We start from the raw sequence: 72089 nt of genomic DNA on the forward strand, positions 1-72089 counted from the left end.
ACGTTAGCGGCAAATTGAATTTATTAACGGTGTTTATCTAAACGCCACCATGAGTTTTCTTTTTTGTATTGCAATTTATTATAAATGCCGACACATTTTTTAAATTAATGACATTAATATAAACACCACTACAAATATATTATCAGTGCTTTGCATTAAATTAACAAAATTTAGGACATACCAATAATATGATATCCCACAATAAAAAAATATATATAATATATTAATTAATAATAAATATGATATAATGGGCCACTATTCATATAATAAAAAAATTACAAATCAAAGCACATAAAAATTTCCCATGGATAATTCTTCTTCTTCACGTTTTGTTTGTCATTAGCTTTAGGAGCATTTCTTTCATAAGTAGTTCTTCACATTTATCCAATAGTTCTTTGAAATTGTGGTGCAATTGTTGAGCCTGAAAAATATCAAAAAGTCATAATAAATTAATAGAGAGAATAATATGTTTTAAAGAAATAATACATGTTGAAACAAGATGTGATAATCATGGGAGTAATATTTTTAACCTCCATGTTACTCGATAACTACACAATGAGTTATGTAATCTTCCTTTAACATTTTTTTCAATCCCTTGTCTATGCTTTGACCACACAGCTGGACAAAGTGAGTGCATTCTACAAATTAAATAAATAAAGAAATGAGTACAAACTAAAGGAGGGAAAATCTGGAGAAGCATCAAAATAAAATCCCTTCATATCGCAAATTAAGCCACAACAATAGCACCATGGTAATGAATCATAGGGAAAGGCCACATAGTAGTAGAGGAAATGAGAAGCCACTGAATCCATTAATGTCATAATTTAATTCATCACAAATTAAATTGTTTATATATAGACATTAAAATAAACTGAAGATCTTGTTCCCCCAAAACCCAAATGTCTCATAGTATGTAAAGACAAATGATATTTACAATTCTAAGGAGTACATGCACATCCACAAGCATGTAGGGTTCTCTCTCTCTCTCTCTCTCTCTCTCTCTCTCTCTCTCTCTCTCTCTCTCTCTCTCTCTCTCTCTCTCTCTCTCTCTCTCTCTCTCTCTCTCTCTCTCTCTCTCTCTCTCTCTCTCTCTCTCTCTCTCTCTCTCTCTCTCTCTCTTAAATAAAAAGCCTTGCAATTATTTTCTATATATCCTCTCTTAACATCTTTATTTCCAAGTGAATTAATTTCCGATTGTTACATTTAATATTGCTGTAAAATAGATTTGCGATTGCAATATATATAAATAAATATATATATATATATATATGTATACTTTATGTGTATATATAAGTGTTAAAAGTTAAAATAATCTCTGTAATTTGTCATTGTGACATATTTATAATGTCCATATTCTATTTTTGAACTTTTTACTCTATATAAATTACCTTCAATTAGTTCCTCCATAAGGAGAAATATGATATCGTTTATTTTTTTTAAAGTTAACTATGTATATATGTACTGTGTGTTTGGCCCCTTAAAGCTAAAGTTCTAATTCCGTCTAAAACTCTTTAGCTCGAATCGAAACTTACAAAAATAATAGTAAAAATAAAAATAAAAAACTCTTTGGCCCTCTAGAAAAATATAAATTGCTACTTATCCTAATTCCTTAAAATGTGAAAAGGCTCTTCTAACTACTCCATTTAAAATCTTTGAATCTCCACAAAAATAAGAAAAATAAAGATATCTTAATTATTATTTTATTAAATCTGAAAACAATGTTCTCTAAGAGCCAAGAAATAATATTTTTATATATATGCATAAATAAATATATATGTGATCCAAAAAATTCCAAAAATATGAATATATATAATTAAAGCCAAGAATTTTGGCCTCTCAGCTCTCACCATACGCAAATATATTTGTATGTTGGTATGACAGTTCGGAAACAAGTAGAGAAATAGATCTAACCATCCCCTAAAAATAATAAAAATAATGACAGTTCGGAAACAATGGAGCAAATAATAAAAAACCGACTAACCATCCCCAAAAAATCACTATTGTACTGAGCGAGAATACAAAACAAAAGAGTCCAAAACCAATCCAAATAAAAGACTACCATGAAGAAATAAAAAAAGAACCTGCAACGTGCAACAAATTAGACCACACACAGAAATAAAGATATGAAATAAAATAACCAAAAGACAAACTTACTAAAGACAAACCTATGGGATACGCATATGAGGAAGATCAATCTTTGAAGAAGACCTCTAAGCAGCGTCGTTTGCAGAGCATCATATTCTACTGTTGTCAGAGGCGTCCTGTGTAGCAGCAGCAACCAGCGGGCCAGTGGCTTCAGGGCAGTGCGTTTTCAGTCAAAAAGCTCTGTTTTTGGGCAGCAAAACAGAGCATCATGTGTTGGTCGTTCCTACTCGCAGGTGGCTGCCGTGCGTTCACAAATGGCCGGTAGATGCTAGAAGGAACATAATGTTCTGATTTTGTGCATGAAAACAGGGGCTCTAAGCAGCGGTCTTCCCATGATGCACTAGTGGCTGGGCACTAACGGTGACACGAGATTGGAGGTTGCTTTCGGACGGTGTGGAGTGCAAGGAGAAGTTGCGATGGTGACAGTGAGAAATATAGATGGAGGCTGGTTTCGAACGGTGTGGGAGGAATATTTCGAACGGCTCTAAGAAGACCTCTAAGAAGGAATAAGATCAAGAGGAATGTTTGCAGCGTTTAACGCCGTATGTGGGAGGGAAATTTAAATTTTATAAAAATTTGAGGTGAGCTAAAGGCGCCAACTTAGTTTTTGTTTTGACAGAAATTAGATGTGTGGGTGTACGAATATTTGAGGTGGGCTGTTTCCATGGTTTTACATTGGTTGGGAGGGATGGACGAGTTGTAGCGGGTTGGTTAATTAGCAGTGAGAGGGAAATTCAAGTTTTCTGAAAATTTGACAAAAATTGAAGTTGGCGCTCAAGTTTGGAAGACCCGTTTTTGTTGTGGGAAAATTTTGAGGGAACTCATATATGGCTATATATATGCACACATGATGCCCCCACGTTTATTAGACTTAATACCAACCGAACTACTCATATGTTAGGATTGGTTTACTTCGTCTTTACTGTTGGGTTTCGAATAATAAATCTGGTGGCATATTTCTTTGGTCAAGTTTATGTATCTTTTGAATGTGAATTATAATTAGTTTAAGAGATAAATCGATATATATAAGGCAATTTTTAATATATTGAATGTGATTTAATTAAAAAAATGATACTTCAAAGTGAGAAAACGTGTTTTTACCACATTTATTATTATTATAAGACTAATTCCTCGCCATATTATTATTAAAATATGACATTACAATTTGCGTGGGTAATATAAAATAGAAATTATTCATCATCATGATCGGAAGATTCACAAAATAAACTCAACACATGATCAACAAATATATATTAAACTGGATGCAAGCTGCCATACTCTATAAATAAGATAGGAGCATCTTGATTGTTTTCTAGGTGTTATGCTGCTCTAAATACTTACAAATAAACATTGGCTAAAGAGTTTGAGGGATTGAATAACTTAGAATAACATGTATCCTTCTGCCCCCACTATGGGCATCTCTTTCAATCAATATAGCCAGGTTCAGTGTGTGTCATTATATGTACTTTCACCATACATATAATGATTATGGCTTTCCTAATGAATTGCAGCAAAAACTGTTAAGGCTAGACTCAGTCAAAAGCTCAGCCTTATAAAGCCTAGAATGATTGAGTATCACACCTCAATTATGGCAAAACGTAACCCACTTATCTGGTAGGGACAGCACACATAGTTTGTGTTCAGCTTGCACATTTTTCCTACGGCCTAACCTCTTTTCATATTGACATTCAGTGTGCTATAGATTTAGTTTGAATAAGTTAACATTACAACTTCTTTGGTGCATAAACTAATTTCTCGATAAACTCATTATCACTTTAATCATTTTAATTATTCAAATTGGTAGGGTGAACAACATGATTCTCTAATGTCTTCAAAAAAACAGCAATTCTTTTTTCACTTGAATTTGTGAGGGGGCAACTTTTGCAAATTCTGGTTTATTTACAAGCCAGTAAGTTGTCCAAATTATGATTTTTTATCTAAATTGAAGACCTCCTCTATCTAGATCAGACATCTAGCACTTGATATGGACTTAAATTTTTGCAACAATTTATTTTGGTTTGTTTCTAAGTACCTAATCAGTAAATGTAATTATTAGTACTCCATTTTTGCAAGGAGTTGGCATGCATCTTGTGCATACTTAAAACCGAACTAACTGACTTTCCGATTATTTGTTTCCCTATCCCTTGGTGAAGTTTGGTTGTATGCTCTATGTTGTGATTCAAAGTTTGATTTGTAAGAGCTTTTTTCTGATGGTTTCTTGTTTGTTTTCTGTTAAATAAACTCTGTGTGTATATACACAGACTTAATTTCTGTTGTGTATGCAGACATCATATTAATATGGCTTTTTGGATAGTGTCCCCTCTCCCATATCTTTGTTTATCCATCATCATTGGCGGAAGCTAATAGTCATGCATTGCTCATATTTATCTTTGACATCTTTCAGCGATTTTAAGTGCTGCAAATGACCTTATTTCTTGTAGTGTCAGGTGTAAAGCTTAGCTTTAAACCTTCCAATATTAAAAGGTTGGTAACTTGATATATCAATCTCCTACTATTTATTTATTTATTTTTAAATAAGATAGATCGAATTCTTTTCGACAATCACTACAAGAAATTTGGCCTTTTGCAGCATTCAAAACCGTTGCAAATACTATGAATAAATGCAACAATCGATCAAAAGCAGTGTTTTTTAGTTCCTTGTATGTTCGACGCTATAAACCTTTCATTTTTTATCAATTACAGCGATATAGAAAAAACGTTGCAAATACAATCAGTTGCAGCGATATATTTTTGTTGCAAATTATAAAATAACACGCTGAAAATGGGTTATAAAATTCTCATTAGGATCGTTGCTTTTGAACAATTGCAGCGATTTTAATCCTTGCAAAAGCTCTCAATAGCGTTGCAAATACCCCATATCAGAAGTAGCACTTGCTTCCTTCGTTGCATTAAACATTTTTTCCAGGGACTAAAATCGCTGCAAAAAATCAAAAAGTGCTACAAATACCTCATATCAAAAGCAGCGCTTGATTCTTTCATTGCATTTAATATTTTTTTCAAGGACTAAAATCGCTGCAAAACATTTTTGCAAGGACTAAAATCGCTGGAATAGAGGAATTGCGACGATTTTGGACATATTTCCAGCGATTTTTAGTCGCTGTAAATACTCAATTACAAAATTAAAAAAACAAATACCACTTAAACATACAGTTTCAATAGTAATTTTTGTACAAAAATATTTTTGTACTCTATATATATAACTGGCACCTATATATGGAATTTGAATTTTAGTACTTCTACTAATATAACTAACAGTATAGATATAACAATATGTCAGCTGTGTTTCTCCTCTATCATTATAAATTATATCTAGTCAAATATAACAAGAAGCACCAGAGCATGAGGGATGGACAAAACAACTCCTCACAAGACTACATCAGCCCTTGTTGGATATTTGATATTTCCATCTGGACAAACCAATCTGGCAATTATACATAAAGTGTATCAATACACACCATAAGAGCAATTATAAAGGAGCAGTGCATTCATTGCATTGACAATTGATCAATAACCTCCAATATCCAACACCCAGATTTACATGGGGGCTTATAAAAAAAGGGCTAAGTACCATATACGGGGGCTTACAAATAACAAAAGAACAAAACCAATACTTAAAAAAAAAAAAATTCAGTCATGAGTATCTTCAATATTGTTGACCATTATTTGAGAGCTTAATATTAAAAATGTATTTGATGCTAATGCATGCCTAGATATGCTTAGTGTCTAAGCCATCACCCGCTTATATATATATATGTACTCATAAGCTAAAGCTGAAAATATGACTTGCATGTGTCACATTCTATGTGTTTGCTAACAATATATTGTTAGATATAGATTCAGTCATGCATAATAATATATTGTTAGATATAAATATATAAATATATATATATATATATATATATATATATATGTTTAGCCATTATTAATGAAAGATATTATATACTTCATGTATATATATATATATATGTTTAGCCATTATTAATGAAAGATATTATATACTTCATGTATGAGACATCATATGTGCAGGCTATTTGATGCTTCATAACAAAAAATTGTATCACCTATTTTGAATCTGTACGTGCACATTCTAACAATAATTTGTATGATCACCTATCCTGGATCTATATGTGGCAGATATAATTTCCCCTAAACTAGCATATTCTAACAATAATTTGATTCTCCACCCTAGTTTGCATTGAAATGCTCTTCATAGTCAATGGATGACATTTTTGGAGAAAGAGGTGATTTAGGCGATGATGCGAAGTCCTCAAAACCCTGTACTTTAATCTCTAAGTATTTATTCCAGTCACAATAGATAGGTTAATTCATAATTACCTTCATGTAGTGGACTGATTTTAATGATTTAGACATGAAGACTTGCTCATGAAAGTAGATCAATAAGTATCAACAGAGTTCAGTATCATTAATTATAGTTAAGAGGCTTGAAGCCACTAGATTAGTACTTAAACATGTTTGATACTAAATATCTCTTATCTCATAAAATAAGTTTACTTAGTTAGAATGAGCAACTCTCATTTGAATGATCAAATCCTAAGCATCTTCCCTAAACATGAAACAATATTGTAAGGAACCTTTTGTTGGATTCTTAGCCCATAGATTCAAGGTTTTCAAGGTTTTTTAGTCTATGTTTGCGATCGTGGTTACAACAAAACAGTTTCTCTGCAGTAATGGAATTTTATTAGCCAGGAAACTTTATAAGGCAGTCATTTCACATCTTTTCCCTTCTTATTAACATATCTTAACTCCAACATGTAAACCCAATGTCTAAAAACTCCTGTTAAAGTACTATAGAACTTCAAAGTTCTATAGTCATGGAGGTGTCCAATGACTCATGAAGAATTTGCAAGGGAAATGCTGGCTAGAGTAAACCCCATCATCATTTGTCATCTCCAAGTAAACATAAGCTTTTAATAAGGATCTATGTCTAAGATACTCTTTGAATACACTGTGATTTTGCCTGGGATACTTGGAATCATTTTTTTAGCAGAATGGGGTTAGCTTATTTTGCAGCACAACAACCTAAGAACTAGACAAATGAAATGCAGAGATACTTTCTATATCATTTTGATCTATATTCTATGTGGACCTATCTCTTTCAGCTAACCAAAAAATCGAGTCAGAGAAAAAGCTTTCACTAAAACTGAGGGCTATCTTCAAATGATGCCCAACATCTCAAAACAAAACCAAAACACTTTCTAGTTCTTATTTAGAAATCTAATAGTCAGATATTTACATCAACAATTATTTGTTTATGTAATGATATACACAAGAAGAAAATTATAAATATGAATTGATATTGGAAAACACAAGCAGTAACAATAACTCCATTTACGCTAAGAGCTAGGGCAACATAGCAAAAAAGAGAAGAAGAAAATATGTGGTATTGGGGAAGAAACTTACTTTAAAGAAGAAAACAAGAATGAAACAAACAAAGAAATCCTTGCTTTCATGGTAATTTCCCTTACTGCTCTTATTTGTCAATGTATTGTTAATGTCAGTCACTGTGAATGATAGAAGTGAAGAGTATCCATTCTGCAAAACAAGGGAACAAGGAAAATGGATTAGCAACTGAAATGTTCAACATCATTTATATTGATTTTTAGATTGTGCTATGGCTATATATGACTGAAAATAAATGAATATAACAAGGATGAAAGAGAGAAGGGGATTATATATATTAAAGCTCAAAGTTAAGATGGTCACTAAATAAAGTTAATTGTTTAATAATCATTTTGAACTCAAAAGGGAAGAAAGAGCAAAGATTGGCTGATCATTCAGATCAAGATCACTTCCAAATACAAATTAGAGAGATTACACTTATGTTTGAAAAATAAGTACTAAAGAGCAATTAAGACCTGAAACCTTACAACAGGCTTGAGTGATAAGTACTATTGCTGAGTTGCTTTAATGGTTTATTAAGACTAGAGTCATCCTTCTATTTTCACAAAACATGATAACTATAGAGATTGAACAAAAATACCTTTATTTAGTAAAAGAAGTAAAAAGCGAAATAATGTTTTCCTTAAACACAAAAATAAGCTTTATGTAATGTATTAGCATGGAATAGATCACCAAACCTATTTTCTAGAAGTAACTAAGCATTCCCCATTAAAGTTATCTTGTTTCATCTCAAATGTTCTTATTACTATTAGCTAGCTAGAAAGAATCACGGTTCATGTATATCATTTTTTTTCCTATTTTAATATATATATATATATATATATATATAGTTGCATTCGTGGGGTTTTATATAGTGGGGTCAAATACATTTCTTATAGGAATTGAGAACCACATTAGAGACACAAGAAGGTAGGCATACAACATGCAATCTGTTGTGGGGGTAAAGGGGGAAATTGAATATGTACATTCCTGTTGCATTGTCAATGGGCGATTGATAAAGTAGGGATTTCATTCAACAAATGACAAATTTGTGGTGTGCAAATTCTTTAAAAAAAAAAAAAAAAAAGAAGCAAACATAAATTATCAACATCTAATACTCACATCAGAACGTCCACAAAAAAGAGTACATATACATGCAAAAAAAAAATTCCCATGACTAGGACAAAATTTAAAGAGACTTTTCCAAAAAAGTCTACCAAATTGACATAGGACTATATATATATTGGATCCAACTAATATTGTAGTAGTATTTTTCTATTAATCAGATGACAAATGCTAAATGAAGATGTTTTTCAAAATATCTACAACTTTCTCTTCTTATTTTATCGATTCCCTCGATAGGTATAAAATGAAAAGTTTTTTCTGAGGCATTTATGTTGCTTCAGAAGCACTTATTTAAGTGGTCATTGGAAGTTATTCTTCTTGCAGGTAGCTACTATAGAGCAGTAGTACTAGTTTGGCCTAATGTACACACAAGGTAGAACATGAAAACTAGTGCTACAAACTTCGCATGAATCATGAAACCCCATGTTCTGTGGCAATTTAATAATCATTATGCTTTTGTAAATCATTATCCCCAATTGATCTTATGCAAACCAATACATTTAGACATGACCCTAGCTCACGATTTATCTTTGAAAGCATGATTAGCATCTTGATAATCACTAATATTTCTTATAGCTTAGCTATGTCTAATCTAGACACTTCCCCAAGTGGTGCGCAAGGATAACTTTTCTCCACAATGCATGTATCCGAATCCTAGTAGATATCACATGAAATATTTATTTTGATAGGCAGATATTGATAGAAAATGGCCCAATGCTTCACAAAACTTTTTAATATTTCATTGCAGTGTGTGGAGATGTGAAGGTTACAAAAAATGTGAAGGTTACTGAAAGTTACAAAAAATGCTGATCTGTGTAGTTGCAAAAAAACATTTTGAAGTCTTATTGGACGTGGGGACATAAATTCTACCACTTCAAGATGAGAAGCATTATGCTTTTGTTGAAAAGCTTGAAATAGAACTGTGAATTAATTAATGGAGATAGGTTGAAACCAGAAGTTATACCTAACTATCTAAAAAGGATAGAAACCACCAAGATATATATAGCTAGGTACTTAATATTTAGTGAGATGAGTTTCGTGATAGATTACAAAGGAGTACAAGATTCAAGTATATCAAGCCACATCTCTACAAATATCGAGATGTAGGTGAATAATATATATTCAAGATGCTTAAAATATAAAAATAAAAACCAATTGCGTCAGTCAACTAATTGGATTCTAGATAAAGTAACATTTCCTTCCAAACTCTTTATTGTGTCTACTAAATCACTAGACATTACAGTTTGAGTGTTGCAAAGGAGTGAACAACTCTTCATTCAGTTTGAAGCCTCTAGATACAATCAGTTGATAAGGGTGGCTCCAAGTCTCCTAAATTTTCTTTGATGTTAATCACTAACCATCTATGTTGATCTCCCTCTATAATTGAATCGATTGCTTCCCTTTCAATTCTCACTATGTCCATGTGTGCATGCATCACAAATACTCCATGTAATTAATTCAGCAAATCTTCAGTTGTTATTTAATAAATAGAACCTTTATTCAAAAAATTTAGTTGAATAATTTGATAACCTATCCTCCAGTCTCCTTTATTTCTATGTCAACGATGAAAAACATCAAAAAATTTGCTCTTCTGAGAAAAGCTTGCACTATGCTCCTATACTCTTTTGATAAAAGCCTGCACTATGCAGAAAAATACTCATAGCCCCAATTACTGCATTACACATTTTCATGTACCAAACTCGAATTGAGAATAATCCTACACTATGCAGTCCAAACTCAAACTCCAATCTGAACTTAACATCTATAAGACCAATTAATATCTTCTGATAAAAGCCTGCACTATGCAGAAAAATACTCACAACCCCAATTATTGCATTTTTCAACCAACATAGCAACCATCGGCATTCCCAAGTTAAACCAATCCAATGAATTATCAATCTTGATAAACTTCCTTATAAATATCATCCCTGAATTATAATTTCCAAAACTTAATCAAAAAATTATATCTTTGCTTTTTGCAACTAAATATCATCCACAGTTTGCTGAAAGTCTTCTCTTCAGCCAATATATGCATTAAACTAAATAGACTCGAAAAAACCCAATTTTACTTCACTCAAAATAAACCCAACTCAGACTACACGCCAGCTTCATTTTAGCATTGCCAACCTAATAATCCTAGCAACTAGAAATAAGCCATCCAAATTCAATTAGGAAGCAAACTTCGAAATTTACAAATGCAGAAAAGACCACAGATTGAATCCATATATCAAATACTACTTGCCAACCTTCGAAAGCATCACTGATTAAATGAGTTTAAAAAAAATCAACCAATACAAATACAAATCGAATTCATAAGCCAAAGTAGGAATTTTACCCTTTCCACACAATAGAAATCGAAATAGACCAACTCGGAGAGGTAGTCTAGGGCAGAAAGCACAAGTCTGAACACAACGATGCAAGAAGTGAAAATTTGATGTTGAGATTCTGTCTTTGACCGATACGAAACTGCCAACAGTCGATTGCTCCTGACCTAAACCAAGAGAGAAGAAATCGACAACCTTCGGAGGAGGAAAGCAGTAATGTAATTGGGAAAAGAAAATGAAAAATGGAGAGAAGGGAGAGAGGGAGGGTCGGGCCAATCTAAAGGGAAGAGAGAAAGGGAGAAAGAGAGAAAGGGAAAGAGAAAATGGAAAGAAAAAAATGGAAGGGGCATTCGGAGTAGAGGGAATGGAGAAAAGGAGAGGTCACTAGGAATGGTGGATGTTGAGGATTTGAATATGGAGTCTGATGGGTTGCTGGGTCAATGGGTAGCCGTGTGCAAACTATGGGGAGGAATCAAATATTACGAGAAGTAGCTTCCACGAGAGGAAAATGGGGCAGAGGAACTAAGGGTGGTGATCGAAGGAAATTACAGAGAGAGGAAAATAACTGGGCATAGACACTCGGGCGATTTTGGAGAGGGAAAGAATAGATAGAAGTGGAGAAGAAAAGAAATCGGGGGGAAAAACTCAAACATTTCGTAAAATTTTGGCGCCCAGAAGTAATAACAACGATTATTTGGACGTTGCAACGTGATTTTAGTAAAACCAGCGATCAAAATCTATGCAAATGTCATATTTTTCACTGTAAATATAAAATTAAGGAATTCTTTCGCTTTTGATGTAAAAATCATGCGACAAAATTAAAATTGCTATCTATTGCAGCAATTTTTTTTGCAACAATATACAAATCGCTGTAATAGAAAATTTTTCTTGTAGTGAATCTATTTAAAAGTTAGAAAATAAATAATAATTAAAAAAAATATTGTTGCTGAGCTACTTGTCCAGGCAAGAATAAATTATTCATAAGTATAAGTTCTAAAATAGGCAAGTTTCGTGCAGATTTAATTTTATAAAAAAAAAAAAAAAAAGTGAATCTCCCCTTTAAAAAGTGTTATTTTTAATAATCTTCGAGTGTACGTACTAGTTGTATCCTTTGAGTTCTAAAGAAAAAAACCGGTATGTTAATATCAAATAATTATATTAAAAGGTGTTTACATAACATACTATCTATGTAGTATAATTTGATTTGAAATATAAATTTTAAAATTTATATTTTATAAATCAAGATAAAAATATATATATATATATATATATATTGGTTTAATGCTAAATATCCCTTTAGTTTTTTTTTTCCTTCACAAGTCTGTCTTCATTTCAAGGAAAACTAACAAGTACATTACAGAGGTCCTAAGCAGAGAAGAAAAAATATATAAATATATATATATACATATACAAATTATACGTGTGGGGGAGGATTTTTCCAACTGTGAAAGTTTAGCAGACATTGAGAAATTTTGATGAGATGTACCCATTGCGCAATGGAAATATCGATTCTCATATCAATGTATTTAGATTGCTTCCCAAGCTTCAAATTCTTTGAGAAGATATCTTATGTCTATTGCAATGCCTTCCAACATCCATTATATAGCTTTGTGGGGATTATTAAGAGCCGAGATAGCTACTGAGGAGTCTCCTACTACGAGGAGTCTCCCACTAGTTAATTACATATATCGTCTTTATCTCGAAAATATTAGAATTAAAATTGTAGACAATCATAATCCAACCTAGACACCAGGGCCGGCTCAATAGGAATGGAGTTTTTTTTTTTTTTCAAAAAGTAAAATTAAATAAAATTATTTTAATATTTATATTATATTTTTATTTATAAATAATTTCAATCATTTGTCAAGTAAAATTAATGTTTAAGATTTTATACTACCTTTTCAATTAATAACCGACTTAATTTTTATTAAAAAATTTTTAATTTAGAGAGGTTTTTATCAAATCTAGTTTAATAATGTATGCTTTAGACTCTTAGAGACTGTTTGGAAACACACAAGCCCTAAAAACAATTATAATTATAATTGTCAATAAAATTCTATAAATAATCTACACATTTGGAAAAAAAAAAAAAAAAAGAGTAGGCCCTTGCCTTTTCAAAGATCATACTAAATTTTTTATCAACACTCAAAAATTAGATTTTACTACTTATAATTTTTACATTATACATTAAACTAAAAATGATAAAAGAGAAGTGTATTCTTAAAAGAAGAATACTTGAAATAATTATTATGTGGGATACTTTTAAAACTAATAATGACATAGCATCTATTTAATATTTTTGATGTTATCTTATTAGATTAATTAATTTTTTAATTAAATATTTTTCTTTTAAAAAAAATTTACTTTAAACTTTTTTGAAATAGAGCCTCTTCTTCTAACTGGACCTCAGGCAATTGCCTAATACACGGAAGAGCCGGCCCTGCTGGACACATTAATAATGTAGGGCCAGATTCTTGTCAGCCCGTGAGTTATAAAATATAGGCCCCAATTACTGGGGGTGTCCCTTCTTATTATCAGACAAAGTTATAGTTTTGGAGGAATCCTCGGCCCACGGTTCGTATATACATTTATATACATTTAGGTCAAATAGGTCCAAAAAGGTTAGCTATATAGCTTCTTTCTTTCTTTCTTTTTTTCTTTTTTTTTTTTTTTTACGGGAGGTCCAAATTAGGCACATGGAACGTCCACGCCAATTGCCATCTACATTATTCTAATATATATGATTCCATCTTAAACATGCATGCTGCCAAATACCATACATCAATGCATATCTATGATGTAGATGGCAATTGAGGCCACCCTTTAAGATTGAAAGATGGTTTTCTACCATATGCATGCTAGAGTAATTTCTAGCCGTCTTTGAGGATGGAGGCAGCTGGAGTAGTAGTGAATATTGGTCCTGGTCCTAAAATGAATTAGGGTTTGGGATTTTAGGAGAAAAGTGTTTAAATAGTAGGAGTTAGGGTTTGAATTTTAGGATTTGGAATTTATATAAGGATTAGAGATTTTTAAAAGATTAGAATGTAAAAAATAATCATATGTGGTGTGGACTTTTTCTAAGATTAGTGAGATTTTTTTTTTTTTTTTATTGTGTAAAATTTGGTTTTATAACATATATCTCAGGTCAAAATGGATACTTATTAATATTGTATCAAGAACCTCTATTGAAAATGCATTAACAACATCCATTTAAATTATAGGTGAATTGATTTTTTAGTAATGCTAGATTCAGTCTTAAAGTGTGTAAGTCCTAATCCTTTAAGTATGATCAGGTTATAGATTACAGGTTGTTGATTTTCATCCCAACTACGTAATCTTTGAATTATATTACCATGAAAATTAAAAAAAAAAAAAAAATCCATAGTAATATGAGTTATGACAAACATATCCTACAACATTAGAATGATTCAAACCTCTCTCTCTCTCTCTCTCTCTCTCTCTCTCTCTCTCTCTCTCTCTAAGAATTATTCAACTAAAGAAAGTTTTTGTTAGTTATAATGATCATAAAGGATTTCAATTATAGTTTTAAATGGTACTCATTTTAGAGTATAGGTCCAAATATGAAGTGGCCTTTCTGAGTTGTTACTAATAGTATCGAAGCTAATTTCAATTTTCAACCGAAGTAAGGTACTTAATTATAAGGCCGTGTGACCTACAACAAAATGTCATGATAGGATGTCATAGGTTTATGGGGGAGGTTTTAATACTCTAGATCATTTAGTATGAGGGGGTGCTTATACAGTTTATGGGTGTAAACGAGTCGAGTTTGAGTGAGTAGTGGGTAGTCAAGTATTGTTCGTTTAGTTTTTAGTCGAACGCAAGTTGGGCTTAAGAATCTCATTGAGTTGGTTCTTATGTTGACGAACAACGTCTCAATTTTTCGAGTTGGATCTTATAACGATTATTAGGTTGTTAAAAAGAGTGAGAATTTTTCTAATTGAACTTGGCTACTCTTCAATCCTGAATTTTATCATTCTCAGTCACATTTTCTGATGTAGCAAAATTCAAATAGCTGATTTTTTTCAATCATTTAAATGACAATCTGTTAAAATATTTGGCATAACAAATATGATTGGAGGATAAGATAGAGAATTATTTTTCTTTCTAGTTTTATATTGTTCTCAGGCTTTCGGCTTTAAAACCCTCCCTCCTCTGAGCAAGGATGATCCGGCTCTTCTTTTACTAATCGGCCCACCTTTCCTACTTTCCTTTTAAGCCCACCCCTCTCTTCTTTTAATACTTCTACTTAATTCAATTCGCCTATTTTGTACGTGGAGCCCATTACACTTTCTCGTTTCTCTTTAAGAGAAGATTCTTTTCTTCAGCAAAGAGGTCACCGCCCATAATTTTATTAAACAGTAATGATATATACAGTTATTTTTATATATTTTTTTACATATTTTATTAAAATAATTAACTACATTAATTTTTTTAATACTTTTTTAATCATATTAATAAAATATATAAAAATAATTGTACATAAAATTTTTATTTATTAAAACATCTCACTTGTAAAGAGAATTGATTGTGGGTTACTAATTAATCTCGCGCACATCTGAGGTGATCATCATATATGCCATCATATTATGAGCGCATGCATCTTCACGTACGTTATATATGCAAGGAAGCTTGGTTGATTTCCAATATCTAAGATGTGTTGAACAGGGGGGCTTATAAATTTATATAACATATTGTGTTTCAAGTACATCATGATCTTGTGTTTGCGTCCCAAGCGAAAGAGCATGGACATCTTGTTCACTACTACCTGAAGGTATGTCTTCTGGATCTCTCGTTGGTTTTACCCATCTACCATGAGCATTACGAACCAATCCTTTGTTTTCCAATTGGTACCAAAAATGTGGGATCCTGAGTTCATCCACCAACATGTCACATGCCTTGTTCACTAAAGCAATATCCCTCCTAGCATCCGACCGAAATGTTGTGGAGCTATCAAGAAACCCATCAACAAGATGAAGGTATGTCTCTAGGCTATGGAAACCAGGCAAATTGAATCCCCGTTTGAGGAAAGGCGAAGAACGAACATCTAGTTTCAATTCTGCTCCACAATGGGTGTAAACCCAATCCAATGTCCCGGTGACCTCATCAAACTTCTGCAAACTCTCATTCAAAACAAGCCCTGGCATCCTAGGAACTATGTCCTGCTTAACTACCACCCTCAATGTCTTAACTCCCAACCGGTGGAGCTCATCTCGGAAAGCAATGTTGCCAACTCTCGGAGCACCGAAGGAAATGACACTGACAGTAAGGTTTGGAATGGTGGATGCTGCTTCGTATGCATTGAGGAGAGCCAATGCACCACCCAAGCTATGTCCAGTGATAGTGAGGCTAACTTCTTCACCCTTTTCCCTGTACCATTGCACAAGCCTTGTCACTTCTTTCATGACTTGCTCCGAGGCACTACACTTGTTGTACCTCGTAGATTCATTCTTACCAGTGTATATACCAAGAAACCCATGTTCAACTTTAGCATCCCCTTGCCCGTATGGCTCTAACTTCCTTTGCATATCCTCGTACCACTCCGAGGGTGCCACGGTGCCACGCCACGCCACCACGATATCTCTCCGTCCAATCCGTCGTGTCTCCTCGTCGTCGCTCAGCGCCACGTAACCCATCCAGTTGGAATCTTTGCTCCAAGTAGTGTCTACCAAATGTGACCTCTCCAGCCAGTTAGGCATGTCTATATGTGACATGGCGTAGATATACTTTTTGACCGTGTAGCCGTTTCTAGTGAGGCCTAATTTCTCAAACAACCTGTCACGGCCGTAGCGGCTGCTCCCACAATACTCAGAGAAAGAATCAAAATCAAAAGCATCATAGGTTGCTTGTGCAAATTCTCCATATTTGACAATTTCCCTTCGGAGCCAGGGGTGAAGAGGGTCCAAAAGACAGTCCCACTCCGAGGAACAGTGGCCATGAATCTCACGCCACTTCTCAGCTATGACCTCCTTGGGAGAGTAAGTTGGAGTAGAGTGTTTCTGATCTTGATCATCACTGTAAGGGTTCCAATGGGATTGGAGAAGTTTAGTCCGAGGAGGCGCTTCAACATGGAGGTGAAGGAGGTGTGAGAGTGATTCAGCCAGACGAGAAGCCCGGTTTGAGGTTTTTGCAGCAGCTGGTGGGCGATCGAGATCTACTTCTTGATGGGCATTAAATATCAAGGACGTGGAAACAATCCTGGCCATGCCAGACTGAGCGGCAGAAGGAAGATGATTACAGATCATTGTTGATAGCGCCATGAATGTTATTATTGTTTCTACTTTATCACCTGAAAACGCTTTGAAACTTGGTGGGCAAAAACCACGCACGTGGAGAGGAATTAATTGGTGGGGGAGAGAGATGCAGTGAGGGTATATATATATATATATATGTATGAATTGGCCTTGGGGATTGGGTTCAGAGTTTAGACTCAACCAACACAGATAAAATAGTGGTGGACGACTTTGTCACGCGGAAGGAATAAGACAAATTTGACATGTCAATCGTGTAATATATATATATATACCAAGTCGAAATATTATTCATTAGGACTGGGATGGTAAATATATTATATTTTATTTAATAAGATATAGGTGAGATGGTAATATGATATAATGTGTATAAATTTTTTTTATTATTTGTTATTATTTGAAGGAGTTTGGATGGTTGTACTGTTGAATTATCGATAGTTTCAGTCAGAAGGACGTGTTGAATAAGCTATTCCCATCGATCGGTAGTTAGCCTATTAATAATTCTGTAACCGATGGCAATGTGGCATGGATAGGGATGGTATATAATAAGATCGGGCCAACAAAGGGGTTTTATGTAATTTCAGCAAGCAGAATACTTTCGGTTAATAATAAAAGAAATTCTAAACAATTTAATTAAAAAATCATTTCATCTTATTTCATTTTATTATTATAATTTTTTAATTTAAAAATAATAATATTAATATTAAAAAATAATATTCTAATAATAATTTATTTAATTTTTAATTTTTATCTAAAATTATTTTATTTTATCTTACTATCTAAATAATTTTTTAATATAAGTCAGGAAATTATAAAATTATTTTTTATTATAAAATAAATATTTTCAGATCATATGAAATATTTTTACGAAGCAGTGGTTAAATTGTAGGTAAGGACATCTTCAGATTTTACTTTCAACACGTTCACATTGGCAGTCCCGCGTTTACACGTGCCTTTAGGGGTTGAAACAGACAAGAAGTTTTTGTTCTCTTAAAAAAATGTATTTTTTAATATAATAATGATTTCATGACATGTAAATCGGAGCCGGTTCAAGAGTTCCACTGAGTTATTTTAATTTATTTTATCTAATTTTTATAATTTTTTAAATTTTTATATAAAATATAATAAATAATTTAAATTTTAATATCAAAATAATAATATTATTATTAAAAAAATAATATTTTATTTAATTTTTAATTTTTATTTCAACTCACTATCCAAATCGATAAGCCAAATAAATTTGAAATAGTTAGTTGAGTTTGAGATTGAGATCTGAATCATAACTTAAAAAGGTTAAATTATTTTAATGAGATCTACAAAATATTATTATTTAATATATTCATAATTTAACACATCTCAACATCTAAACGTATTCTAATAATTGATATTCATTCCCGTTTACTTGTTGCTAATATCCATTTTGTAAGATCTTTTTTGTTGTTTCGATTGTGATCCACTTATACATTTGATGATCTAATAATATAGATATTCTTGATCATGTACCGATAGTTTCTAGAGATTATGTTAGAGAAGACAATTTATCAGTCTATCATTGTTAACCATTAAAGTTTTAATTGAATTAGCTCTCGTGGTTTTTTCCTTCATATTTAAAAAGTTTTTTTACATAAAAATCTTGATGTCTTACTTGTGGGTTAATCAATTTTTCTTTATTCTATTTGTAAGTTTATTTTATGAGTAATATTACATACAGTCACTTTTATATACTCTTTACCTACTTTACTAATATGATTAGCTGAATTAATTTTTTTTAATACACAATCAATCACATCAATAGAATGCGTAAAAGAGTACGTAAAAATGACTATATATAAAATTTTTATCATTTTATACTAAATTTTCCTACGAAATTTACACAAACAAAGGTAAAAAATAGAGTTTTATTACATACAAATAAAGCCGCATACTAATTTACGTACCAATACTGATTATTTCATATTTAAAATTTAAATTATCACTATTTTTAATAAAATTTATTTTTTGATCAATCACATTAAATTGATACACATATTAATATATAGTTGTACTTACAATTAGATTTTCCCTAAAAAAATGTGTGCTTGATGTTGACCCTATCGAAATTAGATCAATACGTTTCAGCATACACTATCCCACAAATTTTAAATCACATATTAAAATATAGTTGAGAAAGTGACGGGCTTCTATATTTATGTAACGAGAGCAAGAGGCCCTTTGTTTATTAATTTATCTCCAACATTCTACACGTTTGACTAATTTAACGATTACGTAAACTAATCACGAGTTTAAAATAACCCCTTTTTTTATTATATATTCATCTATTGGTGGGAGCCTCTCACGTGAAACCCATTGGGGATCTTTCTTTCTTAATTAATTAAACAAAGTCTTTCACTTCAGTCAAATTAGAATACAAAGGATTTCTCTGGGAATTTTCGTAACTCTACGTGTTAGCTTTGACATAACACATCATTTTTGTCCATATTTTTTTGGTCCTAAGTCGTAAAAACGAAATTAATTACACACCAACACAAAATTTATGTAGTCTGGTAATATATATTTACAGAATTGCAAAATATTTTATTTAAATGAAAGTCAAATATACAATGCGGTGAGACGGCGGTCATACAAAATAATTAGTGGATCGGTTCGGTTCAAAAAAACTCGGGCCCACACTATCTTTATTGAAGATTCACCAAAAATACATCAATAAGTGACGGTGCGGTTCATCAAATATTAAAAAATAAAAAAAAAAAACCAAACTGAAAATAAAGAGAAATAATAAACAGAAAATATTACTCTAATGGTTGGTAGCTCCAGCTGAGTCTTTTTTAAGAAAAATTTTATATATTATATTAGTATCTTATTTGTATCTTATTAAATAAGAAGTGGTATATTTATCATTAATAATTAATTATTTATTACATATTTTTTAATTATTAAAATATAATAAATATGTCACATCATATATAATAAAATATAAGTGAAATGATGATGTGTTATATAATATTATTTTTTTTAATAATATTATAAATTTTTTTATAATATTTAAAAATATTAAAAAATATATGAAAGAAAAAGTTTCTTTTTATAAAAAAACATACAAAATCAACTTGCGGATGCCAGCTGTGGCTGTAGACCAGGTGGTACGGAAGACTAATTATTGCGTGCACGGATGTCAAGCTAGAGCATTCATATATATATAAAGTCAATATAAATTTAACTACGTTAAATTATCCATCTTTAAATATTTAATTGGTTATAAACAGTAATTTTATATTTTTATATATTTATTATTTTTTTAAATATATTTTATTTATTCTTTTTTTCTCTTCTAACATAGTCTCTATTATTTTTCTTTCTTTTAAAATAATAAAATATTATATTTTATTATTATTTTAATTATATAAATTAATATAAAAATTTTATTTAAATGATAAAATAGATATATAAAAGAGATAATTTTGCATATGTATAGACATAGATGAATGTTGATGCTGTAAAACTGCATAAAAGTCAAAGTCCAATTCAAGGCTACCGCGTGTAATTGTATGAGTAGTTCAAAGTCAAATTATGATGGTAAGGAAATGCTAGGAAGTGGGAAGTGGGAACCACGCTTAATAACTTCAAATTTTAATACATTTAAATCATGTTGACCACGTAAATACAAGTAATTTGGATTAGAGATAACAATTCAAATTTTTTTATAATATCTTAATTGTTGTAAACCATATTGAATTGTATGACCACATTTATCTAGTCGTCAAATGCATAGTGCTAGCATAGTGAGCTAGCATAGTCCCCCTTTGTACGCCTATATATATCGTTAAATTCTTTAAGAAAGATATAAGTTTGATATATAGATCAATAAGAATTTCCTCTCTCGCTCTCTCAATCTCTTGAAATTCTCTTATTTTTCATTGAGTTTATAATACGTTATCAGCACGATGCGAGAAAAATTCTTCCTCACCCCAGCTCCCATTTCTCGTCTCTCTGGTTTCTCTAATCCTCGTCAAAATTGGGTATGGGTTTCTAATGAGAGATTGAGAAGTAACTAGTATCAAAACCCACTATAATCCTCACAAAGTCCCCATAGGAGCTTCGTTTGCTACGCGGGAGCCATGCCTCTGATTTTCCCAAACTGAGAGAAAGAGAGATGGCCAATACACAATCCTCATCATGGAACGAGGCTCCCAGGATTGCGTCGAGGAATATCTAAACGATCGGAACAGACCACGACCACGCAGATCGAGCCCACAGCTCGACACTTGGGCCGGTAAGAAAAGCAAGAAGTGGAACCCGTATGAGTTCACTGTGCTCCCGAACCCAGATGCAACGGTTATGCTGCCATGACCGATTTGAGCTACAAAACTCTCTCTTCAGTTCTCAATACTCGTCTGCCATCTGCAATATCCAAAACCAACAACATGGCTGAAACCAAGACCCCTAGCTAGCATTCCCCTCTTACCAGCAACAAGACCCAACATTTATTTGCTTTTCTTCTCTTTTCCTGGCAGTCCTTATGTCTATCCAGACAGAGCAGCCAGGAGGGATGGTTTTCCGATCGAAACTCCCTGACATTTACATTCCCAAACATCTCCCTCTGCACACATATTGCTTTGAGAATATATCGAAGGTCGGCTCGCGCCCTTGTTTGATAAATGGTTCGACCGGCAAGGTGTACACGTACTATGATGTCGAGCTCACCACGCGCAAGGTCGCTTCCGGCCTCAACAAGCTCGGTGTTGGGAAGGGAGACGTTGTCATGCTCTTGCTACCCAACACGCCAGAATTCGCGTTCGTTTTCCTCGGTGCGTCGCATATAGGTGCCATGACCACGGCTGCCAACCCTTTCTTTACAGCTGCAGAGATATCAAAGCAAGCGAAATCCTCCAAAGCAAAGCAAAACCCCAGGCTTTGCCATCTCCGACAAGAAACATACCAGGTCCGATGACTTCGGCGGCGACAATATCCTCACCGCAAAGAAACAAATGCTGTCTGCGGCATCTACGTGGGATGATCCGGCAGCTACGTTAGCTGCTGCTCGCCACGAATTCGGCGAGCATGGAGGCGTGAACATGTCCATCGAGGCCTCGGCTACCTTCACTGTGATGGAGCCGGAGACCCTGAGCCGTATGTTCACAGGGGAGCTCGGCCCCGACCGCGAATTCTTCATCTACAGCCGTCACTTCAACCCGACCGTGTTGAATCTCAGCCGCCGCAAGAGAATTTTCCAGAGAATTTCCTGTAGAAGGTGATGTTGCCGTCGGCCACGCATCTGCTTCACCGGAAATATTTTCATTCGATGATCCCGATTTGTGCACTGAGATCCTCTCTGACCATGGCTGTCCGGCCTTGAGCTTACTGATTTCCATGAAGTTTTTTTTTATGATCAAAACTGGCTTCTGTGGTCTGGGCTGCATGGGCATCGTCTATCGCGACTTCAAGTCCGAAAACTACCATTAGTATACACGAAAATGGATGGTGTTTTTCTGGCAAGTGGGGATTCGAGAAGGATTTTGTTGGTTTCGAAACAGAGTAGAAGGAGAGAGAGTGGTGGATTTCGACAGATCTTGAGCTATAGGTCTATGTCCAGTGATTAATCGGCGACACGAACGTCTAGGAAATCCAACGGTGATGGTGGAAGAGCCTGAAATACATTTTCTCTCTCCTGAGCCATCAAAACCGGAAACACGTGGAAGACGATAAAAGTATTGCAAAATATTAATAGCATGCTAACTAGTCAAAGAAAGAAAATTTAATTTATAGGTTGATGCTATTATTTTCGTCTTCACACGTTTAGTAGGGGGTCCATTAGCTTGATAAGATAAGCTTACCAACTATCTTTAAAATAAAATAAAATAAAATAAAATAAAATAAAATAAAATAAAAATAGGTTGGTGGGTGCTTATGGTGGATGAATTTGAGTCACGAGATTTTGGGTTTGGTAAGTGATTACAACTATTATTGTTGGTGGGTGCTTATGGTGGATGAATTTGAGTCACGAGATTTTGGGTTTGGTAAGTGATTACAACTATTATTGTAATAATAGTTGACTGGTCTCCTCTTTATAAGAGATAGAAGTAAATTTTTTTTATGATTAACTTGTCATGTTTGACTAATAATTTTAGTTTTACAGACAGGAGCTATGTACTGTGATTTTTTTTTTCAATCTTACTAATTTTTACAGTGCACGAAGGTTCAGATGATACTGAAGATAGTAATCTTCTATTTCAAGTAAGTTTCTCAATATATCATTTGAAATCTTTAAAGTAAATATTGGTGAATTAAAATTTCCATAATTTACATATCAATTATATCTGTGAATAGTTTTATTCACATAGTTCAGATACAAGTTTTATTTATTATTTTTGTACTTGTTATGAATTATTGATGATATAATTTATCTTAGAATGGAAATGGAGCATCCCTGAAGGATCGCTCTAAATCAATAATTTATTGAGTACCTCATAATTTAAATGAGTGATACATATACCAAAACTCATTATGATTTATGTACCTGAAGTTGCATAATTAAAATTGTGAAAAGAATATATATTTGAATGAACGTCTCGAATGTGCTCCTGAAGTAGCAATATTGAGTGTGCTCCTGAAGTAGCAATATGAAATTCAAACGTTCACAATATATTCTAAATTTGTATCAGGTCTTTCAGTGACTGAGCAAAAATAATGAGCTTTTGATGAAAATCATTAGTCACGTCTTACTAGATCTACATCATTCCTTGCAGTGAATGATAATGAATTTATATCATTCTATTCCCTGAAGTGAATATAATGATGCGTTTCATTCAAAGAAACTAAGAGATTGAACATGATAATGAATATCTTTTCGAGCCAGAAGCTCGTATTGGAAAAGTTATAAACTTTCTCTTTGAGATGATATTATACAATTATTGAATCAAATATTATGATGCATCAAAAAGTGATATGATTCAAAATATTTGTATCTTTTCATGGTTATCTTGATCATCCAAAATCAATTACGATAAGTCGAATGATTTTCATATGGACGTCCATAAAAGAACCAGAAGATTCTTTTACTATAAAGTCTTACCACCAGAAGTGGAAAGAAAAATTTGTCAGAAGCAAATAAGATGAAATAATTCGACGTTATCTTGATTATCATATGTGAGCCAGAAGTTCATATGATAATTAAATTATGGATACAATAAGATAAAAATGTCTCATATTCGAGCTGCTAAAATCCCAACGAGGATTGAAGTCCCTGAAGGACAATAAAGAAATTCAGCAGTCTAATGAACATAAGACATGTCTAAAGGCATGTGAGACTTATTGATACAAAAGATAGAGCATCTCAAAAAGAGAAAGACACAAATAATTGGTGCTCCTGAAGAGGCCATACCCACGAAACAAGCAATAAAGTCCATCCAGATTTTCTGTATAAAATTCTCCTATATAAACTCTTGAAGAGTACAAATCTCCTGAAGAGTGCCTCCTGAAGAGGTTTATCATGAAAATGTCTTCCCTTGAAGAGGGACAGGTACCTGAAAATAACGAGATCTCGTTACATTTCATGAATAATGGAGAAATTATGGATAGAAATAAAATTGTTGTCGACAACGTATTTCCATATGAGATGGCAATTGACATTACCAGAAGTAATGATGAAAGTAAATCAAGAATCGTCGAAGAATACGACGTAAAATATTGGCCAAATTTGAAAGAAACAATTCCTGCAGAATTGATTCACTAGTAAAATATGATGCATCGGGACTTATAGTCCAAACACCTAAAAGAGGTGATGCTTGTTGAATATCAGTGGGTATTTATATAAAAGAAATAAAAATGTGATATATAAATCACGAGTCAGTTTCTCAATTCCTGCAGAATTGATATCACTAAGTGAAATGTGATAAATATGGACTTGAAGTCCAAACACCTAAAGAGGTGATTTTTGTTAAATATCAGTGGATATTTATATACATGATATAAAAAGCATGAAGCTTTTAATATGAAAATGTGATCACAAGTTAGTTTCTCGAAGAAACAATATTAATATGATTTTAAAGTGGTTGAAATCATATTAAAATTTTTATTAGCTTGAAAGTTATCGAGAGTTTGGATATGCATGATTAACTGCATATTTATATGGATCATTGGATCATGATATATGTATGAAAATCCCTAAAGGATAGAAAATGCCTGAAACTTCTAATCTGAATGCATCAAGAAATATGTATTCTATCAAGTTTCAAAGATCCTTATATGATCTAAAGCAATCCAAACGCAAATGGAAACAAGCTATTATTGCAGTTTATGTTTTAAATGTCATTAAGGCTCCAGAAGAGCTCATGAAAACTGCACATATTTGAAATATAAATCTGAAACCCTTGCGGCTTCAAGGGGAAGATGGATGATGTTATTAGTCATGAAATACCATCTTTTAATACAATTAGTATTTCAGATTCATATTATGGGTTTAATATGAAGTGTGCATTATTAAAGAAGAAATAAAAAATGAGCACACAGAAATCTACCAGAAGATAGAAACACAAATATGAATATTTGTGAAATATTATTTTATTATCTTGAAGCAAGAATTACAGAAATTTAAGACTCTTTGCCTCATTCTTCAAATGCTCTTGTTCTTCAAGAATCTGCATGTCATCCCTATCTAAAGCGGTGGGCAATCGAAAAGAAGATTTAAGCAAAGATTTTAAATTCCTATTCTCTTTCTTTATTGATTCTATCTTCATGTTGGACTCCAGAAGAAGTCGCTGAAGTATAGCAATATTCTCGTGGAGATAGTCAACTCCACAAGTTCTGGATTGCAGTCGCTGAGAAAATGCAACAATGGATGATGAGTATCGGGTACCGAGACTCACAAGCTCATAGATAGCTTCATTATCTGCCCTATGAGTCAGATCATTACATTGCATGATAGCACCTGTGGTAGTAGCAGGTACAGCTGATGAACTAGGTGCAGAGTACCTCATATATTGGCCACGAGAAGATCGCTGAGCCATTGCAGAGTAAAAATGCAGAAAGAAATTGCAGAGTAAAATGCAGTATGATTACAGAAAAGTGAAGAAGATGAGATGCGAATGAAGATGAGCTGAATATCTCTTTTATAGAGAAAATTATCTCTCGTGAAGCAAGAGAAAAGAGACGAAATATAGCTTCATAGCTCTGCGGCGCCTGACAGCACGCCTGACAGCTGAGGCACCTGACAGCACGCCTGATAGCACGTCTGACAGCTGCGGCCCCTGACAACACGCCTGACACCTACAGAAGAGTTGAAAAAGCCTGCGATGCTTGTCTGATCTAAAAAGGCTGGCCACCGTTTTTATGAGGTTAGTGGTTTAATGTTGATGAATTCTCTACTAACTGTATTATTTACAAGAACTCCAGAAGAGTACAACTCCAGAAGAGTAGTGATGAGCAGAAAGATCCAGTTGTGATTAATTTACCAACATGGATCAAGTCCACAGTTAGTTGGATGTACAGATACGAGTTATCTTTCAGATACACACAAGAAGAAAGTTGAAATTAATATCAAGAAGGTACGGTCAAGTAAAAATCTGGTAGATTTATTCACTAAAGCATTACCAACTGCAACATTTAAGAAGATTATGCAGAACATTGGAATGCGGAGGTTTGAAGACCTGTTATCATGCACTTTTCAGGGGAAGTAATGTCTTGAAGACTTGTGCTGATTGTACTCTTTTTCCTTCGCTAAGGTTTTATCCCACTGGGTTTTCCTTTGCAAGGTTTTAATGAGGCAATCCTAAAGCACTCGGCGATACACATGAATACTGTACTCTTTTTCCTTCGCCATTGGTTTTTTTTTCCACAGGGTTTTTCCTTGGCAAGGTTTTAACGAGACAGATTCTTTAAATATGGTCATCCAAAGGGGAAGTGTTGTAAACCATATTGAATTGTATGACCACATTTATCTAGTCGTCAAATGCATAGTGCTAGCATAGTGAGCTAGCATAGTCCCCCTTTGTACGCCTATATATATCGTTAAATTCTTTAAGAAAGATATAAGTTTGATATATAGATCAATAAGAATTTCCTCTCTCGCTCTCTCAATCTCTTGAAATTTTATTATTTTTCATTGAGTTTATAATATTAATTTATTAATATCTATATATATATATAAATTATATTTAAAAGTCGGTATAAAATATATACTTTCATATCAATGGTGCAAAGAACGTATCGTTTACAATAACTTACAAGTAAAAAATAGTCAATTAAATAATTTAATAATGCAATTCATATAAACACACAAGTAATGATTCAAAAGTTAAAAGTATGGCTAAAGCATAGTCAACCGAATGGAAAGCCACGCAAGGAATAGTGTAGGACCCATTGGGACTCGTATGAAAAACTAGACTTACATGAAAAAATTCAATTAAAATTAAAAAAATATGCATAAAGTAGAGGTTACCAACAGAAAGCCCACGAGAAAAAGGTTAATAGGCATTGGACTTATTTACGTTTTGAAGAATGTTAGTATGTCTTTTCATTTTATTTTTTTATTTTAATTGTTTATATATTTATTTTTTATTTTTTTATTTTACTTACTGATCAATGAAGTGGCTATATTGGTTATTTTTTTAGTTTTTATAAATATTTAAACATATTAAAAAAATATTTAAAGTAAAAAGTAGGAAAAAAAAAAGTACAATTTGCAATAGGGTAACACCTTGTGGACAATTTGAGGGGCCATGGCTTAATCAATACACCCCTATTAGCTACAAGCGCGTCACTCCTTGGCTTCAGTCTCTTTCCTTCACACTGCACAAAACTATGAGCAACTCCCATTGCACTACTTAGCTCCACCATCTCTCTAGAGCGTCACCAGAGAATTTGTTCACATACAAAGCCAGCCTCTCTCTCTCTCTCCACCTTGTGGTTATTTTCTCCCAAATAGAGCTCCAAATTTGGTTGGAAAAACTGGTTACAATCCCATCTATTAAACAGCCATTGTCCAACACTAGCTTTTTTTTTTTTTTTAATTGGGTGTAGCTCTAAAAATTCTCAAGGGACAGATAGTTCAATAATGGATTTTGTTTTCAGTGCACCATCAACCATCTTCTCCGATTTGTAGAAAGTTGACATGATTACTAGCAAACGTATTGGTATTATCAACTAAAAGGGAAGAAAATTAGTAACACGTGTCCATACGAAACGAATTCATCAGGATAGTTTTGATGTTCTATGCTGCCCCTCCAATGTCGGCTCCATTGCCTTTCTATTGGTTTTGAAAACTGCAAGAGTTCAGTTAGGTTTCTCTTGCTTTCTAAGTAAAGATGTAGCTGCCCAACCCATGCATCAGTCTGTGCCCTTTTGAGCGAGCTGAAAAGTGTGAATCAGTAAAATAGCATTAAGGGACATATTAATACAGTCAATTCAGGTGTGAACTCAGAGATCATACAGCTTAATCTATTGAACTTTCCTCTGATTTTTTTTAAAGCAAAATCGACATTCTCTCTCTGTATTCAGCCTATCACTCAGGATTTGCAAACAAGACCGCCTCTTTATTTGTGATGTCCTCACAGGAAAGTTCAAAAACTGCAAAATGGAAATCAAAAAAAGGGGCTAATGATTTGAACCCAGGCAATTCAGCAGTTAGTTCGCTTGGAAATCCAGGAAAAAACGGAGATTATGCAGCAGGAGTTCACGGGAGCCAAAAAGAGGCTTGCCGCTGATGATCCAATCTTTCTCAAGAAGACCCAACTTAGCGCTCTTCAGCATCTCATCGTGGAAAGCAGACACAACATGGTAGATTGAGGTCCTTAAAATATCAGCAATGGCATATGCTTTCAAATATAGAGGCCCACCTCTCCTTTTAGCTCCTGCAACTTCTACTCTTCCAGTGCTTAATGTTGCCCATTTAATTCCAGCTGGCCCCATCAAATGAGGGGCGTTTTGAATGTTGGTCTTCTTCCCCATCAATGCCTCAACGGCAAGAAGGCAGGATAACAAAGTTGAGATAACAGCAGCATTATTACCAGAGAGCTGAGCAACCCCCAACCTGTCCTCCCCGTGCGAGCGTGCAGCTAGCGAGCCAACCGCCCTGCACACCATGCATATAGCTGCATAAAGAAGTGTTTGTTTGGGATATATTATTATGCAAATAGCTGCATAAAGAAGCATTCATGGTGAGTTGTATTGCCATGCAAACAAATTTAAGACATGAAGACTTGAGCTCTACCTCAGAACTTACACGATCTTTGAAACTCTGCTCATTTTTTTTTTCCTACAAATACACCACATAACCACGATACTCATTCTCCACAATAGTGCGCATTGAGGGCTACCAAACCATCCTAACAACATGCTAGGAGATTAACCACTCGAGGAGGCATGACAAATCATCCCAAACAAACAAAAGACCATGTTCCATACAATGCTACCAACTTCCCAATGCAGTACAAAGTGATCAACAGTTTCCCCGTTCTTACACGTGCAACAACGATTGATCACTACAACCCCTCGCTTCCTCACGTTATCTAGGTTAAGAATCTTGCCCAAAGCACATTTCTCTTGAAGAGAAGATTCTTTTTTTAGCAAAGAAGTCACCTCCTATAGTTTTATTAAACAATAATTCTATGTACATGACCATACAGTCATTTTTATGTATGGTCATTTTTACATATAGTTTTATAACTTCACATATAGTTATTTTTATGTATTATTTAGACACTCTATTGACGTGATTAACTGCATCAATTTTCTTTTTAATATTCAACCAATTACATTATTAAAGTGCACAAAAAAATATTTAAAAGTGACTGCATGCACGTAAAATTTTTATTTATTGAAACCTCACACACAGAAATTGATTGTGGGTAACTCACTAATCTCGTGCAAATCCAAGGTGATCATCATCTATGCCAACATATTATTAGACCATGCATCTTCACGTTATATATGCAAGGAAGCTTGGATGATTTCCAATATGTAAGATTTGTTGAACAGGAGGGCTTATAAATTTATATAACATATTGTGTTTTAAGTACATCATGATCTTGTGTTTGCGTCCCAAGCGAAAGAGCATGGACATATTGTTCACTACTAGGTGAAGGTATGTCTTCTGGATCTCTCGTTGGTTTTACCCATCTACCATGAGCATTACGAACCAATCCTTTGTTTTCCAATTGGTACCAAAAATGTGGGATCCTGAGTTCATCCACCAACATGTCACATGCCTTGTTCACTAAAGCAATATCCCTCCTAGCATCCGACCGAAATGTTGTGGAGCTATCAATAAATCCATCTACAAGATGAAGGTATGTCTCTAGGCTATGGAAACCAGGCAAATTGAATCCCCGTTTGAGGAAAGGCGAAGAACGAACATCTAGTTTCAATTCTGCTCCACAATGGGTGTAAACCCAATCCAATGTCCCGGTGATCTCATCGAACTTCTGCAAACTCTCATTCAAAACAATCCCTGGCATCCTAGGAACTATGTCCTGCTTAACTACCACCCTCAATGTCTTAACTCCCAACTGGTGGAGCTCATCTCGGAAAGCAATGTTGCCAACCCTCGGAGCACCGAAGGAAATCACGCTGACAGCAAGGTTTGGAATGGTGGATGCTGCTTCGTATGCATTGAGGAGAGCCAATGCACCACCCAAGCTATGTCCAGTGATAGTGAGGCTAACTTCTTCACCCTTTTCCCTGTACCATTGCACAAGCCTTGTCACTTCTTTCATGACTTGCTCCGAGGCACTACACTTGTTGTACCTCGTAGATTCATTCTTACTAGTGTAAAGACTAAGAAATCCATGTTCAACTTTAGCATCCCCTTGCCCATATGGCTCTAACTTCCTTTGCATATCCTCGTACCACTCCGAGGGTGCCACGGTCCCACGCCATGCCACCACAATATCTCTCCGTCCAATCCGACGTGTCTCCTCGTCGTCGCTCACCGCCACGTAACCCATCCAGTTGGAATCTTTGCTCCAAGTAGTGTCCACCAAATGTGACCTCTCCAGCCAGCTAGGCATGTCTATATGTGACATGGCGTAGATATACTTTTTGACCGTGTAGCCATTTCCAGTGAGGCCTAATTTCTCAAACAACCTATCACGGCTGTAGCGGCTGCTCCCACAATACTCTGAGAAAGAATCAAAATCAAAAGCATCATAGGTTGCTTGTGCAAATTCTCCATATTTGACGATTTCCCTTCGTAGCCAAGGGTGAAGAGGGTCCAAAAGACAGTCCCACTCCGAGGAACAATGGCCATGAATCTCACGCCACTTCTCAGCTATGACCTCCTTGGGAGAGTAAGTTGGAGTAGAGTGTTTATGATCTTGATCATCACTGTAAGAGTTCCAATGGGATTGGAGAAGATTAGTCCGAGGAGGCGCTTCAACATGGAGGTGAAGGAGGTGTGAGAGTGATTCAGCCATACGTGAAGCCCGGTTTGAGGGCTTTGCAGCAGCTTTTGGGCGATCGAGAACTACTTCTTGATGGACGTTAAATATCAAGGCCGTGGAAACACTCCTGGCCATGCCAGACTGAGCGGCAGAAGAAAGATGATTACAGAACATTGTTGATAGCGCCATGAATGTTATTATTGTTTCTACTTTATCACCTGAAAACGCTTTGAAGCTTGGTGGGCAAAACCACGTACGTTGAGAGGAATTAATTGGTGGGGGAGAGAGATGCAGTGAGGGTATATATATATATGTATGAATTGGCCTGGGGGATTGGGTTCAGAGTTTAGACTCAACCAACACAGATAAAATAGTGGTGGAAGACTTTGTCACGCGGAAGGAATAAGACTAATTTGACACGTCAATCGTTATATGTATATACCAAGTCCTAATATTATTTATTTGTGTTATTATTTTAGAGAGTCTGAATGGTTGTACTGTTGAATTGTCGATAGTTTCAACTCTATATGATGTGTCAGAAAGACGTGTTAGAGCCAAAAGTCTATAGCTTAAATGGCATATTGAGACGCAGCCTTGAAAGAGAGATCTTGGATTGAATTCCCCTTCCTATATTTCGCAATATTAAAAAATAAATAAATAAAGACGTGTTGAATAAGCTATTCCCATCATTAGTTAGCTATTAATAATTCTGTAACTGATGGCATGGACAGGGTTGGTATGTATTAAGATCGGGCCAACGGAGTGGTTTTATGTGATTTCAAAATGCAAGCTGAATACTTTCATTTAGGCCTGGTTACTAAATTTATTTTAATTTATTTAAATTTATTCCACCTAATTATTATAATTTTTTTAATTTTTAACATAAAATATAATAAATAATTTAATTTTTTTAAATCTTAAAATAATAATATTATTAAAAATAATATTTTAATAATATTTTATTCAATTTTCAACTTTCATCTTAATAAAAAAATTATTCAATTTTTTTATAATATTTTAATAATATTACCAAATTCTCTAGCCAGAAATTATATAAAAGCTTTTTTATAAATTAACTTGTATTTAAAGTATATTAAAAATTTATTTTATCTTATTTCATCTGATCATTATAACTTTAGCAAGTTTTTACATAAAATATAATAAATAATTCAACTTTTTTAAATTTAAAAATAATAATATTATTAAAAAATAATATTCTAATAATATTTTATTCAACTTTTAATTTTTATCTAAAATTATTTTATTTCATCTCATTATCTAAATAATTATTTAATATAGTTTATAAAATTATAAGATTATATTTTATTATAAAATAGATATTTTCAGATCATGTAAATTAATTTTCAATAGCAGTGGTTAAATGTGTACGCAAGGACAGCTTCAGATTTGACTTTCCAACACGTTCACGTTGGCAGTCCCACGTTCACACGTGCCTTTAGCGATTGAAGTTTGAACAAACAAGAAGTTTTTGTTTTCTTAAAAAAATATATTTTTTAATATTATAGTGATTTCAAGACATGTAAATCGGAGCCGATTCAAGAATTCCTCTAACTCATTTTAATTTAATTTATTTAATTATTATAATTTTTTAAATTTTTATATAAAATATAATAAATAATTTAAATTATAATCTTAAAATAATAATATTATTAAAAAAATAATATTTTATTTAATTTTTAATTTTATCTCAACTAACTATCCAAATTAATAAGTCAAGTAGATTTAGAATAGTTTTTTTTTTTTTTGAAAAGAATACCTCATATATTGAATTTACTTGTTAACTGAGTTACAAAGTTTATCAAAGTTCACAGCTTTTAACAGCTCCTGTAGATGATCTTCCATCCAGACTCTTTCTTCCTCTACAAATAAAGAACTTTTTGCAAGATCATGTGCAACACTATTACAAACTCTATTAACATGTAAAACAGACCACTGCTTTCTATTCTTCAAAACAGACTTCACATCCTCTATCAATTGACCATGCCATTCCCAACACTCTTATGCATTATTAACTGCATTGATCACAGACTTTGCATCTCCCTCCAACTGCACTTTACTGAATTTCAATTCCTCACATAATTTCATTGCCCTCCAAAGAGCATGAACTTCTGCTACTACAGGGTTTGAGACATTCCATCTGCAACTGCATAACGAGGCTAAAACATCAGCACATTTGTTTCTGATCACCACCCCCATTCCACATTTTCTGTCATCACTTTTAGAGCTGCATCCCAGTTTACCTTCACCGTATCCCCTTCAGGTGGTTTCCAATGTAGAGCTCTACCGCATTGAGAATTGCTTTGTTTTGGTTGTGCCTGCTGTGTCTCCTGTGCCTGTTGGTATTCACTCAAGCAATTTGCAGCTTGACTAAATATATCATTAGGCCCTTCAAATCTATTTTCAAAGACCCAACCATTCCTCCTGAATCATATCCTTCTCAACACCACAGCTATTAGTTCCATTTGATCCTGAGTCAACCTCAAAGACCATTCAGACCAAAGTTCAAAAAAGTCTCTTTCATTAGCTGACCATTTCTGCACTGGACTCCACTCACATGCCCAAACATCCCCTGATCCACTGCAACTCCACAAAGCATGACAAATTGATTCATCCTCTTTTCTGCATACTGGGCATAAAGCATATTTTACAACCTTTCTCTTAAACAGATTTTTCTTTGTTGGAAGACAATTTGTAATAGCCTTCCAAACAAAGATCTTTGTAACCCCTGGTATATTAAACAGCCATAATTTCCTCCACATGTCCCCTGCACTTTCTGAAACCTCCCCTTCCTCTCTTCTTTTTTTATTTACTTCAACATGATAAGCACTTTTAACATTGTATATACCATTTTTTGAGAAGGCCCAGATCTGCTTATCAGGAAGTTTGGAAAAACTGACAGGTAGATTACAAACAATGGCAGCCTCTTCTTTATCAAATACTTGCTTTATAAGTCCCTCATTCCATCCTCCATTCTCACCCGAAAGTAATTCCTCCACCCTGGCCTCAGCATTCAGTATTTGTATAGGAGATTGAATTTTAAAAGTCACAACCTTTGGAACCCACCTGTCTCCCCATATTTTTATACTTTTACCATTCCCAACTCTCCATACCAACCCTTCTTTCAACAAACTCAATGAATCCCACAGACTTCTCCACATAAACGAAGGTTTAAAACCCAATGTAGCATGTAACAAGTCAGTGTTTCTAAAGTACTTATCTTTCAATAACACTGCAGCCAATGATTGAGGGTTCATCAAAACCTTCCAGCACTGTTTTGCAAGGAGTGCCTTGTTAAAAGCTTCTACCTCCCTAAAACCCAAACCTCCCTAATTTTTTGATAACCCCATCTTCGACCACTTCCTCCACTGAATTTTGTTTTCCTTCTGCTTGAAGCCCCACCAAAATTTTGCCATTTGAGCTGCCAATTCATGACATAACTTCCTTGGTAGTTTGAAAACACTCATATAATATGTAGGGATAGCCTGTATAACTGCCTTTAAGAGAACCTCTTTTCCTGAAGGAGAGAGAAACTGATTTTTCCAGTTACTTAGCTTTTTCCATACTCGATCCTTCACACTATTAAAAGCTTGATATTTTGATCTACCAACCATTATTGGCAGTCCAAGATATCTCTCAAAATTGTTCTGAATTCTTGCCCCACAGTCCCTCATAATATCACCTTTCATCTTTGCACCAGTTGTAGGACTGAACAAAACAGTTGTTTTATGCTTATTCAAGCTTTGTCCAGATGCCTTCTCATAGGTATCAAGTATGCCACTAATTGTCTTCCATTCCTTCCAAGTAGCCTTCCCAAAAATCAAGCAATCATCAGCAAACAACAAGTGTGTCAGCTTGAAACCCCCTCGAGTCACTGAAACACCTTTTAAATCACCTCTGATTTGGGCTTTTTCAAGCATAGAACTTAGGCCCTCTGCACATGGAAGAAAAAGATAAGGAGACAATGGATCTCCTTGTCTCAAACCTCTAGTGGGAAAGATAAAGTCACCTGGTTTACCATTGACAAGAGTAGCATAAGACACTGATGAGATACACTTCATGATTAGACCCACCCATCTATCTCCAAACCCCAGTCTTTTCATAACAGCCTCCAGATAATCCCATTCCACCTTATCATAAGCCTTTGAAATATCTAATTTAACTGCCATGCTTCCAACTCTGCCATTTTGTCTACATTTCATCGAGTGTAACATTTCATAGGCTGCGATAACATTGTCTGATATCAATCTCCCTGGAATAAAGGCACTCTGACATTTGGAAATAATGGCATCCATTACCCTCTTCAGTCTATTAGCAAGAGTCTTTGCAATGATCTTATAAAACACATTGCAAAGACTTATAAGTCTGAAATCATTTACACTTCTTGGCTCATTAACCTTTGGGATTAAAGCAATATAAGTTTGATTTATCGAGTCTTGCAATCTGCCCCCATTTAAAAAGCCCAACACAGCATTGCTTACTTCCTTTCCTACCACATGCCAAAATTTTTGAAAAAAGCATGCCCCATACCCATCAGGACCCGGGGCTTTTAATGCCCCCATCATATTTATGGCTTCCTCAACTTCCTTCCTTGTAAAAGTACTTTCCAGAAAATTATTCATACCAGATGACACCCTAGGCTCCAAAGCTTTTACACCTTCATGAATATCTTGAGTAGATGGTTGTGCACTAGTATAAACCATAGAAAAATGGTCTCTGAAAGCTGCTGCAATTTCCTCTTCTTTTTCTCTTAGAACAGATTGACCATCCAATATTGACACAATCTTGTTCCTTCTTCTTCTCTGATTAGCACACTCATGGAAAAACCTGGTGTTTCTGTCTCCCATAGTGTACCAATTCCTCTTTGCACGCTGCTTCCATTTCACATCCTCCTGATCAAGTAACAAGCCCACCTTCTCTTGCAATCTTTTCAACTCCTCCATGTTATTCTGACAAAGATCCCCTTGTATCTCCCTTATTTTCTTTGATACCTGCTCAATTTCCTTTCCTCTTCTTTTATCCTTTCCTTTGAAGCATGATAATAAAGCCTGACTACAGCACTGCAATCTGGTTTGAACTTGTTGTATAGGTTCTGATGCTAAGAGACTCTTCCTCCACCCTTCTTTAACCACTTGCTCACATTCTTCTTGTTGCAACCAACAAGCCTCAAACCTGAACTGAAAAAAACCCCTCCTTCTACCATTCCCTTCATCAACAGTAGAGATTACTATGGGCAAGTGATCTGAGCATCTCCCTGTTTGAGCCATCACCTCCACTTCCTTGAAAATAGACTTCCATCTGTTATTCACCACAAACCTGTCCAATCTTTCTTTTGTAAATGATTGGTCCGAATGTTTATTAGACCAGGTAAATCCATTTCCCTTATATCCAACATCAACCAGACCACAGTCCTCTAATGCTTCCCTGAACAGATTAATCTGACTTTCAGCTCTTCTTTTTCCTCCTACTTTTTCATTATGCCATAATATTTCATTAAAATCTCCCCCCACACACCAGGCACCATCATTTTTAGGTTTTAACTGTCTCAACAGGTCCCATGATAGCTTTCCTTTCCCTGATTCAGGATGACCATAGAACCCTGTGAAGCACCAGTCTTTTTCTTGCCTCTCTCCTTTTACTATTACAGTAACATGCCACTTTGAGTAGTTTACAATCTCAGCACCTTTCTCATCTCTCCAAAACAGTACAATACCACCCCTTCTTCCCTCAGAATCAACAGCAAAACTTCCTTCCATCCCTAACCTCCTTTGCAAACCAACAATTTTACATGACCTGATTTTTGTTTCACAAACAAAAACCAGAATGGGCTGCTTTTCCTTAACCATAAGACTAAGGTCTTGAACTGTCCGAGGGTTCCCAAGCCCTCGGCAGTTCCAGCATAGGATTTTCATGCTTCCAGGTGGTGCTGCTCAGCAGCCACCACCCTTAGTATATTTTCATCACACACTACCTCATCACCCTTCTTAATTCTCTTGCCACCATCAAACTGTTCACTATCTTCATCCATAGCATCAAAATTTCTTTTTAGTTGAGAAAAAGAGCTAGTTTGCTTACCTGACTCAGGCCTAGCCCTAGCCCTTCTTTTCCACCTTGATGACCTCTTGCTCTCCACATCCTCATCAGTCAATTGCAGCATTTTATTTTCAATCACTTTAGACTTCTCATCTTGTACACTCACACAAGCATCTGGTCTACTATCATCCCTTTCATTCACATTCACCATAGGTTGAAATAGGACCTCCTGTACCTTTAGCATTGAATTTACATCAGTCACCCCTTGTTCTACTAACTCATCCTCCTCCCTTCCCTGTTGAGATTCTCCTCCCTTCTCCATTTCCTCATACTCCTGCCTTGAATTATCCTTCTCTTTTTCCTTTTTCTTTTTTATCTTTTCCTCTTCCCCTTTAGTAGTTACTTTTCTAATTATAGGCCGTGCCCTAAGCCACACTCCATATTGACCAGCACTTTCATCACTCCCCTTACACCTCTCCTTTTCATACACAATTCTTCCACAATTAAAACAAAGCCTAGGTAACTTCTCATATTGAAAAGGCACCCAGCTTCTCCTACCATCCACTAGAATTGTCCTTCCTCGAGCTATAGGTTTTTTAAGATCACACTCCACCTTAACTCTTAAGCATCTCCCCCAAGCTGAGCCATCTTCCTACACATCCACCTCCACAACCTTCCCTATCGATTTTCCTATCTCCTCTCCCATCCTTTTTTGTCATATAATTCAAAGGTAAATTTAACATTTGCACCCATAGGCAAGCATGATCAAAGTCAAACAGATTAGGTTGCACTTTACCTTCAAATTCTTTTAGAACAAATAGATGATTATCAAACAGCCAAGGACGGCCATCAAGAACTCTCACCTTGTCTTTCCGAGTTACGAATGTTATAACATAGCAGTTACTTCCAATCTCCTGGAATTCCACTGGTTTTCCTACCTTCCAGATTCTCTCCATCATAGATCTGATAACTTCCTTTCCAATCCGTCGCATTGAAATCACCTTCCCAACCAGACTACGTTCACTCTTCAGGTTCAATAAACTCGAATCAGAATGCTGTATTTCAATCGGTCCATCCTCCTCATCATTCAGCTTCAATCTCCTCCATACTTCCTCCATGTCTTCCATCGTACTCCTCTACTTACAGACGCAAACAGAGATCAACACTCCTTTCTCAATCGAGGAAGAATACTAACTGCTCCTCCTCAGTCGCTTTCTAAAAGAAGAAAGCAGTTGAGAGAATACTATTTGTGATTTAGAATAGTTAGTTGAGTTTGAGATTGAGCTAATCATAACTTAAAAAAAGTTAAACTATTTCAATGAGACCCACAAAATAATACTATTCAGTATATTCATAATTCAACTCATTTCAACATTCAAACCTACTCTAATAATTAATATTCCTCTCCGTTTGCTTGTTGCTGATATCCATTTGGTAAGATCTATATCTATATTATTAAGTCTATTATTGTTAACCATTAAAGTTTTAATTGAAGTAGGTATTGTGATTTTTTCTTTCATATTATTTAGAAAGTTTCATTTAAATTGGATCGCACATGTGAGAAATTTTTTTTTTTTTTTTTTTAGAAAGACATACAAAATCAACTTGCGGGACCCAGCTGTGGCTATAGACCTGGTGGGTGGTGGTACCGGGTACGGAAGACTAGGCAAGTCCACGGAGTGCTCTCAGTCAAGCCTAACAAGCAAACTGCATAAAAGTCAAGGTCCAATTCAAGCTTACCGCGTGTAATTGTATGAGCAGTTCAAAGTCAAATTATGATGGTAAGGAAATGCTAGGAAGTGGGTAGTGGGAACCACGCTTAATAACTTCAAATTTTAATCCTTTTAAATCATGTTGACCACGTAAATACAAGTAATTTGGATTAGAGATAACAATTCAAATTTTTTTTATAATATCTTAATTTATTAATATCTATATATATATATAAATTGAATTTAAAAATCGGTATAAAATATATACTTTCATATCAATGGTGTAAAGAATGTATCGTTCACAGAAATTTACAAGTAAAAAATACTCAATTAAGTAATTTAATAATGCAATTTATATAAACACACAAGTAATGATTCAAAAGTTAAAAGTATGGCTAAAGCATAGTCAACCGAATGGAAAAAAGCCACCAAGTAATACTGTAAAACCCATTGGGACTCGTATGAAAAACTAGACTTACATGAAAAAACTCAATTAAAATTTAAAAATATGCATTAAGTAGAGGTTACCAACAGAAAGCCCACGAGAAAATGGTTAATAGGCACTGGACTTATTTACACTTTGAATAATTCTAGTATATGCTCTTAATTTGTCTTCTTATTTTGATTGTTCATGTATTTAATTTTTTTTAATTCTTTATTGATTAAGGAAATGACTATATTGGTTTTTTTTTTTCAAAAAAAATATTTAAACACGTTTAAAAAATATTTGAAATAAAAAGCAAAAAAATTCAAAAAAAAGTGCAATTTGCAATAGGGTAACACCGAGCTGTGGACAAATTGAGGGAGCATGGCTTAATCAATACACACTAATAGCTACAAGCGTGTCACTACTTGGCTTCAGTCTCTTTCCTTCACAATGCACAAAACTATGAGCAACTCCCATTGCACCACTTGGCTCCACCATCTCTAGAGCGTCGTCACCAGAGAATTTCTTCACATACAAAGCCAGCCTCTCTCTCTCTCTCTCTCTCTCTCTCTCTCTCTACCTTGTGGATATTTTCTTCCAAATAGAGCTCCAAATTTGGTTGGAAAAACTGGTTACAATCCCATCTCTTAAACGGCCATTGTCCAACACTAGCTTTTCTTTTATAGGGTCCAGTTCTAAAAATTCTCAAGGGACATATAGTTCAATAATGGATTTTGTTTTCAGTGCACCATCAACTATCTTATCCGATTTGTAGAAAGTTGACATGATTACTAGCAAACGTATTGGTATTATCAACTAAAAGAGAAGAAAATTAGTAACACCTGTCCATATGAAACGAATTCATCAAGATAGTTTTGATGTTCTATGTTGCCCTTCCAATGTCGGCTCCATTGCCTTTCTATTGGTTTTGAAAACTCCAAGAGTTCAGTTAGGCTTCTCTTGTTTTCTAAGTAAATATGTAGCTTGCCCAACCCATGCATCACTCTATGCCCTTTTGAGCGAGCTGAAAAGTGTGAATCAGTAAAATAGCATTAAGGAACTCGATAATACAGTCAATTCAGGTGTGCACTCAGAGATCATACAGCTTAATCTATTGAACTTTCCTCTGATTTTTTTTTTTAAGCAAAATCGACATTCTCTCTCTGTATTCAGCCCTATAACTCAGGATTTGCAAACAAGACCGCCTCTTTATTTATGATGTCCTCACAGGAAAGTTCAAAAACTGCAAAATGGAAATCAAAAAAAGGGGCTAATGATTTGAACCCAGGCAATTCAGCAGTTAGTTCGCTCGGAAATCCAGGAAAAGACGGAGTTTATGCAGCAGGAGCTCACGGGAGCCAAAAAGAGGCTTGCCGCTGATGATCCAATCTTTCTCAAGAAGACCCAACTTAGCGCTCTTCAGCATCTCATCGTGGAAAGCAGACACAACATGGTAGATTGAGGTCCTTAAAACATCAGCAATGGCATATGCTTTCAAATATAGAGGCCCACCTCTCTTTTTAGCTACTGCAACTTCTACTCTTCCAGTGCTTAATGTTGCCCATTTAATTCCAGCTGGCCCCATCAAATGAGGGGCGCTTTGAATGTTGGTCTTCTTCCCCATCAATGCCTCAACGGCAAGAAGGCAGGATAACAAAGTTGAGATAACAGCAGCATTACTACCAGAGAGCTGAGCAACCCCAAACCTGTCCTCCCCGTGCGAGTGTGCAGTTAGCGAGCCAACCGTCCTGGCACACCATGCATATAGCTGCATAAAGAAGTGCTTGTTTGGGTTATATTATTATGCAAATAGCTGCATAAAGAAGCATTCATGGTGAGTTGTATTGCCATGCAAACAAATTTAAGAAATGAAGACTTGAGCTCTACCTCAGACTTTTCACAATCTTCAAAACTCTGCTCATTTTTTTTTTTCCTATAAATACACCACATAACCACGATACTCATTCTCCACAATAGTGCGCATTGAGGGCTACCAAACCATCCTAACAACATGCTAGGAGATTAACCACTCGAGGAGGCATGACAAATCATCCCAAACAAGCAAAAGACCATGTTCCATACAATGCTACCAACTTCCCAATGCAGTACAAAGTGATCAACTGTTTCCCCGTTCTTACACATGCAACAGTGATTGATCACTACAACCCCTCGCTTCCTCACCTTATCTAGGTTAAGAATCTTTCCCAAAGCCTCTGTCCAGATGAAGAAGTCTACTATTCATGGTTTATTGGTTCATTATAAACTCAATTCAATTCAACTCAGCTAAAAAGTTATCCTGCTGACTGAGGTCTGCTGTGAATCCTTTAGCAACTGCCATTTGTTCACCATATACTAGTGTTTCTTACATATCAATCATATAATGCCCATCCACATATTTAGTACATAGATCTGCCAAGCGCAAATCTGAAAGTCTAAGGGCTTGTTTGGTAACCAAGACCATCTCTGAAGTCAAGTGATTTTTTAGTTGAAAATGTTTTCATCTCAAACATACATCTACAAATAAGAACTCCTCAAGATTTTTATTTTTATTTTTTTATTATTTATTATTTATTTATTTATTTATTTTAAAATTTATGACGGGAACTACCCCCATGGCAAAGCCCTTAGGACTCACCCATGGAACCTAAACGCCCGGGGAGACTAGCATGGCAACCCATCGCCATGAACTCCCACTTAAATCGCAATTTGATCCCAAGGGGAATTGAACCTATGACATGGGGCTCATGCACACAAGTTCGCCCTTACCACTTGGGCTACCCACAGGTGGGTCCTCAAGATTTTCAAAAACACCAATAACCAAAAAAACCATGTTCCAAATATTATTTATTTATTTTTTCTTAAAAAGAAAATAGAGAAGGCACCCTGTGGTGGCTGCCACTATAGGGTGGCAAAGGGCCACCCCCTAGCCACCACAAGCAGCCCAAATTGGGCATGGTGGCCATAGTTTTCATGGTAATCTAATTCAAAGACTATGTAGCTGGGATGAGAATTGACAACCTGTAATCTATAACCTCATACTTAAGAGGTCAGGTGGACAGCTTTTTTTCGAAGAAAGGAGAATTGTTTCACATTGTTTAAATGCTCTCCTTGTTCATTATGAACTAGAGAAGAAAGAAAGAAAAAATTGTACACACAATGGACACTAGGGGTGGGCAGTGGGGGCCTGCCCCCCCGCTACCCCCTCCCCCACCCCCCAAGGGGGCATGGAATACCCCTAGCAGAAACAGGGGGAGGACCACTCAATTTTTATATATATAAATACATATTTATATTTTACAAATTGTATATATATAAATATATGTTACAATTTGTTAAGACTTGTTCACAAAAATGTGAGACTTGTTCACAAGATTGCACATGGCATGGGCACCCTAGGCCAACTTTATATAGAATTCCAAGGCCATACAAGAGTCTTACTTGAGCAATGTGGGACTTATAACAAATTAAAAAATTGATTCCATAATTTTTATGTTATTAGTTTTTAAATTATTGTTATATATATAAATTTTAATTTACGATTTAAATTATATAATGATTTGGGTCTAAAAAAATATTTTTGGACCCAAAAATAATTTTTAGGCCCAATGGGGCATTAGTATTCTTGTAGTGAGCGGGGCGCAGGGTGGATGAGATGTTCGCCCCGCCCCCGCCTCCCGGGGGCAAGGTGTGGGGATGGAAACACCACCCCTAATGGACACCATCAGCGGCCTGACCTGTGGTGATCAGGCCAGCCACCAATGCTTTCTTTTCCTTTAAATAACTTCTTAAAATTATTTATTATACCATCTTAAAAACTCCTCTAAGAAATTTTCACATCCAAACATACTTTCAAGCACAAAGATGAGATATAATTGATATTCTTGTTATACAGGTAATCAGCATTAGAAAATAGTTATATAGTATGAATAAATCATTAAAAGGCATTGTCCTGCAAAACATTTCGCAAAAATCCTTTATATGACTACTCCAAGATATGGCATAAATAGAGAGAGGCTCTATAAGGTAGCAGAACAGTCAGAGAAATCCTATGAGACCCTTGAGTTCAAGGAACTACAATGTGCCTGTCTATGGGTAAGCCTAGCGTAGTACTAGGACAAACTTTTGGAATGAGACTTTCACTGCAGAATTACATAATGTTTCGAAACACACTGGTTGCAACAAAATGTTACATTGAAGATGTAATTTTGCATGAAAGTAATCTGTTCAAGGCAAGTTTGCTAGCTTCAATAGATAATGCACATGCACATGCAGATTTAAATATGCATAAAGCGTCCACAAGGTAAGCAACAGTGTACTGTACCTGAAAGTTGTTCAGTAGTTTGCTGTACTTTGATTCTACATGTGAATCACTTAGTGCGAGTAACTGATTGGATAGGTGGGAGGTTTTGTCAACATTACTCTCCAAGCCTTCAGCCAACTTTGATGCAAGTTCTTCCAGTGGCCTCAAGCATACAGCTGTGACTCGTTTGTAAGTCTCACCAGTTTCTTCAAAAAAGGCAGCTCGTCTCCATGTATCGACATTATTCTCACAAACCATGCAGAGATCAAGATAGGCAAGATACCGAAGAAGAGAACTTGGGTTGCTCTCCTCCAAAGCTGCAAGGAGGTCCTCACTCGGATTTGTTTCAGCAGCTGCTGATCCTTTGGGAGGTGCAAACATGAACCTCTTGGTATGTAGCACCTACATGCCAGATGATTTCAAACAATTACGTGAAAAGGAACAGGCTAGAAATTCTGGACTAAAGGTATCATGTTTAAAAGTGAAACTGATGCAGCCATGGAAGATTGTCATCACTTAACTCTGATATTTTTCATAGCTCACACATAGGATCAAATTGGTTCAAATCTTAAACTCTCTCGGAAGTCAATCGTTAGGAAATCAGGGTTAATTTTCTTTTAAGGCTTCTTCTTTCCTAAGTTATGGTTAGCGTTGTAATTAAAGGTATACCTCTATTTCCACAGTACCTGCAAATTAAAGGTACTTTGACCTCTATTAGGTCTTTGAGTTACCATTCAAATTAATAGTACAACAAAGAATCTTTAAACATATTTGCCAGATGCATCCAGAGAATTCAAAGGTTTTGGTAATGGAATATTAAGGGGATGCTTGGGGAATGAAATGAGATAAGAATTTTGTAAATAGTAGCAAAATGGTTTGAGTTAAGATGTTTTAGGGGATGTTTGAGGAATGAGATGAGATGAGAAATCTGAAAATAGTTGCAAAATGGTTTGTGAATAGTAATGAAATGGTTTAAGTTATGATATTTTATGGGATTTTGAAAAATGAGAGAGAAAAAGTTGAATTAAAATATTATAAAGTTGAAATATTGTTACAGTATAATTTTTTAATATTATTTTTTTTTTTAGGGGATTTGAAAAAATTGAATTATATTTTGTGTTTTATAAGTTTGGGAAAGTTGGAAGGATTAGATGAAAAAATTGAAAATTTGAATTTAAAAAGTTTTGTATTTGAATGATGTTTGAGAATGAGATAGGATGAGATGAAACCATCCCATCTTCCAAACAACCCCTTATTGGGTTTTGGGAAATGAGAGATAAAAATTTAAATAACAAAAATTATAAAGTTAAAATATTATTTTTTAATATTATTTTTGTTTTGAAATTTGAAAAAGTAATATTATTTTTTGTGTTTTGTTTGGAAGTTTGGGAAAGTTGTAATCATTAGGTAATAATTAGATGAAAAAGTTGAAGATTTGAAACTAAAGTGTTTGTGTCTGAATAACGTTTGGGAAGAAAATGATAAGAAATTTTGAGATGAGATGTGTTTCTCAAACATACCCTAAGTCTCAAGTATTGAGATTAGGTTGCTTGGCATGTTCTCCTTTCTCTTCATTACTACATAATGGTACTGTTTACAGTAACTGAACAGCCCCATTTTTTTTTTCTCTTTCATCTTCTTTTACAACCACAGTTTCCTCATTTCCAGCTTCTTTCATCGATCAAAATTCAATCTTTTGGAAAAGGGAAGTTCACCGTCCATTCTTACCATCAGGCTCTTACTACTCGAGACACAAATCATTTTCATTGGAAAAGTATCTGGAAGAATAAAGCACCTCTAAAAGCAGCTTCTTCTTCTTTTTTATAGTTAAGCAGCTTCTTTTTCTTTTTCTTTTTGTATGGACAGCCACTGTAGGAAATATTCTCACCACTGATAACCTAAGGAAACACCAGATTATTGTAACAGATTGGTGCTGCTTGTGCAAAGGGAATGAGGAAGCTGTTGATCACCTACTTCTATGCTGCAGGATACCCAGAACGCCATAAAATGATTTTTTTCGATGAGGTGGGATTGGCACGAATGATGCCTAGAAGAGCGGTTGATTTCTTGGAAAGTTGGAGAGGCTTGCAAGGTGATTTACCAATCACAACAATTTGGAAGATGGCTCCCATTTGTTTATTGTGGCACCTTTGAAAGGAAAAAAATGATAGAAGCTTCGAAGACTGCAAGTGGACAATGGATAAAATTATAGCTCTCATTTTCAACATTCTACTTCAATGGTCAATAGTGATAGATTTCGAGGGACTAAGTGTCCATGTGTTTCTTGTAACGGTTGTCAATCAAGCATAATTATCTCGTATGCATCCTGGAACTCACCCCTACTAATCTTTCTTCTAAAATCCTTGACCCTAGATCAGTATATTATCCTAAACCTAAACCCACCACAAGAACAGTAAACAGGTCCTCAAAATCTGTCCTTTGTCAGAATGAATATGCTACACAAGTTAGGGCAGTTATACAGGGATAATTTGGGTAATGCATACAGAACAGCAAATGACATTTAGGACGAAAGTTCATTTCACACATTAAACTTCGAGTTATCAAATAAATTAAATTTCGGTTGCACAAGTTCTTTCTTTTTCCCATTCAGTAAGTACATATGCACTTCCTGTTCAATCAAAGAACTTGAAAAGGAATGAGAAAATAAATGAGACAAAAATAATGTTTTATTCAACTCAAATGGGAAACAGAAATTAAACAAATGTATTATCCAACTTATAAAACTGCTATTCTTTGGTAACCAAATAAGAAGTTCGAGCAAAAAAAATTTTGGCAGTGATTTCAAATAGACATTTGAAATATTTCAGCCATGGAAAGAATTTCTTCACCCTTTCTTTATGTCTTGCACATTCTCTTGGTCCCAAAGGGAAAATGGAAAGAGAGAGAAAAAAAAAAAAAAAGTGAGGGGCATTGAATGTTGATACTATAACATGCAGGAATTAAGGTACCTAACTTTTGTATTTGAAGAATATTTTCTTTAATAACTTTGTATTTTGAAGAATCATATACCTCAAATGGTGTGCAATGAGAATCAACAATAATGTAAATTAGCAACTAGATGATATAAACATCAAATATCAATGAATAATTCAATATTATGCCTGTTGAACACCAGTCAAAGTAAAATATGAATGAAAATATACAACTAAAGAGCATTCAGATGTACCAACCCGATGTAAATGGTGACTTAATTCCCAGCAGAGGATCAACGCAAAACTCCCAATGAAAAAGATGATCTGCTCAGCAATGAACTTTTTTACTGTGGCCTGGCTCTTAAACTCGTCAGGAAGAATTGCTCCTAAAACAGCTGAAAATAGATAAGCCACACCAGAAAGCTTCAGAGCACGTGTGGTAGCTGAAGGGAGCCCCATCTTGAAGCTGAAGAAAGGTGGACGCTGTTGTAATAAGCAATTAAAACTAGAGGTCATGAGTCTCATGAACAGAAACCAAAGCACTGTGAGAATAAATTGAAATTTTAATTTACAGTTCTTGGAAGCAAACACAGGCAAAAAAACATATCAACTAGCAAAAACGAAACTTATTTAGCCATGCCCTAGATTGGAGGCTCATCATTAGAGAGGGACAGCTCACATTTAAGACTTCACAATTTTACATTTTGCGCAATGCAAGAACACAATTGTAACAAAAGAATGACAAAAATAAGAAAAGCACCCATATTTCTTTTAAGCACCCAAACAATCCCGAAGTGATGTTAATTGGAGCAAGTGGACTCAATTTCTGATCAGAACATCATTCTAGAGCCTGAGAGTTGAACCATACAACCACAAGACAATTTTGTAAGATGAGGTGAAAATACAATCTTATATAACAAGTAATGAATAGCCCCAAGGAAAGGCCCAAGCCACATCTAGTCAATGGTAGAATTAGAGCACCATTAAATCATTATAAAGTGCAAGAACTTCTCCATCCCAAGCAGTGTAGGATCTCATACACCACCTATACTCATCAATCAGTACGGGGTAAATCAATCAAGTGCGGGGGTATCACAAATAAACTCAAGCACCATATTAAAATGGAAAAATATAATGCAGAAGAACCAAGAACAAGATGAGCACTTGCAATTTATTGAGATTGCCAACAAGACTATTTGATATGCTGTTTGCCTTCAAAGCCTGGAAGTAACACGATCCATGCTGTAAAAAATTATATCTTTTTACGCTGAATAGTTTATGCAGCCAAATTCCTATACGTTCCAACATCTAATTTAGAATATAACTCTTTTCACAATTTTACACTTAATACCCAAGTGGCTGGATACCTAAAACAGCATATCAAAACAAAATTCTATTCCTGAAGGTGTAACACATCTTTTAAGTTTAAGTAGGTTGAGGTATAAGTTTCTTCTCTTTCTGATACCAGCAGAACATGAAACGCCATCTAATAACATAACCTGCAAAAATTTGACAATTTCTCCCAACTCCAGCTTTTCGCAACAACCAACCAGAGCATAGTCCCCAAAAACTTCAGAAAAAGGAGACAAAACCGACAAGCACACAAACCTGAATAATGGGAAACTCCAGAACCCATCTGCGCTTATAAATGTAAACCAACCCGTAAAGCAAACCAATCACAAGTCCCCGAATCAGCCACTCCACATAAAAGTCGTTGGGTTTCACCCAGCAAATCGACACCATCCCCAGACATCCCGATATAGCACATGCCGCCACAAACAACACAAAGCTCAGAGAAACCTTCGCCCCGCTGCGAAAATCAGCGGACACCGATGCTGATGAGCCCGAGACGAGAAGGAAGCGGACGAGACCGAGTATGAGCTCGAAAGGGTGTGCTGGGCGGTGGGGGTGGGGAGATGAGACGAGCGAGAGAGAGGCGGAGAAGAGAAGCTGAGAGAGGTGGAAAGTGAAGAAGTTGAAGAGGGTAATAAGCGATGGGACACAAGAGAGTAATAGGTTTCTGCTTCTGCTTCTGCTACTGCTAGTTCTGCTGCTGGTAGAAGTACTAGTGGTGATGGTGGAGATAAAGGTTTTGAAGAGAAAGAAGATGGCCGAGGAGGGAATGGACTGCCATATGAGGAACCCTAGAAACCGGTTCTTTACAACCATTTCAGGTGGTATTGTTGACATTATTGTTACCGCTTCTATTGGTTTTGATTTTGATTTCTGTTCTAGACAGCAAAACAATGGGCCTTATTTTTTGTTCTTTCTTTTTTTCTCGGCAGACAAACAGTAGGTTGTACCTTTCTTTTGATTTTCGCAGAATGATTCGGGGAAGAAACGTGGTGGGGTTTTTATGTCTTTATTTTTTGCACAATAGTCCCGTTACTTTCTATTATTTATTGCAGGACCATAAAATTTGTTTGTTATTTCACCCGTATATTCTAAATGTTTTACTAACAGACCCCAAATTTCACGAGTTTCTAGCATTATAGCCCTCATTAACCATAAATACACAATTCTATCTTGCTTTCACTGCTATTAATTTTGGAAAGAATTTTTGTCCTGACTTTTCTGTTGCAGTAACTAACTTAAAAGTAATATTATTGCACTTAAATCTTCCATGGGATCAATGCAAAAACAATAAACCTTTAGGTTTTGGCTCTAATCATTTTTAAGTGAGGACCAAAAGAATAGGTCATGACAACTACCTATCAAAGAAAGTTTTTCCTAATGGAAGATTGTTTGCTTGAGTTTTTTATTCCAAACATGTCAACATATATATTAGCTAATAATTTTAGTTTTTGACTTGTAGTTGTTTATTTATCTAGCATACTAGTTCATTTTTAAAAAAAATAATATTAGATATAGTTTTAGTACGTGTAAATCTCGCATACTCATTTTTTAGAAAAAGAAATATTCTAACTGCAAAATGATTATATAAAAATAATCTCACAAACTAATGTGGCTTAATATGGTTTGTCAAATTATAAAGTTATTTTTATAGTAAAGTAAATCTAACAGATCAAATGAAATCATATCAATTTATAGAATTATTTTTGTGTGAATAATTTATAGATGTAGTAGTATTCTTTTAGAAATGTACAATCAATCGTAAAAAAAAGTTAATTTTCATATGTGTCTCATATTTTTCTTTTCTTTTTTAAGAAAAAGAAGTGCACGAGATCACTTGCGCTCCAAAACTGAATAAATTATTTTCCTTAAAATGAAAAAAAAAATTAAGGCAGTGAGTTTAGTCATCATAAAATTAGTTTATTTATTATAATTGATTACCGAATGTGTAACTTGAATATAAAAATTAAAAAGGGAGCCCAACTATAATTGATAACTTTTGAAAACTCAATAAAAGACGCTTTCTGGTATGGTATTAGAGGTTGATTTTATGTTACAATAAATCCGAATACAACAATTATAATTGGCTGTAGGTGGTAGCTAGGCAGAAATCGGTGATGCATGTAAAAGAAAAGGATGGTCTACATGAGGTAACTTGAGAGGGTCAATGATAATAATGCTGAAACTGACATAAAGCTAAGCAAATAAGATCAGCCCAAACAAAATAAATGAGAAAATCTTGTTAATGATAAGACATCATTTTTCCCTTTTTCTGAGTTTATCCTTGTTCTTATTAGTTTGTTAATACGCATACAACAATGATAAACGCGTAATTGTGGAAAGTATTGCGTATTTATCATTTTTTTTAATAAAATCATGTTAATTTTATTTTAACTATTTACCAACTAATGAGCATCATGATAAACGTCGTGTTTTTTATGCTCCGAGAGGTTCCAGCAACTCGAGTCACGATCTTTACTTGCAAATACTGTCATAAACCTAAAGTGAAACAATGATGTCAAGGAGAAGAACTAAACAAAGCGTTTTGAGGATCTTTAGTTATGATATGCGTTTTGTTTAAGCTATTTATTTTGGGGGACCTTGGTTTGTCATTTAGTTATTGTTACTTCTCCAGAAATTTTATCACAATCCTTGTTTCAGTTATGGGTTATGTTGTACGAGTTGTGGGTGGGTATATAAGAGCAAAGAGGGAAAGTAGAGGGTTTATCTGGAATCTATTGAAATTTTAGAGTTGTATTCTAACAAATGGTATCTAGAGCCGACGATTCTTGGAGGACGACACACTTTTCGACCAACAACAAGATAGAGTGTGATTATTCTTTAGTTGTTCATTGGCTGTCCTAGCATGCTTGCAATGTTTGGTATCTTTGGGATTATTAGAAAGAGTTGCTTAAGGCGATTGAAGGCATGACTTTCTCTATTTCACACATCTTTTGTGAGGGCAACCAAGTTGCAGATTTCTTTGCTTAACAAGGAGAAGCTAGGGTCACTAGGATGTATGGCGAGCCTGACGTATTACCTCATGGTGCGAGGGGCATGGTTTAACTTGACAACATTGGGCTTCCTACTTTGAGATTTTGATATTTTTTTACTTGATTTGTTGTTTTGAGTTTGGTAATTTTGTTTACGGTATTCTCCCGCCGTAAGTGAGGTCTTATTAACAAAGTGGAGTTTTTTTTTTTTTTTTTTTTTTTTTTTTTTAAATATCTTGCAGCTTCGGCTAGCTTCTCACAAGAAGAGTCTTCAGGAAATTAGGGAGCACTTGAATTAGCTGATGGAGTTGGCGTGAATGTTAACGGCAAATTAGAACAAATTTCATAATTGTAAGGTCATTATAGAAAAATCAGTGAGTGGGCAATCATCAACAAAGATAACTTCCACCTCTTCCCACACCTCATTCTTCGTCAAATCACTTGGTCCTGATGAGAAGCCACCTTTAATTCCCAATAAGGCTTTAATTCCCAACAAATTGTACAACTACAAACTCAAAAGGTGAAGAAAAAACCCCTCTCAATAGCTGTGGAGCAAAAGAAACAAACTATTAAATCTAAAATGCTCGTGAAACCTGCACCCTAGGGGAATGGCTTAGCAACTATTTCTGACAAAGATGAGACTGAAGAGGCAAGAAAAGAAGAGTCAAAGCAAACAAATGAGGAAGAGGAGTTGGCTAGACAAATGGAGCACTTGAGAAGGGAAGAGAAGTCAACCAAGGACATTGTTGGCATGGAGTGGATTGAGAAAAAAGTTGGGCCCTCAACGTGCAAATGGATCTTCGTCTGAAGGACATTAGCAATCGGGACCATGCAACAAAAAATAAGAGCATCCCAGAAGTAGAGAAGCACTATACTAAGGCAACACTACCCATGGATGAAAAGCGTACCACTGCATTTGGGTTGATGGAGATTGATGAAGCAGCTCGCATGGTTGAGTTTGCCAAGAAATTTAAAGGTAAGAAATTTTGTGCTCCTCAATTGTTTATGCTTTGCCTCTTACAGTCGTTTTTAAGCCCTTTGATAAAGGAAGATAACGTAACCCTGTGGGATTGAACTATAATGACTAAGATGCCATTGAGCTTCTGAAAGAACCCCACAAAATTTCTATAGCAAACAATCTAGTACACCATGTCACTAAGAGGGAGAGTAATTATTTTGTTTGTGTGGTGGAGAAGGATGTGCTGGAAAAGAATTGGGAGTGTGGAGTGGAGAGTGGGTTTGATGTAAGAATTGTGATAGGTCTAAAAAAATTATTGAAGGCTGGGTGTGCGAAGGTGATTCCAATGATGCTTGAAGTGTTTAATCATTCGTGGCTGCAAAATGCAAAAGAAGCTCCAAATGTCCTGTTGGGAGATATGGGGCATACAAGACTCAAGAAAATCTTTGTGATGAACAGATTAAAAAAGGAAGCCTTTTGAGTAATTGCAGACCACTTGTTTGTTGAAGAGGTAGGAGTAATCAGAAATATGTTTGCATTAATGGACACTAACTAAGATTGGAAAGTAACATAAAAGGAACTAAGGTGTGAATTGTCACATTCTCTGATGAAGAATACAGATGAGTTGCTTTGGTTGACTTGTGTTTCATTAACAGATCAATTTATTCATGAGAGATTTATTGAGATAGTTGGAAGTCCTTACTACATGTCTCCAGAGGTGCTCAAACGGAATTATGGTCCAGAAGTAGATGTTTGGAGTGCCGAATGAATCCTTTACATCCTACTTTGTGCTTTCCCACCATTTTGGACAGAAATTGAACAAGGAGTGGCACAAGCTATTATACGGTTTGTTATAACTTATAGATTTTAAAAGTAAAGTTTTTGATAATGTAAAAGACCTTGTGAAGAAGATGCTTAATTCTAACCCAAAGTAGCGGCTTACTGCTTAGGTAGTGGTAGATCATCCTTGGTTACAAAATGCTATAATAGCAACTAAGGTTTCCTTGGGTGAAACTATGTTGGCAAGGCTCAAGCAATTTTCATTTATAAATAAGCTCAAGAAAAGAGCTCTCAAGGTAATCTTTGAGCATTTGTTTGTAGAGGAAGTTTCCAGCATAAAGGAGGGATTCAAGGTGCTAGATACTAGCAATCAAGGAAAAATTAACATTGACAAGCTAAGAGTGAAACTTGGCCATTAAATACCTTATACAAATTTACAAATTCTAATAGAAGCAGGTGATGTAGATAAGGATGGATATCTTAACTATGGGGGATTTGTAGCTATCTCTTTTCACAGTTTCACTTAAGAAAGATGGGCAATGACGATGGGCACCTTTGCAAAGCTTTTGAATTCTTTGATCAAAACAGAAGTGGATATATAGAAATTGAGGAGCTACAAGATGCCTTAGCTTATGAAATTGAGACAAGCAGTGAAAAAGTCATTAATGCCATTATGCATGATGAGGACACAAACAAGGACTTATCATTTTTTTTCCTATATGAATAGCTAGGAACCAGTTATACAATGAATAGCTAGGAACCAGTTATACAATAATGGGAGGCCCAATCTAAAGATGGGCAACTTGCAATACAGAAGCTCGTGCTTCTTCCTATGGGTGCTTCTTCTTTCAAGGAGGCTATAAAGATGGATGTGGAAATGTATCAGAATCTAAAGAATATCTTTGTTTTTTACCCGGTGGATGGACATTTGATAGCATTTGGCTAATAGAAGTATGGACTACATCAAATTGAGTAAGAAAAGGCATGGCAAGTTTCGTGAGTTTGCTACTGTCGTGGGAAATTTCAATGGAACTAGTATGGAAGCTACTTTAACAATTGCACCCTTACTCTTAACCTTGAGGACAAGGTTCTTTAAGGGGAGGGGATTGCTATGAACCTAAAGTGAAATGATGACGTTGAGGAGAAGAAATAAACATAGCGTGTTGAGGGTCTTTAGTCAAGATATACATTTTGTTTAGGCTGTTCATTTTGGGGGACCTTGGTCTATCATTTAGTTATTGTTACTTTTCCAGTCATTTTATCACAGTCCGTATTTCTGTTATGGGTTATGTTGTACAAGCTGTGGGTGGGTATATGGGAGCAGAGAGGGAAAGTAGAGGGTTTATCTAAATCTATTGAAATTTCTGAGTTGTATTCTTTGGAAGTTTAGGGTTCCTACCTATGTATCTTCGATCCTTGAAGAATCTTATGAAAGTTTATTTCCATCCATTACATCCATATGCTTGATTTACATTCCCGTTACAATTCATTGCAAGAGTTTCATAACCATAACAAACACGAAGATGAAGGTGGGGGCTCGGGATGGTTTGGGGAACTTCCGATGCTTAAGTCAGTCTCACATATTTTGAGTATTGATTTTTTTGAATAGCAGGGTTCAGAAAGAGTTCTTTATACCTGAGATGTAGGTTTTATACGAGTTTCATATGGGACATTCTATACCTAGTGTCAGGGTTTGGCTATCCCACCCATAGTTGTTTTTGCCTGGGTATTTAATGCGAAAGGGTGTCATGAGGTAAGGCTTTCAATGCGGCATGGCTTCTGAGATGATGCCTTTAATGTGATGTGGCTTCCAAGGTGCATCTTGGCGGTGGATGAGTGCCGTAGTCATTTTTTGTCCCCCTCATCAGAGAATAGGGGGCTGTCCACGTCCTCCATTCATTTGCTGGCTTAAGTCATTTAATGTTAGGTGTCACAGGGGATGTCAAAGTTGGCGCTTTCCATTTGTATGCCTTAAGCTAGTTTTCTTGTGTTTTGATGTTGATTTTGGTTACATCTTTGTTTTGGTGTTGATATTGATTGGATCGACAGGTGGAGTGGTAAAACATCCATTTGCCCAGTCAACAAGGAAAAAGGAACCAAACAAAGGGGCTGGAATAGATAGCAAGGGGCCATATTGCAACCCCTCGCCCAAGCAGTGGCAAGGAACAAGAAGGAAAATATGTGGTATAAAGACTTTCTTATGACATCTATCACAAGAATGTAGATACCACACGCATCGAGAAGGAACTAATAGGAAAAGTCTTCACAAAATTATTGGATCCCTAAAATGTCAATGACAAATTCAGTATTAATCCATGCAACATTAATGACCCACTGTTGTTTGATGAATGTCTAAGTTTGGTGAATGAAATTATGAAAGTAATGACCCACCCGCACTGCATTATCCATTCCGGAAGTGAAGATGCTGATCAGGGACTAAAGAGAACGAATTTGAAAATATGATAAAAAATAAAAAAATAAAAAAATGCAAAGTCACAGACCCGGCATGCCATTATGGAATATTTCACATCTCTTGTTTGATACCTTGAAAATATCAAAAGTTCGAATTCATTTTATCTGAAATCATGAAGATACGACAGAATTCATATTAATATATATTACAATTAATCATGTCACTTATAGAGAGATATTATATTGTCCAAAATCACTGCATTCACTGCCCATTAAATCCGAGTTAAATTCAGACGGGATCAAATAAGAAATTCAACACAGGCGATTCGAATTAATATAATATTATTATATTACAGACAAACCCAAAGCCATGATTCCTAATTCTTAATATCAACAAATATTGCATCCAAAGACTTCTGCTAAAATTAAAAAAAACACCAACACCAATAATTTCGTGGAATACATAAATGTACATCAAGCAAGTGATCCCGTTCTTGAAACTTGTGACAAAGCATCTTCAAAATGATCATCATCAATCTTATCAGAACCCAAGCTTTGTGGGATGAAAGATCTGAACACTAGTTCCATGTTAGGAACTTCCTTCAGCTCGCGGCATACAACTTCCAGAGCCATGTCATGGAAAAATCGGTAGAATTTCTTGTGACAGACAAAGCCAAAGATGAAGCTCAGTATGATGAGTGGGATTACGAATGCTGTATAGAAGAATTTCTTTGAAATAAAGTAACCAAACATGGTAACTTGGTATAATATTAGAGATGCTAGGATGCGTATGAACATGTGGGGCCACATCCTTCCATAGCTTTCATAGGCCGGAACATAAACTTTGAGTGCCTGTTAGAGGAAACGTTAAAGACAGACATGCATGTAAAATATGTACATATTTTTAAATTCTTTAGCGCACAACTCATCCAAAAAGATTTGTTTTTCCTCATTCTGGCAGGACAATGGCTTATCAGATGCTACTTCCAACATAAAAATAAATAAATAAAAAAAGAGCTGAGTGAAAGATTACCTGATTTCTGAGAATTAGCCATCCTAAGCCAAAGTAAGCCGCGCCAAATGGGAGAATAAGAGGAGCTATAACAGAGTAGCAGAGGACAATTGTAACAATCAGCATGTCACCAGGAAACCTAGTTCCATACCCAAGTTCTCCAGGAAACCAAGCTGCTTTCAACTCAGCCTCGGTCTTACACAGATACTTCCTCTTTAAGTGGTAGATAATAAGAGGGACTATTCTGGTCAGTTCAAGGCCGTAGCCAACAAAGAACCTGGGAATCATAGAAATATTAAAATTGAATGCGTAATACTGTAGACATAAGTGCACATAAGACAAATATAAGAAACGCCAAATCATTATCTTACTGATGATAAAAAAACAAAAAAAAAAAAATTATCTTACTTCAAAGCTACAAAGGTGAGGAAGAACGTTGCGTTGCCTGGCAGACTAGTCGCTAGCAAGGTAACTATAGAATTGGGATCCTTCTGAATGTCCTTGAACGTACTGAACAATGTTCCACCCACAGTCACTCCAATGAAAACATTCAAAACTGTGAAATAAAAGTATTTCCCAGAAGAGGCTCTCACTACATGACTTAAAGAGGGGATTCCCTCAGCCTTGGAGAGAAATAGAAGGAGCTTGGGCAACAAAGCCAAGAAGACAATGAGTGCAATCTGAGGGAGGTAAGCTTCCAACACTGTTTTGATTGCTTCAATATTCACAACTGGCTTTACAAATGGGACAAGTTTCTTCAACTCCGAAAGTGTTGTGAAGGCAGAAATCAACGCAATCGGAATCATGTAGAACAATATGATCAAAGCCACGATAGCATACACGACATATTGCCGTACTTGCCTCTGAAAAAACTTGATTGGAAGATTAGCCCAAATTATCTGACGAGGTTCAGGAGCATCTACAACTGTCCAATCATTAACCATTTGAGAATGTAGACTCTGAGCTGCAGAAGCTGCAGCGACCCTGCTCGTGAAAAAGACCAGAGCAGCAGCTTGCTGCTTCTCTCTGAGGGTGACTTTTTGTTCCGATTCCAGTTTTGGGATTAGTTCATTTATCTTTCCATTGTAGTAGTCTATGCTATCTACCTTTTTATCACACAGACCAAGGAAGCCAGTTTTGTTAGTCGGTCTTACTCCCTCTGGTTTGCCTGTTGTTTTTGACCGTGCATATATCGCTTCAGCACGTGCAAGCTTTTTCTTGTACCCTTCTAGCTCTTCCCAAATTTTGTTCACCTAGGAGGATCAAATCAACGATAAGTAATAAATTGATGTAAATAAATAGCATCTTAACTATTTGCACATTCTAGATTCGTATTAATAGCTTACTATATATTAAGTAGCAAAACTTGTTCCAAAGTGAATTGCAAACGGTAACATATCAGAGTGCAGTGGAAATAAAGCACCCCCTCAAGTGCCTCTAAAGTGCTGTTAAGTTTTCAGGAGTCAAGTTGATGCCAAAGAATTTTAGAACACATACCAAATCAATGTCTTACCTCTTTGTTGTCTGTGACCACCATTGATCTGTAAAATGTATCAGGATAGATAGCTTTGAAATATGAATCAACCTGCTCTTTTCTTGTTAGACCTGCAGGGACCGGAGGTATGTCTCTAACGATAATGGCATATTGTTCAGGTTTCAATGCGGGAGACATAAGAGCATCAGCTCTCAGTTTAGAGACATGGTTGTATGCCTTCCATAACAGGTAATACGTAACAAATGAAACCCAGTAAGTGGCTATCACAAATGCCCAAAAACGAGGACTCTCATCCTGTATTTACAAAGAAACAGAGAAAACTGCATTAAGAAGTGCCCCAATCAATAAGTAAAACAGAACGTTGTTAGTAGTTAGAATTATTGAATCTTAAAAGAAATTTTTTTTAATAAGTGAATCATAAAAGAAAAATTAATTAGATAACATAACATTTTATATATTTATCACCACTAGCTCTGCAAATTGTGGCCCTATACCCATACATTGATAGGTAGAAGAGTATATTTGGCTGAGACAAATTCCCAAAATGCACTTGAAAATTCTAGATAATATCTAGTAGCCATGTCGAAAATTTGGTATAAGCTACTGCATGAGAGAATAAAAAAAAGGAATTCAACATTCAGTTCATGAAAGCTTGTGTAGCATACTTTGACATTGCCAATGGATAACTTGTCAAATTCGTTAAAAGTCCCATTGCTGGTGGTTGAAACCTTCACACTATGATCGGTGGAAGCAACTGGTAGTAGAAGAACAAGCAGCACTACGCCGGATAAAACCAAGATTCCAAACACTGCAAATTAATAGGCCAAAAAGAAAACAATATAAGAACTTGTATGCTTTCTTCGTGCAGAAAAGTTGACATCTTTAGAGAGAGAGAGAGAGAGAGAGAAAATCACATTCTCTAATTCCCATTCAGACGAAATGATTTAATGAAGGTTCAAGTGATGTTTTTTTATATTCAGAATGACCTAAACATTGACTAACACTAATAAACTGGAGGCATCATTCCCGGTTTCATATTTTCCGTTATCTTTTCTTGTTTTAAAACTGAGTTTGAATGTTTCGTATGCTTTAGGTTCAATGTAGAGATTGACTGCAATTCCACGTATATAACACACTTAATTTCAGTATATATAAATTGCAGCAATACCCAATTACCCATCCTTCGAACACCGAAACTATTCAAAGATTCTTTATTTCAAAATAAAAGGCGTTCCACTTTCTTTTCTTAAAGCACTTCTGCAAGTTTCGAAATTATTTTTACTATAAACAAAAACAACAATAATTTAAGAGCCCTTTTACTTTTTCAAAAGGAGAAAAAAGAAAGGTTGGACTTCCACTGAAAAATAATTTCCAGAAAACGATTCCCTCAAATGTAGAATTAGATCAAAGTTGATCTCCCCAACTAACCCAATAATAATCATTGGACGTATTACTTTTTTACTCGGGTGAATAGAACAGCTCAGAGCGCACTAGCAAGTAGCCAGAAAAAAAAAAAAGCAAATCTCAGAGTATAGCTAGTAAAATCCATGTAAAATGCAAGTACGAGACACAAATCTACAATCATTTAACAATTTAACACGAATTCTACCAAAAATAACCGATGGAGTAAATCCCACTTCACCACAGTCCTGAAACTTCAAAAAGAAATATCAAAGGCAACAGAACCAGAGTACAAACCAGTGCTCAAGAACACGAAGTAGACGGCAGTATCAAACCCAGACATGGAGATCACGTCCTGCTCCGTGGAGGACATGGCCTCCTGGATCCACGCGAAGGGATTACGGGTCCCGGGCACGACAGGTTCCAAACCCTTCAAGATCCGGTTCGGGTAGTACACAACCTTATTCCCCTCCTTCCGCGACAACCAAAAGAAAAGCAGCATCAAAAACACGAATATCAAGAACGACGTCACCAGGGACGTCAAGAACGAACTCAAATCCATCTGAGTTTCCCTCTAAAACACAAAACAAAAAACCTCCTTATCCTTGACTCTCTCAGAACACCGTGCAAGAAAGGTTGACGACTATGTATAAACAGGTATATATATCTCAAAGAAGAAAGATATATATGGGGAGCGGGGGCTAAGCTAACGGACGAAGGAAGGAAAGAGAAGAGTAACCGTTGGGCGTGTGATGAAGAAGGATTGATGGGTGGGTGTGGAGCGTTACAACTGGGAGGAGAGCAAAGAATGCAATTCGTTTGAAGCCAAGCAGACTTGGGAAATATCTGTCATTTAAATGGGGGCATGATTAGCTGGTTGTGGGGTTCCCCACCGTGTTTTCATGATTCTGATAAGAGAGAGAGAGAGAGGGTGACTGCGAGAGCGGATCACATGCAAGATGATGAAGTACTGAGGGGACGGGCAGTTTATGAATGAGCAGTGCAAAAGGACAGAACTAGCCTCCACCCGTAACTGATGGAAATGTTTGCATTTTGACCAAAATACCACCATTCGCCATCTGTTGATTGTCCATATTACCCCCACGGTGTAGGAGTGGAGCGAACGTAAAGAAGAACCCTAGAAAAGGAAGAATCCATGAATTGCTGCCGCGTGGTGCCAAAGCAAAGGACGAAAATGTCCAATAGGAGTTTCTTATTATTCTTCTGTGTTCAACGTACCTTGCCTTTCTTACTAGGATTGATATCCGATACTTTTGAACATAAATAACTCAACTGAATCCGGTCTGTTGTCGGCAAAAGACACGGTTGCCAAGTTCCCCCAAAATAATAAGGGGTTACTATTCTAAATATATTTATATTCATGAATATAATCAAATTCATGATTATATATTATGACGAGTAGATTAAACTCGACACAATAGATGAGATAGTTTTGTTCATCTTAGTTTTTACTATATAGTAAAAGTATTTTATTTTATTTTTATAATTTTTTTAAAATTTTATATAAAAAATTAATAAATAACTTAAAATAATAATAATATTTTATTTAATTTTTAATTAAAATAACCTAGTCTTATATCACTATTCATACAGCACCTAAACATTTTTGTTCAATTGTTCTTCTCTTTTAAAAGGTTAGTTTTGTCACTCGAGAGAAAAATAAGGTACCTTATCCATTTTAAAAAGTAATATAACTGTCTGCCAAGTGGCCAGCTCAGTCTAAACACGATACCGTGTCTTACCCTACAGGCTACACGGGAAAACTACTTCCCACCTCGATAGAGACAACCGGTGTACAAGCTAGTGACGTGGCTTATTCGCTAGCGAGTATCTCAAACTTCCATACTCTACCGACTGGATATTTATGTCTAGTCTCGTAGCTTTGAGGGAACGCCAGAAAAAGCATCACAGTGTTTTAAGTACAACCGCGTATACTACGTGGCGGGAAGAGCTGAAAGCAAGCTCTAAGTCTGGACAGGGGCACGTGGCGTCCTATCCCGCTGCCGACATCTCTAAAAATCGATTGTCTTGAGTCTTGACCGTTGAGGGGAGAGAGAAAGAGCAGAGGGAGAAGGGCTGCTTTGTCGTCGTCGGTAACGGTAAAGTACTAAAGATGTATGGATTTTTCGAAGTGGAGTATATATATTTGTAATTAATTTGAATTTTTATAAAGTTAGCGTGGGGGATAATATTAGAGGGCCATTGCATATGCCAATATGGGGTGGTGTGAAGAATGGCAGTTGGCGAAAAAGATAGGACCTAAACCAATGGGGCCCATCTTCTTTACTCTTCAATGCTACAAGACATAACCACCACAAATGGATCGATGATTTAAATAAATAATAATAATAATAACAATAATTGAAAACCCTCTACAGTAATTCTTTTGTTTTTCCCAAAAATGTCTCACTTGGCAACTTGCTGTCCCCCAAATCTTTTTAGGGCATTCTCATTGGTTTTTTATATTCACTATATCTTTAAATTTTAAATAATCAATTTAACTTTTTAATAAAATAATCACTTCATTCAATTCATTTAAAATATAAATTTAAGATATGAACAATGTCTTCGTTCATATATTTAAAGAATTACTATTTATTTCTTAAATTAATTTTTATATATTTTATAAGAAATAGATAAAAATATAAAAATAATAATAAATAATATAAAAATATTATTTTAATATAATAGAAAAATGATAAGGAATGAGATATATAAAGTTTTTTAAAAATAAGTAAAATTTAAAAAAAAAATTTATAAAAAATGTGATTTATAGCTAAAATTGAAAGAAAATTATAAAAAACCGAACGTGAATGCTCTTAAGAGAGTAACAGTCTATTGTTTTTATGATACAAACGAGCTCTATTTGAATAAGGGAAATGCTTATCTCACACAGATGGTGGCCACCGATTGAGTTTTTTTTTTTTTACTTAATAGTTAAGTATTTTTTTAATAAATTTGTGATTTTTATTTTTATTTTTTTGAAAATATTTAATGAGTTTTAAAAAATATTTTTCTTTTTTAAAAAAGACAAGAAAATTTGCCTATTCGATGATTCTCTTGATGGCCTCCCTATGTGGGATCAGTAGCACCCTTTAAATTAACTACAGAAGGAGAAATCTTGTTTTTTTTTTTTAATTTTTAATTTTAGATTTTGAACGTAAATTAAATTCAGATTAATCATTAAGTTGAGTTTTATGTTTATGAACAATTAATTTGTTTATCAGATGAGCTCAAAATTGTACACGAGCTATTTAGTTTTAACAAAATAAATTGTTTATGTTATATCTTTTTACTCTATCTATAAATTTTGACAAAATTACTTTAGATTTTTGGAAATAATTTTATATAAATTATATATATATATATATATGTATTATCAATAGTTATATTCATAAGAATTTAAATATGTGTCGTATTTGTAACATAACTTACACTTATCTTTTTATATAAGATATTCTCATTATACATTCATACTTTTTTACCGTAAAAAATAAGAAATAAAAATTAATTTTTTATATGAATTATAATATTCAATAATCTATCATAATTTGGACTTCAAAAACAACTCTTATTAAAAACAAGTCTAGCTGAATTTGAGTTTGGTCTAGTGGATTTCAAGTGACTTGTCGATTGAGCTCTGTTCATTTACAACACTGCTCCCTCATTCCTCATTCCTCAATCCACAAGATCCATGTTTTCCATTTTCTCTTATTTTCTTAAGTTTTAGGTACAATGAAAGGCTAATCCATCATCGTTCTATATTTTCAATGTCTGTTTATTGTTTGGTTTGCAGCTAATGATTCATGTAAACCCTTGGTTATCATGTCATGTCAATTAAAATTAGTATTTATATAAATAATTTTAATTACACAACATGACTTAAGGGGACAGAATTACCATATCAATCTTCCAATGTAGGAGGCAGAAATACATTTTTATTTATTTTTATTAGTAAACGATTGTATTAATATAATAGGCATATTAATCCATACACACACACAAGATAGGATAAAGAGAAAAACCTATTTAAGAATGAGAAAAGGAAAGATGGTGTAGGCCATTAAAGTCTATAGCTATCGCCCGTATGAATAACGTTGTAACAAAAAAAATCTAGGATCCTGAAAACATGGCCACTTGTTGAAGAACACAAAAGTACAAAAGTTTGTTGAAGTTGTTGTCGACACAGTACAGCATCTTAACTGTACTCTTTAAGGAAGTGGGACCACAGATAGAGGCAAGCGAGACTCTTTTTTATATAATGATGTTGCTCAGGAAATAAACAGTGCAGAGAGTTAGTTCTTTTGTCCTACTGGATGATATGTTATGAGACGATCATTGTTTTATACACAATGATTTCTGTTTAGGACAAGCACTAGCAATCTACAGAAGCTTAACCCCAATTTCTCAGCTTTCAATGGAGAGTACATGTTGTGACTGTACCCGTGATTGAGGACAGGAGCCAAGTGCATGCTACGGAACTTCAAAACTAAATTCTCTGTGATAAAGGGTTGAAGAGGGATTTCAGGACCTCCCCCTTCTCTTCTTTTTCAACAACTCTACTGAGCTGAGCAGGATTACACAAAAACAGAAGAGTCTAAACAGTCAATGATTGGATTAAAGATTACAGAAAACAACTACTGAGCACAAATACCGGCTGCAACAATCAGAAACAGCCGGACATATATAAACATTTCATATACTTCCTCAGACAGCATTAATACAGAACCAAGCCAAAACAGGCATCCACTACATTTCCTAGTGTCAGTACACAACAAACCCTACCAGTCCTAAATCATCGACAACCTTCATCCGTGACCATTGCATTTTGTTTGTGTTTTTTGTTTTAAAAAATACGAATGGGCCATATGACCACGTCTTACAATTTGAGCTTCCAAAGAAACCATGATCACATGTTGAATCACCAATTGATAGCGTGTTAAACTATCATTTATTCTAAGAATTTGAGTTAATCGACAGATGTAGATTTAACTATTTATATGATATCTTAATAGCCACCTCATGACTTGGTAATTTTTTTGTAACACTCACTGCTGGAAGAATAAACCTAGTAAATCACTCACGACCTTCTCTCTCTTTTTCTTTATTATCGACAAACTGATTCTCATAATTCATCTTTGGGTCGATAAATACTAAACCTAAATGGACAATAAGCAGCATAAGATGAAAATTGAACAGCCTTTTACTCGGGAAGGAAAAAGACTAGATATGGTCTGGCACTTCTTTTTGCCTTCATTCAATTTGAAAAATTAAACTTCGAAAAAAGAACGTGAAATGTGACTTATCATTCCCACACTATATACTGTGATTTCTCATTCTAGTTAAACACACATATTTACCCATTAATATGTGTATTTAAATAGAATGATAAAAATGACAAATCACATCGTGGTGTTTGGTGTAGAGATGATAAGTAGAATTTTTCTAAAAACATCTAACTGAAAGAAGTTCAGCCCATCCATGAAACATCACATATAATACTCTGTAGAACTCATTGTGGAAAATGGATTAGCATAATCAATCTTAGGTTCATAATTTGACCCAGACACTGACCACAATGGACAAAGATCAGCACAAAGGTGGGTGAAAAATTTGTGTGTGGGAGGGAGGAGGAAGGTGAGTGTGATATAAGTTTATGTTTCTATTCAATGTCATCTAAAGTTGCAGCAATGAGCCCGACCTCTCGCCAAATTGCCCCAAAGACAGATCATTTGCCTTGGCGATTGGTAATGTGCAGTAAAATAGTTTTCCAGGCATCCATACTGACAAAATTTCCAGCTGTGCGAGTACTGGACGGCTGCCTTGGAACTGTTAAATTGCTCGACCCACATTCCCATGCTCACATCCTCCATCTTAAAGAGCTGCCAGCAAAAAAAAAAAAAAAAAAAATTTCCAGTTAACATTTGCTGTGGCAGGATGGAGGAACCTTCGAAGGGAGGCAGATTAGATTAAATAACTCAACTAACCCTTAGGCTTCGGTTGCCATGTTGAGAGACAATGTATTTAGCAATATCACTGGAAATTACATATCCAGGCCCATTCGCATAAGGAGGATATACTTCCTCTGGCCACTCCTGTTACATACACGATGTTTCAGATATAGGAACAAACGCAAAGACTATAAAAAATGGTCTTATCCAGAAATAATGAAAAACTTCATAACTTGGAAGAAAACAACAACAATAAGAAGCTCAGGATACGATGACAAGATATTGACAACATCTTCCTTGTTATGATCCTACTTCCATGCAATCAAATGTATCAGGCTTAAAAAGATATCTAATTGATGAAAGGAGCTTGAGTGGAAACCCAAGAGGCAGAACCAAGTTAACATGGAATTTTGAACCATAACAAGCAACAAATCAAAATTTACACAAAGGAAAGGCAAGTAGCATACCTCATATGTGACCGCCCATTTTCCACTTCTAAGAGGGCGATGCAAGAGATTGAGATTACCCATATATAGCGATTTATTAGAGGAGATACCCTCAATTTCTTTTAATACGGTGTCCACCCTGACAAATGTGTCATCATCGCATTTCATGATGTACGCAGCGGTCACATTCTGAACCTGCATGGAGAATGTTTGGGCCATTTAAGGATAGGATATAACTCAGCATAGGACCCAACAAAACAGAAGTCCCAAGAAAACCACTTTCAATGACAATATTCGGGAAGAAATCCAATCAAAAAAATGAAAGAAGAATATATTGTAAGATACAAACTCACCCCAAACTCACAGATAGCAATAGTTTTAAGAACAACAAGCTCATAGCGATCCATAAAGGGCAAAATCACTATATCACCAAAGTAAGCAGCCTCCTTCTTCAGCACTGCATTCACCTCCTTCCTTGGATTCTGTGTCAAATTAAAACAAATAAGAACACCAGAAAAATCCCAATCATAATATAATGTACAACATAAAAAGTTTAAGAATGGAAAATTTTTGAAGTAACGCATACATAACAGCCAGTGAAGAATTTCTGTACAAAGAAAAACAGAACAATAACAGACACAAACAGGCATCATGCACAGCATGTATTAAAGTATTATATGTAACTACGACAAATACCCAAAAAAACAGGGGGAAAATCTTGTCCACTGGATTGAAGTACATAACAATTGCATCATATAGATAAAAGTTCTTATCATATGCTCGCAGGGATCAACAACCCTTGCATGATACCTCATAATCGTTAATTCTACCAATCAAACCAAAGTTCTTAATACATCTATAACCAGTGACAACCCACCTCAACAAGCCTAACATCTCAGAAGTCATCATCTTCAGTTAAAGTCAACTAATAAAAAAAACTTGGCTGATTTATCCACATGCCATTTCACAATTCCTATTTACCTCATTAAATCATCAAATAAGTCCTTCCTAATTTCTAGATGACTTAAATTTTTAAGAGACTAAATCTTTCCATCTCAACTGCACATAATGAATGCTCGGAAGAATCAAATTAAGACTCTTCATAATGTTGCTCCCTGGTAACTATTCCCATCATTCTGATCGAAATGTAGCACTTATGTAACCTTGAAGTGAAATCCACAATTTAGCCACCCCTCTGAACCTTTAGGCAGGCAACGCATTCCATACCAACCACCTGACAGGCAATTGTTTCCTAATTTGGCAAGTACCTCGCAAGCTCTTCAACAGCAATTCAAAAGACATCAACCAATGTCCAAAAACATCTAATGGAAGTTGATTTAGTATATAATAACTCCATTTAGAAATATTTTTTAAAATTCCAAGCATGCCAGTTGTAAACCATCCACAAACCTGATTATTGGCAATTACCATAACCCTCTCTGAAACTATTTATATTGCTTAAAAAAACAAGACAAAAAGAAACATCTCCCAAAGTAAGCATCATGAGGCGTTGACGGCTAAAGAGAGCAAGAAAATAAACAGACACTGACAGCTTAATAGAGTGGCTGGCTTCTCTATTTATGTTATTAATGATGTCCAATCACAAGGTTGCCCTTCCTTACCAATAAAAAAACAAGGTTGCCCTTCCTTGCATATAATTTTCTAGCAATCCCCATGATCTATAGCATAGATATCTATCATGCCTTGCAAACTTAAACATGTTTAAAAAACTCACTAAAAGCCTTTGTGAATGCATCTCCTAACAGCTCAAAAAACTACGAGGTAATAACTTGTTTTGAGATAACGGCATTTTGTATAAAGTGACAATACACCTCGATTGCTCTGTTCAAGTTTACCTCAAACTATTGAGTGGAGCAGCCAAACTAGTACATTAAATCATACCAATGTTGACATGCAGCCAATGTGAGACCATTCAACGCCATATGGTTTGATGGATGTCAAGCAAACAAACAAACAGATGACCTAGGCTCTAATACCATGTGGTTTAATGGATAAGGAGAATGAGATAATATGAAAGATTTTGAAACCTCAACCCTGGAGTGGATGGCTTATCTGTCTATCTATATATATGTGAATATATTTATATATAATGTAAAATTATAAAATTGACCTTCCTCACATGTAATACTCTAACAGATACATTATTGATTGCTACACCTACATGCTTGTCATTGGCAACCATGCACCAACAGACCACAATCATTTTGTTTACATTCATTCAGCACTTCAGCTCTGGACCATAAACTTGTTTCATTGGAAGTTCTATGCTTTGCTAATATCAACAATGTTTTTGTTACATATCGATGTTATCATTGTTAAGCCTCTAATGCACCCACTTAGGTGGGGCATTAGAGTTGTAATTCAGGTGTTGCCATTTGATTAATAAAATTATTTATTTATCAAAAAAAAATGTTATCATTGTTAATAACCCTACGTCTCAAGCATGCCAAAATCACCACGTTCTATTCCTAAAATCACATGGAATTAATCCTGGAAACTAATTCATCAACCGTAAATCTTGACATCATATTATTTCATAAGATAAAATTTGTCAATAAGCAAAATGACAGTATCCAAGAACACAAGGAGTAGACATCAGATACACCTGAGTAGAAAAAGTAAAACTCAACGTAATATTTGAACGCATGACAATGAAAAATGAATAAGCCTTACCAATGCAACAAAGAATCGAACAATTACATCCGAGGACTTGATTGCAGATGCTTGCATCCAAGTTTTTCTAACCGCCATGCGTTCAGCAAAGTGATTAGGAGCAGAGAGCACTCCAACAAAGAGTGGAACCTTGCTCTTGGGTAGAGGATTGACTTTCCACTTCTCTGAAAACTCCAATACTCTATGAGGTGAAAAACTTGGATGAGAAGTAGGGAGAGACGTGGCATAAACTGAGTGGACATCCACATCTCCTTTAATTGCTAGTCCTGTTGCATCTTCCAGAGTGAACCCCTGAAGATACAGCAAAGCATTATGGGTTTAGTACAGGGGTGTTAAAACAATCAAATTATTTTAAAATACTAAAATTTGACAGTAGAAAGTATCATTATAATAACTATAATTGTAATAGCAAGCTCTAAGGAAAGCATTTTCCACTCGTGTCAGACAGGTATAAAACAATATCATTACTGGTAAACATGACAAATTTTCCAATATTACTTACAGTCCTATAAGGAAATGAAGTCACATGCCGGCCCCCAACACTAATATGGTACCCATCAACACCAGCACGCAGAGTTAGGATGAACAGTCTGCCCTCCACAAAAGGAAATGGCCAGGTAACTTCCGGCTTCTGCTCACGCCCTATGAATCGCTTAAACCATGAGGTTGTCTTTGACTCCTTTGAGTCAACAATATCATTCCGCATCCATTTTTCACATCTCCCATGTCCATCAACTGCCAAAAAAAATTTCAGGAACCCAAATTTTCACATCTCCACATCCATAAATACTGCAAGTTACTGAAGTTGCTAAACAAAGGAGGCTACAGAATCACCTTAATAAATGTTCACATAGTGGATTTACAGTGCTTCATAGTGCACTCAAACATAAAATATTGAATTACATTCAAAGAATTTTAGCAAAGTTGATAGGGGATTAAACCTACAGTAAATGCAAATTATGGCTATCACAAAGCAAACTCAACAAAACAAGTGAAGTTCAAAAGAAGTATGCCTATGGCCAAAAATGCCCAAGCAAGAAACTGGATCAGCAAGACCATTCCAACAACACTACCCATCAAGCTGCTATACCATGTTGGAAACAACAAAATCCCGGCTAGTATGTAAATTCTTATCGAGCTTGAAGCATAACTATATTAGTCTAAACTGGAACATAAACCCATACGCTACCACACACCAATGCATAAATTGATGTCAAGAATCTTATCAGCATAGAAGAAATGATGCAGCAGATGCTGGTCTGGAATGTTTACCTGAATTCGGCAGATTAAAAACCACTCAGTGGAAGAAAGAGTAAGTAACGTGCTAAATTATCCAGGATCATGCTTTTATTTAGCAAATGAGTAAAGTTGATAGTCTGGAGTCAAGGTATCCAGTAAATTAAAATTTAGTTAAGAGATTGTTTATGCCTAACAGAACTCATCAGAGAGAGAGAGAGAGCAACGAGCTCTTACTCAATGGCAATTATTTCCCCTCAAAAGAACAGGTCAGACAGTGAAGCTAAGGGTCCAGAACCACTGTGTGCGTGTCACTTACCAATCAAAAAGCAATGTATTAAGAAGAGAGACAGACTATCTCCAGATTAAAATTAGTTTTGCAAAAGCTGAGACTGCAATTCCTTCACTCGGCATCATAGCATGTTCATTGGTGGCCTCAAGACAGGAAGTGTTGTATCCACTTTTTCACTTTGTTTCAGTGTATTCAAATTTATGCTGGAAATTAATTCCAGACTTGTTTGTTTTGTTGGGATTGTGTTTTCTGTGGAAGACACCACCAAAAGCTGCTTTGAGTAGCATCAGCCGTCCATGCCATAATTTTAGTTTTTTCCCTGTGGGTCTTAAGAAACCAAAATGTTATAGCACAAGGCTATTTATTATTTTATACGTAAGAAGAATTTATTAATCCACATAATTACGCAATGCCCAAGTACACAGGAAGTATACAAGAGAAAAACCTAATTACAAGCATTTGCTCAAGGCTATATATCATGATGATTGAAATCCTGGAAAGCCATGAAATCCTGGAAAGCCATTCGCTCAAAGAATTCACATAACAGAATTTTTTTGAACGGAAAAATTTTTCTTTGATCGGGCATAACAGAATTTTTTTAAAGTACTAGGTTATCCAATTAATTTCCTAGAAAGCCATGGAGCATTTTGAATAAGCTCAAGTCAAGCTATCTTACACTGTAGCAATAAAAATACGTCTTAGGGATCCCAAATTGTACTTTTATATCTACTTTCCCAGTTACCAAACAAAGCCTACAGTGATTGATTCATCCCATGACTGCACAACCATTAAAACAGCAAATAATTAAACCAAGTTGCATATTCACATTACCTTTTCTTTTAAGGATTTAATACTCCCGTTACTCATCAGAAGAGTGCAGCTATTTTGAAGGTTTTTTACAGCCTAGACCTAACACAAAAGCTGAAACACCATGCTCCTATGAAAGAAAGTTTCCTACATTTAGCCCTACAACTAACTTGCAGAAGCTTTCTTATGAGATGAATGCTGTGAAAGAAAATATTATCTTTTTTTCAACTTACATGTTTCTTTAACTTCCTCCAAGAAGGATGACAACAAGTTTTTCAAGACGAATGGAATAGGATATAATATATGTTGTACCATGATAGCTTTATCTTTTTTTGCATTGAAATACTTTTTTGAGAGGTACTTTCTCAGATTGAAATACGGGACAATACACACAGGAGTATTGCCAAAATGTGTCATGACATCTCTGGTCTCTAACAAAAGGACTATCTTAAAAAAATAATATGAGAGAGAGAGAGTATGGCCTAATTTATCAGGTAACTAATTGAGACATTTACATTACATTGATCATTTTATGAACTGTTAAACCAGATACGAATTACGATCCTGCCACTATCATATCAACACAACCGCAAATTGTAGCTTGAGACTAATTCCATTATGAAGTAGAAGACTTGCAAAACATAAATATTTTGTTTTCTTTTGCACATTTCTTTGTAATGGTCTAGATATTGTTTTTATGTTAAAAATTGATGGGTCTATTGAGTTTCTGTCCTTTTACCAGGATAGATGAAGCAATTAAATGGTTCTATTAAATTTTCATACGTGCTGCACACATCAACAATACTTTAAGGGTAGAGAAAAGCAAATTAAGAATGACTCAGACTTAAGGCACGACCTTCAGGTAAACTCAGTCTCATGGATGATGGATGTGCCAGGAGTCATTTCTCATGGCCCAGATCAAAGGGCAAGCCTAAGACATGAAATGAGTTGTTTCAGGTCAATTGAGCCTCATGGATGTGCCACGACTCATTTCACTCGAGCCTCACCTCAAGGCAAGTACATGAATTTAGCAAGTCAGTAGCCAATGTTATTACTATCTACTTATGATAAACAAACCTTCTCTTGTTATGTTTTGTTTATATCTTCTCAGCACAAGAAAGTTGAGTTTGCATATATCTAAGAACCTTCATCCCTACTG

The 72089-nt window shown here is 35.1% G+C and overlaps 5 protein-coding genes and 1 long non-coding RNA gene across 7 annotated transcripts in view; 1 reads left to right on the forward strand and 5 right to left on the reverse strand.

Moving 5' to 3' along the window:
* Positions 1 to 15637: 15637 nt before the first annotated feature.
* On the reverse strand, positions 15638 to 17396 carry LOC122277223 (phospholipase A1-Igamma1, chloroplastic-like). The gene has a single exon (XM_043087149.1). The coding sequence runs from the start codon at positions 17291 to 17293 to the stop codon at positions 15716 to 15718; it is 1578 nt and encodes a 525-aa protein (XP_042943083.1). The 5' UTR covers positions 17294 to 17396; the 3' UTR covers positions 15638 to 15715.
* Positions 17397 to 30236: 12840 nt separating this feature from the next.
* LOC122275538 (phospholipase A1-Igamma1, chloroplastic-like) lies at positions 30237 to 31982 on the reverse strand. The gene has a single exon (XM_043084634.1). The coding sequence runs from the start codon at positions 31843 to 31845 to the stop codon at positions 30268 to 30270; it is 1578 nt and encodes a 525-aa protein (XP_042940568.1). The 5' UTR covers positions 31846 to 31982; the 3' UTR covers positions 30237 to 30267.
* An 8896-nt stretch (positions 31983 to 40878) lies between these two features.
* LOC122276403 lies at positions 40879 to 49415 on the reverse strand. Its single transcript, XM_043086092.1, has 4 exons — positions 48688 to 49415; positions 47338 to 47562; positions 44168 to 44548; positions 40879 to 41614 (listed from the first exon to the last, which is right to left on the reverse strand). The coding sequence occupies exons 1-4, from the start codon at positions 49267 to 49269 to the stop codon at positions 41147 to 41149; spliced, it is 1656 nt and encodes a 551-aa protein (XP_042942026.1). The 5' UTR covers positions 49270 to 49415; the 3' UTR covers positions 40879 to 41146.
* A 1493-nt stretch (positions 49416 to 50908) lies between these two features.
* On the forward strand, positions 50909 to 55493 carry LOC122275948. The gene is made up of 3 exons (XR_006228726.1): positions 50909 to 51478; positions 51668 to 52401; positions 55213 to 55493. It is a non-coding gene; the product is annotated as an uncharacterized LOC122275948 (long non-coding RNA).
* Positions 55494 to 55877: 384 nt separating this feature from the next.
* On the reverse strand, positions 55878 to 60436 carry LOC122275947 (CSC1-like protein ERD4). The gene is made up of 6 exons (XM_043085296.1): positions 59781 to 60436; positions 58748 to 58890; positions 58101 to 58376; positions 56996 to 57840; positions 56609 to 56864; positions 55878 to 56427 (listed from the first exon to the last, which is right to left on the reverse strand). The coding sequence occupies exons 1-6, from the start codon at positions 60043 to 60045 to the stop codon at positions 56050 to 56052; spliced, it is 2163 nt and encodes a 720-aa protein (XP_042941230.1). The 5' UTR covers positions 60046 to 60436; the 3' UTR covers positions 55878 to 56049.
* Positions 60437 to 65000: 4564 nt separating this feature from the next.
* The window catches only part of LOC122276275 (hydroxyproline O-galactosyltransferase GALT2), an 8649-nt gene continuing 1560 nt past the window's right edge, over positions 65001 to 72089 (reverse strand). For both annotated transcript variants that reach the window (XM_043085867.1, XM_043085866.1), the window contains 6 exons: positions 69098 to 69330; positions 68596 to 68886; positions 66255 to 66383; positions 65923 to 66096; positions 65492 to 65599; positions 65001 to 65386 (listed from right to left, as the gene is read on the reverse strand). In XM_043085867.1, the coding sequence (XP_042941801.1) occupies positions 65177 to 65386; positions 65492 to 65599; positions 65923 to 66096; positions 66255 to 66383; positions 68596 to 68886; positions 69098 to 69330 (1145 nt within the window). In that variant the 3' untranslated portion in view covers positions 65001 to 65176. The remainder of the gene's footprint in view (positions 65387 to 65491; positions 65600 to 65922; positions 66097 to 66254; positions 66384 to 68595; positions 68887 to 69097; positions 69331 to 72089) is intronic.

Source organism: Carya illinoinensis, chromosome 9, assembly GCF_018687715.1.
Source record: "Carya illinoinensis cultivar Pawnee chromosome 9, C.illinoinensisPawnee_v1, whole genome shotgun sequence".
NCBI lineage: Eukaryota > Viridiplantae > Streptophyta > Magnoliopsida > Fagales > Juglandaceae > Carya > Carya illinoinensis.

Coding starts and splice junctions, on each gene's coding strand:
- LOC122277223 (XM_043087149.1), bottom strand. CDS start 17,293: ATGGCGCTATCAACAATGATCTGTAATCATCTTCCTTCTGCCGCTCAG.
- LOC122275947 (XM_043085296.1), bottom strand. CDS start 60,045: ATGGATTTGAGTTCGTTCTTGACGTCCCTGGTGACGTCGTTCTTGATA. Junction 58,891..59,780: donor CTTCGTGTTCTTGAGCACTG/GTTTGTACTCTG, acceptor ATTAATTTGCAG/TGTTTGGAATCTTGGTTTTA. Junction 56,428..56,608: donor GGCTAATTCTCAGAAATCAG/GTAATCTTTCAC, acceptor TTCCTCTAACAG/GCACTCAAAGTTTATGTTCC.
- LOC122276403 (XM_043086092.1), bottom strand. CDS start 49,269: ATGTCAACAATACCACCTGAAATGGTTGTAAAGAACCGGTTTCTAGGG. Junction 47,563..48,687: donor TGGAGTTTCCCATTATTCAG/GTTTGTGTGCTT, acceptor TTATTACAACAG/CGTCCACCTTTCTTCAGCTT. Junction 44,549..47,337: donor TAAGTCACCATTTACATCGG/GTTGGTACATCT, acceptor TCTGGCATGTAG/GTGCTACATACCAAGAGGTT.
- LOC122275538 (XM_043084634.1), bottom strand. CDS start 31,845: ATGGCGCTATCAACAATGTTCTGTAATCATCTTTCTTCTGCCGCTCAG.